The sequence below is a fragment of the Cynocephalus volans genome, chromosome 3 (genome assembly GCF_027409185.1).
Source record: "Cynocephalus volans isolate mCynVol1 chromosome 3, mCynVol1.pri, whole genome shotgun sequence".
Taxonomy (NCBI): Eukaryota; Metazoa; Chordata; class Mammalia; order Dermoptera; family Cynocephalidae; genus Cynocephalus; species Cynocephalus volans.
The window spans coordinates 109,045,784-109,114,637 of NC_084462.1; the positions used below are offsets into that span (position 1 = coordinate 109,045,784).

General features: G+C 51.9%; 2 protein-coding genes and 1 non-coding gene across 3 annotated transcripts; 1 reads left to right on the forward strand and 2 right to left on the reverse strand.

Moving 5' to 3' along the window:
• Positions 1–259: 259 nt before the first annotated feature.
• Positions 260–25,192, reverse strand: MYH6 (myosin heavy chain 6). The gene is made up of 37 exons (XM_063089002.1): positions 24,977–25,192; positions 23,497–23,640; positions 23,104–23,260; positions 22,981–23,008; positions 22,591–22,702; positions 22,184–22,276; positions 21,432–21,495; positions 21,092–21,190; positions 20,513–20,616; positions 20,283–20,421; positions 18,576–18,844; positions 18,102–18,272; positions 16,518–16,827; positions 15,778–15,845; positions 15,411–15,498; positions 15,204–15,321; positions 14,933–15,056; positions 14,516–14,652; positions 13,012–13,267; positions 12,434–12,676; positions 12,112–12,288; positions 11,569–11,714; positions 11,240–11,330; positions 8,743–9,132; positions 8,297–8,423; positions 8,089–8,207; positions 7,537–7,733; positions 6,807–6,990; positions 6,455–6,620; positions 6,229–6,353; positions 4,736–5,044; positions 4,281–4,484; positions 3,222–3,347; positions 2,841–3,116; positions 1,573–1,668; positions 708–842; positions 260–341 (listed from the first exon to the last, which is right to left on the reverse strand). Exons 1-37 carry the CDS (start codon positions 25,175–25,177, stop codon positions 318–320), a joined length of 5,817 nt encoding a protein of 1,938 aa, XP_062945072.1. The 5' UTR covers positions 25,178–25,192; the 3' UTR covers positions 260–317.
• Positions 25,193–30,470: 5,278 nt separating this feature from the next.
• Positions 30,471–53,360, reverse strand: LOC134371998 (myosin-7). The gene is made up of 39 exons (XM_063088997.1): positions 53,259–53,360; positions 51,143–51,351; positions 50,732–50,875; positions 50,298–50,454; positions 50,138–50,165; positions 49,398–49,506; positions 49,223–49,315; positions 49,056–49,119; positions 48,564–48,662; positions 48,225–48,328; positions 47,470–47,608; positions 47,249–47,367; positions 46,980–47,129; positions 46,518–46,688; positions 45,599–45,908; positions 45,248–45,315; positions 44,837–44,924; positions 44,122–44,239; positions 43,854–43,977; positions 43,440–43,576; positions 42,964–43,219; positions 42,092–42,334; positions 41,770–41,946; positions 40,805–40,950; positions 39,573–39,663; positions 38,455–38,844; positions 38,165–38,291; positions 37,852–37,970; positions 36,820–37,016; positions 36,107–36,290; positions 35,755–35,920; positions 35,470–35,594; positions 34,322–34,630; positions 33,867–34,070; positions 32,808–32,933; positions 32,427–32,702; positions 31,458–31,553; positions 31,210–31,344; positions 30,471–30,604 (listed from the first exon to the last, which is right to left on the reverse strand). Exons 2-39 carry the CDS (start codon positions 51,341–51,343, stop codon positions 30,587–30,589), a joined length of 5,808 nt encoding a protein of 1,935 aa, XP_062945067.1. The 5' UTR covers positions 51,344–51,351; positions 53,259–53,360; the 3' UTR covers positions 30,471–30,586.
• Positions 53,361–68,054: 14,694 nt separating this feature from the next.
• On the forward strand, positions 68,055–68,129 carry TRNAM-CAU (transfer RNA methionine (anticodon CAU)). The gene has a single exon. It is a non-coding gene; the product is annotated as a tRNA-Met (tRNA).
• Positions 68,130–68,854: the final 725 nt, after the last annotated feature.

The window sequence follows — 68,854 nt, forward strand, 5'->3', positions numbered from 1 at the left end:
CATTCTGGTGCCTCTGTTTTCTCTACTTTTGAGATTTCTCCCTCTCCTCCCTTGTGTGGTTGACTGAGAAGAACTGGGACTCACAACTGTGCCACCTCAGGCAGGATACCTTACTTCTCTGGGCCTCGGTTTCCTCTATATATATGGGATGCATTGGCTCCTGCAGCTCTGACACTGGGTCTGGGGCCTCTCTCTCCTTGGGCCAACAACCCTCCTGCTCCAGGATGGACGGCCAGTGGGAAGGACAGAGGAGCTCAGGCAGAATCTGGCACTCATATTTATTATAGGGTAGCAAGAGTGAGGTTCTGGAGGCAGCATCACTCCTCATCGTGCATTTTTTGCTGAAAAAGGAATAAGAGGTGTGAGGGGTAGCTGACGGGATGGAGGAAGGGTGTGGGGAGGAATCCCTAGGGCTTTCAGAGGCCTAAGGGAGACACCCTTAGAAGGAGAGTTTAGGGCCTCAGGGATCTTGGGGTCCCACGTTAGGAGTGCTTGTGGCTTAGGGGGTGGGACTGGGCTTTCTGCAGAGGTTCCAGTCTATGGGGGCTACTCTGAGCAGGAGGATGGATTCCCAGGAATTCTCAGGGGTGCTGTGGGACCCTCAAGGCTGCCCAAACTTAGGGTAAGGAGTGCCCACTCTGAGGGGCACCTATGTCAGGGGACATGCTGATGTGGGGGTGACCAGGAAAGCCCAGGGAGGAACCTACCTTGGTGCCGATGTCGCGGCTCTTGGCCCGCAGCTTGTTGACTTGGGACTCGGCGATGTCCGCCCGCTCCTCCGCCTCATCCAGCTCGTGCTGCACCTTGCGGAACTTGGACAGGTTGGTGTTGGCCTGCTCCTCCTGCAGGGGGATAAGGCAGATGGGAGGATTGGGCTTCTGGTACAAGGATTATTAGCAGCTCATGGGCAGGTGCTGGGGTTGGGGACTCCCAGCCTCAGTCTAGGGACCAGCTCTCTGTCCCTAAGCAACTCAACCCTCACTTGTGTTCCTGCAACAGCCTTCCCAAGGGTATCCTGCACCTGGCTTGGCACTCAAACTTGCCTAGCACTCAGAATCCTTCATGGTCAATCACTGCCCCAGATGAATCCGTGCTGCCTAGTCTGGCCCTCTCAGAACCCAGTGTCATTGTGCACCTGTCCAACCACAACTCAGAAAGATGATCCCCGAGCCCGGGGTTTCCTGCACAGGTATGCTCATCAACACCTCACATCCACACTTTTCTACCCACCCAGGTGTCTTCCTCATGGCCCTATGACTAGCCAGGTCCCCTTCCAGGACAATTACACTGCCACCTTCCTGCCTTCAGTGCTGTCTTCCCCTATGTCCTGTACTAGCATCTATATTGCCTTCTTTCGGGCTTCTGGTATATGGATTATAAACAGCTTGTGGGCAGGTGCTGGATCAAATACAGCATTGCTTTTGTTAACTCAGAGTGCCTGACACAGATTTGTGCACTGGGCATGTTAATAAGAGTTCGAGAGTTAAAGTGTCAGGCCCTGCTGAGGTGGACATTCATTGGTTCTCACACACAGAGGATGTGTTGATGAAAGAGAGAAAACCATGAACTCACTGCTTCCTCAGCCTGGCGCTTGTAAGCCTTGACCTTCAGCTGCAGCTTGTCCACCAGGTCCTGCAGCCGCAGCAGGTTCTTCTTGTCCTCCTCTGTCTGGGGATGGTGGGTGGGAGAAGTCAGTTTTGGGGGAGGAGCAAGTGTAATCACCTTTCCCTCCCCCATCATTCCACTCTTCTCCCCATGCCTGAGCTGCCTCTCCCTCCAATGGCCCAGGACAAAGAGGTGGTGGGGAATATCCCATCTCTGACTCTACTTGCAGGTCAAAGAGGAATGGCAAGGTTCTCAGTCAGGGATCCGCAAAGCAATGAGGGCTGTGGTCCTGAAGCTGGAAGTGAGGGGAAGGGCTCAGAACCAAGTGGACTTCCCTAATGTGATAATGTGGGGGCACCAGGGTTCTTCTAGCTCCAATCTGGTGGATAAAGCTCCAATCTGTAGCACAGTAGGTGCCCTTGGCCAGTGGTTCTGGAGTGACCAGAGGAGGAATAATGAGGAATGCAGAAGGAAGGGGGTACTATCATAGTCCAGAATATTCTAATCTATTATGAACCAATATTCTATATTGTATTGGGCCAGAATTTGGGCACCAGGACCACTGGCTCCCATGTCACTTGACTGTTCCTATCTCCATATCATTGTATGTGTGTGGATGCCATCTCCAGTTTGTCCATAATAAATCAGTGGTTCTACATCTGTAATCTCTTTCCTTTGCCTCCGGTATCTGTCAGGTGGACTAACACCCTCATCTCCTTAGTCTTTACTTCCTAGGCATACTGTGAAAATAACAGGTCAAAGGCAAAGGCTCTGAGCTATTCAGATGGAGATCTTAGAAAATTCAGGAATCTTCTTTCTCTAAGGCCTTCTCTTTGCTGTCCCAGAAGTTCCACAGAAGATATTCCAGTCTTTTCCAATTACCCGACTCTTATCTCTAAAGTGCCATACAGCGTCCCTCCCTGTCAGGCCAGTAGAAGGTAGAAAGATTCTTTGGACTGTTCTGAAGACTTCACTTTGAGTTATTAAAAAACCTGGGGAAATGCAGGTCAAAAGAGCTTGTAGGAAGTAGAAATAGATTCTCCTTTTGCTAGAAAAATCCATGACTCAAGCCAAACTGACTCCAGAGAATTGTGAAAGAAAATTAACCTACAGATACCATCTCCAGAAGCAGGTGGCAGGAGGGCTGGGTGGCATTCATGGAAGGTGGCTCAGCAGGGCCCTATGTGGGCTAGGAAGTGGAGCCAGTGGGGCCGCCTGTGAACCTGGTACCGCACCTGGTAGGTGAGCTCCTTGATGCGCCGCTCGCTCTTCCGCATGCCCTTGACCGACTCCGCGTTGCGCTTCTGCTCCGCCTCCAGCTCGTTCTCCAGCTCCCGCACCCGGGCCTCCAGCTTCTGCAGCTGCTTCTTGCCGCCCTTGAGGGCGATCTGCTCGGCCTCGTCCAGCCGGTGCTGCAGGTCCTTAATGGTCTGCTCCATGTTCTTCTTCATGCGCTCCAGGTGAGCGCTGGTGTCCTGCTCCTTCTTCAGCTCCTCCGCCATCATGGCGGCCTGTGCGCGGGAGACGGGCCCCTGGTCCGCTCAAGGCCTCCGCGCTGCCGCCCAGCCCGGGAGGGGGGACGAGGCCTGAAGGGGTGGGCGGGGTGGGAGACTCACGTCCGTGATGGCCTTCTTGGCCTTCTCCTCGGCGTTCCTGCACTCCTGTACCGCCTCCTCCACTTCAGTCTGGAGCTGGGACAAGTCTGACTCCATCTTCTTCTTCTGGTTGATGAGGCTGGTGTTCTGGACATGGGTAGAGAAACGATCAAATATGTATGTTGTTACCTGATTCTACACCTTTATTCCAGAGAGAATTAAAAGTGGTCTTTTATCTATCTGTCTGTCTGTCTGTCTATCTATCTATCTGTCTGTCTGTCTATCTATCTATCTGTCTATCTATTTTAAAATAAGAAGCCCTGCTTTTAGGATAGTCCTTGTTTTCCACCTGCTTTCCCTTTTCCTATGAAAAAGGATATGTTCCGGACATTATATCTAAAATTACTCAGCTTTGAAGAAAGACTTTAAACAGCAAAAGGTCTGCAGTTCTACTTCTGAGCTCTCTAGTGAAATGTTTATGTAGGAGCATGAAAATATTCCAGAAAAATGGAAACAACTTTTTACCAAGACAATATTCTGCAAATGATTCTAGTACAGAAAGAATGTGGTGGTGTAAGGAAGAGGGACCGAGGTCAGTGGATGACGTTATTCCCACACATAGTAGATTATGGAACAAAACTCCAAAGGGCACTTCAATAGATGGGCACAAAAGCTCCCTGCAGAGTATAACTAAAAAACAGTGTGGGTGGGATTGGAGAAAAATGGTGTTCCATCCACAGTTCTGCACGTAGATGCAGTAATGCTTCTTTAAACTCCCAAACTCCCATCTGGAGGCTGTCTTCTAGATCAAGGATATCAAACGACAGCATACATTTCATTGCTTCTAGGTTTGTGACTTGGCAGGCATCACCAATCAATCACAACACTCAGCTTTTAAGTCTAGAACCCCTTCTTAAGATAGTGGTTCACTGGCAGCCAGTACTAACAGATGAGAGTTGGCCCACGAAGAAATAATTTCTGATCCTGGTTGGACATGCTCACTCAGAACATCTGGTTGCTATAGATGTCCTGGACTCTGACACTCAGCAAGTTTCTACATGGCAGCCCTGACCCCCTCACCTGGGAGTGCAGCAGCTGCACACGCTCGCTGGTCTCGATCAGCTCCTGCTCGGCCAGCTTCCGAGACCGCTCCGTCTGCTCCACCACGGCACGCAGCTCCTCCAGCTCAGCCTGCAGCAGGTTGTTGCGCCGCTCCACGATGGCGATGTTCTCCTTCAGGTCATCATTGGCACGGACCGCGTCATCCAGCTGGATCTGGGTGTCCTGAGGATCAGGAGAATGGGCATGAGAGAGGGAGCTGGCCTCGGTGCCCTTCAGAGGGCTGTTACGTGGCACTGGGTTTGGGTGGAGAGCCCATTGTGGTGGCTGAGGAGGGGCCTGTTGGAGGTCTCTGCAATGACCCTGGGGCAGGAGGATGTGGTGCCTGCAATGGGACACCAGCACTTAACTAGGCCACGTGGAGCCCCGTCCCCTTTCTGGGTGAGGGACCTCCTGCTTCCGAGAGTCTCCGTTACCTTCAGCAAGCTCTGGAGGCTCTTGACTTGCTTCTGGGCCTCAGCAGCCACGCGGTTGGCGTGGCTGAGCTGGATCTCCATCTCGTTGAGGTCACCCTCCATCTTCTTCTTCACCCTCAGGGCCTCGTTGCGGCTGCGCGTCTCTGCGTCCAGGGAGGTCTGCAGTGAGTCCACCACCCGCAGATGGTTGCGCTTGGCCTGCTCCATCTCCTCGTCCTTCTCTGCCAGCTTCCGCTCGATCTCTGCCTTGATCTGGTTGAACTCCAGCTGGGCCCGCAGGATTTTGCCTTCCTCGTGCTCCAGGGAGGCCTGGGAGGGGTAGGAGAGGGTGGGAGGCAGACCGTCAGGGTACAGGGCAGGGTGTCAGCCAGGACCATGACCTGGAGAAGAGCTGGGAAGGGACCGGGAGGTGGGACCAGCACCCTAGGCCCACCAGGGTGCCATTGTGGAGGAAGTGCTGGGCTCCCTGGGCTTCCTCTGTCACAGAAAGTGTTTGGACCTCACAATAATAGCCAGACCCTGCAGCACTAACATTGCATGAATTCCTGACATCCAAAATAACATGGAAAAATGGGCTGGCTGGTTAGCTCACTTGGTTAGAGCGCAGTGCTGTACTTCTAAGGGTCAGGGTTTGGATCCCTGTACCAGCCAGCCACCAAAAATAAAAGCCAAAGACACCTTCTCATAATAAAGCTCTAACCGCAGAAGGAAAAAAAATTGATAAATAGGATTACATCAAAATTAAGAACTTCCAATTATCAAAAAAGACACAAGGAGTAAAGAGGTAAGCACAAAGTAGAAGATACTTTCTATTTATCTATATCCAACAAAAGACTCTTACCAAGAAAATATAAGGAACTTTTGTAAATAAATAAATAAAATAATATAGAAAAGAAATTGATTTTTATAACCACAAATTCAAAACTTCAATTTTGTTTCCCAGGTCCTTCATCCTATAGTGAGAAAAGTTAGAAGCCCAGAAATTCACGGCTATTCCCAGTTTCTTAAAATGAACAGTAACAATAGCTAAAATATATTAAGTGCTTGTATTACTTTGTTTAATCTTTATAATAATCATGCATAAAATCTTATGAGGTATGTACAATTAATTCCACTTTACAGATGAGAAAACTGAGGACCTTGCACAATGACACAGTGGAGGTCCTCAAGCCGAGTTTCACACTCAGGCCTGTTTGACTCTGAAGTCCATGCTCCCACCTTCTGAGTGGTGATTATAATGGCCAGATTCCAACTTGCAAAAACCTGGTGGGAAACAAAACCTCCTGGCCTATAACCAGACTAACATTTTCCTTTGTGCAGACCTTGTCTTTGGAGGTAGTCATGGGTAGTGAGTGTGTAGTAGATAGATGACCTTGGACTAAGAGTAAGGAGCTAATAGATTTTGTCTTGCAGTCAGGGTCACTTCCAGGCAAGGGAGAGATGGGAGATAGTGGGGCAGATGGGGAGGGGTACAGAGAGAGCCAGGCCCTCACCTCGGCCTCCTCCAGGGCTGACTGTAACTCCAGCTTCTCCGCCTCCAGCTGTTTGCGGACCTTCTCCAGCTCATGCACGTGCTTTCCACTTTCTCCCAGCTGTTCAGTCAGGTCGGAGATTTCCTCTGGGGGTCAGAGGGCCAGAAAGCTCAAAGCTTGTGTTCCCCCGACTCAACATGGCCCTCCCTGCCACCAGCCCCTCCCCACCTCCTGGCCCCCAGCATACCCTGAAGGTTCTTGTTCTCCCTCTTGAAGGTCTCCAGGTGCTCCAGGGACTCCTCGTAGGCGTTCTTGAGCTTGAAGAGCTCGGTGCTGAGGGAGCGCGCCTCCTTCTGCGAGGACTCCAGCTCCGACTGCGACTCCTCGTACTTCTGCTTCCACTCAGCCAGGATCTGTCCGGGCACATGCGTGGCTCACTGTGCAGCGCCCAGGCCCCCTGCCTCAGTCCCAGGTCCAGGGACTGCCCCGGACCTCTTGCCTGGGCTCAGCCCTCCTCCCCCGCCTCCAGGGAGGCACCTCGTACTGACGCCATCCATCCCCAGCCTGCATGCTGGCTGCAGCCCCACCCACAGGCCCACCTTGTCAAAGTTCCTCTGCTTCTTGTCCAGGGCAGCGGCGGCGGCGTTGGAACGCTCCACGTCCACCATCAGGTCCTCGATTTCGTTCTGCAGCCGGTGCTTGGTCTTCTCCAGCGATGAGCACTTGGCGTTGACAGCCTCCACGGCCTCCTCGGCATCCTGCAGCCGCTGGGCCAGCTTCTTCCTGCCCGGGGGAGGATGGGGGTGTGTGTATACTTGGCAACAGTGGAGCCTTGGGCCTACTTCCTCCCCAGGACTGCTGACAAGGAGGACCCACTCTCTCCCCATAGCTCCTTGGGGCACTGGAACCCTAGCCTGCAGGGAGCCAAGCCTACAGGTGCCTAGAACAGAGCCCACCAGCACAGACTGTCCAGGCATCCTTCCTACATGCAGTGGCATCTTGGTGGCAGCACCCCCACCCCTCCACTCCAGGCTGATCGATGGTAGTTCCTCTGACCAACAAGCTTTTTGCTCGTCTTATACGTGCGCATCAGGTATAACCCGGGCCAAAAGCTCGCCCGTCACAGGAAGTGGGTTGGGGCCATCCAGGGTGTGCAGAGTGCTGGATTCAGGCTTTCTTGCAAGCATCTCTATTGCCTGCTAGGTTTCTCCCACCCTCCTGTTTCTCCCACCTCAACCCTCCTTCCCACAACAACCCTGCCTGTCCCCACCCCAGGCCTCTTGCTCCTTCCTCCCTGAAAATCAGGGTGAGGGACCATCCGGAGCTCACTTGGCCTCCTCCAGCTCTTCCGTCCGCTGGATGGCATCTGTCTCATACTTGGTCCTCCACTGGGCCACCTCTGAGTTGGCCTTGGACAGGACACGCTGCAGCTCAGCCTTGGCTTCCATCTCCTCCTCGTATTGCTCCCGCAGCAAGTCACAGTCATGCCGGGCTGACTGCAGTGCATGGGCCAGGGCATTCTTCGCCTGGAGAGAGGCGGGCACCAGAAGGTGGGAGGCAATCCCTGCCCCCCATTCTCTAGATTCTTCTCATACCTATTTACGTGCTTCAACCAAGCCCCAGCCTCATTCAGCATGAGGGCTGATGTGGAATCTCAATGTCTTTGAGTAGCTTCCCAGTTTGCTCACCCCACCCCCTCACAATAGGAAAGAGACATTAAATGACTCTCAGGTGCTGCTTAGCTGAAGGGTAGAATAACATAGACGGAGGTTCTTTCCACTGCAGAGGCCTCTTTCCAGCCTCCAGGTTCCATGTCTGGGTTGAGGTTCATTGCCCCAGGGTTACCACTGAGCTTTCCCTTTGTCCCCTGCTGGGCCTCACCTTGCCCTCCTCTTCCAGCTGTCTTTTGAGATCCTCCATTTGCTGCGTATAGGAGAGCTTCCCTCGAGTCAGCTGGGAGATCAGAGCCTCCTTTTCCTCCAGTTGCCGGGCCAGCTCTCCTGGAGGTGGAATCAGGGGTTTGTGGGCCAGGAAGGGGGAAACCAATGCCCTACCCTGGGCAGGCACAGGGCTGGTTAAGGGCACACACCGTTCTCGGTCTGCAGCTTGGCTCGTTGGGTGGTGAAGTCATTGAGGGAGCGTTGGGCCTCTTCCAGCTTCACACGGTACTCATTGGCCTGGTCCTCCAGTGTCCGAGACAGTTTCTCCAAGTTTGCCTTCAGGCAGTAGGGGACACAGGAAGGGTGAGTGTGGGAGGGGCTGGATTGACCAGAGGAAGGAAAGGAGGGCAAAGGAGGGCAGGAGGGTGGCATGGGCAGTATGGGAGGGGCGCAGTCTGAAGAGGGGACATAGTTAAAGAAGGGAGGAAGGTTAGGAGACAGAAATGTGGGTGAAGGCCAGAGAGGGGGCAGGGTGACAGCAAGAGAGCAAAGGTGGTAAAGGGAGTGAGGACAACAACAGAGATGGTGGGTAGAGAAGGTGGAGGGACAGGCAACTGTGAGAGAGAAGAGGTGAGGAGAGGCTGAGCAGGCCCACCTTGGCCTTGATGATCTGCTCCATGTTGGAGGTGACATCGTCCAGCTCCAGCTTGAACTCGCTCTTCTCCTTCTCCAGCTTCTGCTTCACCCGCTGCAGGTTGTCGATCTGCTCGCCCAGCTCGGCCACGCTGTCAGCGTGCTTCTTGCGCAGGGCTGCGGCCGTGGCCTCGTGCTGCAGCGTGGCCTCCTCCAGGTCCCGCCGCATCTTCTGGAACTCGGCCTCGCGCTTCTTGTTCATCTCGATCTGCACGGACGTGGCCCCACCGGCCTCCTCCAGCCGCTCACTGATCTCCTCCAGCTCCCGGGACAGGTCTGAGCGCAGCTTCTCCACCTTGGCCCTGGCGGTCCGCTCGGCCTCCAGCTCCTCCTCCAGCTCCTCGATGCGTGCCTGGGCCAGTGCACAGAGGGCTCAGACCCACCGCCTGGACCCCTCCATCAAAGCCTGTCCCAGGGCCCGAAAAGACTCCCAAGCAGTCAGGTCCCCATTGGGCAGTGGCTCTCAACTAGGGGCAATTTTGTGCCCCAGGGGACAGTTGGCAATGTCTAGAGACATTTTTGGTCATCATGACTTGGTGGAGGGTTGTTACTGGCATCTAGTGGGTAGAGGCCTGGAATGCTGCTAAACATCCTATAATTAATTGATGCATAGGCCATCAATAGGAATTTGGTTGAAGCCAGACCTTCAAGGCATGGACTGAGGGCATATCAGATACAGTCTGAGTATCTGTAGCCCTGAATCCTGAGAATCTGTGTTCAGAGGGAGATCCAGAGAGATCATGAATCTCAAAGAATCTATAGATTCACTAGACTCTGCTCTACTAACCATAAGACAGGAAAGTGAGTGCTTGTATTTTACAAATATTTGCAACAATGTGCCTTGAAAAAAATCAAATATTTGTAATTTTCCAAGTTAATGATAAAGTTCAATCAACCACATTTCTCACTCTCCAGGGCTTGCTTTATTCACGCCCTGGTCCGGGGTCCAGCTTGATTGCTCCCGTTCAGGCCAGGCGAGTGCTAGCGGAGTGCCCTCCTGGTCATCTTGCCCCTACCTCATTTTTCTGGGCTTAGGCTTGCTCTTGACTAGACTGGGAGAATTTTCCATCTGCCATTTTGATCTGTTGTCTGGATAGCCAGGAGCAAAGGGGAGAATCAGCAGGATTCCCTTCTTCTGGGGTTCTAGACAGCTTTAGTGGACTGTGCATTGTTTGGGTCCCGGGAGTGGGACAGAGAAGTATGGATGCTCCCAGGATGGAGAAGGTATGACTTGTGTGCAAGAGCTCAGGCAGGATGAAGGAGGAGCCACAGCCCTTTGCCAAGACCTGTTGAGGATTGTAGCACTGTTGTTCTGGGTCCAAGAGGCAAAAGAAGTTGCCCAGATCCAGGATAGAACCTGAGGTTGGCCCAGTATTCTGGCTAAAACCAAGAAGGGGCACCCAGGAAGACAGGAGGGCAAATTATCACTGAAGGCAGGCCAGCCCCTGAGCAGTCCCAGAAGAGTAAAATTGTGTTCATATGTTACTCGCAGCCTGGACCTTGGTCCCCAAGTGCTGAGGGGAGACTAGCTCTCTCTACTAACCATAGTCTGCCCAGAGAATGAGAGGACAAGTCCTGCCCCTGGTAGCTGAGTGCCTGTTGCCCTTGAGGTGACTATGTCCTTGTAGTTTCTGCGGCTATGAAGTGGGGATAACAGCACCTGCTTTACGGGCTTTCAGGGCTCTTCTGACAAACTGGAGACTAAAAGTACATTGAAGTTTGAGGTACGTTAAAGGTAAGGGAGACTATGGCTGTCCATTCAATCTCCTCCTGCAGAGGGATGAGAAGGCCATGGGAAGACAAAAGAATACCTTCTTGCTAGTGGCTGGCTGACTTCTCCAACCTGGGTTTTATTAAAATGACATTTATGTAAAGTTTCCTAGTTAACAAAGTGGTTTCATATACATTATCTCCTCTGGTCCTCTAAGGCAGGTATTACCAGTCTCATCTTACAGGTGAGAAGAGAATCGGAGGATCAGGAAGGGTAAGTGACTTTCTCAAGGTTGTAGGAGTTGACTGCATATCTTGGATGCCCTACAGGGACTCAGCTGGGTTAGTTCTGGGAAGAGTATGAACAGGGCAGCCCGTAGGAAGGTGCTCCAGGAAGGTTCTTCTCACCCCCTATGCAGAGGGCTGAAATTCCAAAGGAAGGGTAAGAGGACAACCGAGCCCGTCATTTGTCCCAGAGCAGAAAGTCCACAAGGCAGAGCATATCTCAGAAAGAGAAGCTCTTTTAGTAAGCATGATTTCCTCCCCAAAATAGTTTTGCTGAAATAATACATTTTTGCTTTACTGGGGGAAGGCTGGTGTTCCTGAGTGCCTGTAAGTCAGGGTTGGTTGGGTCTCTGCAGCTGTTTCAAGTTCCAGATATTGTCTGGAACCCTAAGCAATTTCCATCTCAGCCTCAGCCACCTCAGGGCCCTTGTGCTTCCCCTTGGCCATGCTGGGAAGAATGTCACCTGATTTTCCTTCAGTTTCTTCTGCAGCTGAAGGGCCAGCGCCTGTTCATCCTCAATCCTACTGTTCTGCTGATTAATGTCAAACTCCTTCCTGGAGGACAAGAGGAGATGACAGGTGGTCCTTCTTCCTCTGGGCCCATTCTCTTCTCCTCTCTCAGCATGACAGAGCCAGCTCCCTCCCTCCTTGCCCAGAGAGTGAAGGGAAGGGTTGTGATTGCCCCACTCCCAGTGTACCCAGGGCAACCCCAGCCAGTGGAGGTACAGCACCATCTTCTACCCGCCAGACCAGACACTTCCATGAGCCCCTCCTGGCCACCACAGGCTCCTACTTCTTGAGCTTTTCTTCAAGCTGCAGCTTGTCGTTCTCCAGGTCCATGATGCTCTCCTGGGCTAGCTTCAGGTCGCCCTCCAGCTTCCGCTTCGCTCGCTCCAGGTCCATGCGCACCTTCTTTTCCTGCTCCAGGGATCCCTCCAGCTGATGGGGAGAAAAAAAAAAGGAACAGTGTGGAAAACCTGAGATTCACAGTGCTTCTGCTTCTCCCTGCCTTTTAAAATTTTTTTGGTGGTTGGCTGGAACAGGGATTCGAACCCTTAACCATTATTAGGCTGTGCTCTAACCAACTGAGCAAATTGGCCAACCCTCTTCTGCTCTCTTCTAAACTTGAAGTCCAGTGGGATTGGAAGTCAAACCAGCAGAGAATTCCTGCAAGCACAAAGTATTCAGAGACCCAGGCTAGTGAGGAACCAGAAAGCAAAAAAGGTCCAGGAGCCATAAAAGTTAGTTCAAGAGATTAGGAATGCCTAGGCCATTGGTGTTGCCTGCAAAATCCTGACCTGACAGGAGCATGGTTCTTACATCATCCACTACTTACATCATCCACCTGCTGCTCTAGCTTGACTTTAGACTTGGTCAGGGTGTTGACCTTGTCCTCCTCAGCCTGAAGGTCATCCAGGGCCTGCTGGTGGGCCTCTTGCAGAGCTTTCTTCTCTTTGGTCAGCTTGGCAATGATCTCGTCCAGTCCAGCCATCTCCTCTGTCAGGTTCTTTACCTGCCAGCCAAAAACCCCACTCCCTTTAGGATCAAAGGTCACCAGCCTGGAGACATCTACAGGGACCTGATGTCAAGGACCAGGACCACGTTGGTCTGAGGATCCCGAGGAGTCTTGGGCTGGAGCCAGAGGGAGCTGCCCTCACCTTGTTCTCTGTTGCATGCTTTTCCTTCTCCACTTTGGCCAGTGTCAGCTCCAGGTCGTCAATGTCCTTCTTGAGCTCAGAGCATTCATCTTCCAGCTTGCGCTTCTTGGCGGTGAGCTCAGCATTCATCTCCTCCTCATCCTCCAGCCTCTCGTTCATCTCCTTCACCTTGGCCTCCAGCTGGATCTTGTTCTTGATCAACTGGTCACATCGCTCCTCTGCATCATTGAGGTTGTCTTGTTCCTGGGAGAAGAGGACAGGGAGGAAGCTGGTGATTAAAGAGAGGAGAGATCCAGACTCTTTTTTTTTTTTTTTAAAAAGATGACCGGTAAGGGGATCTTAACCCTTGACTTGGTGTTGTCAGCACCACGCTCACCCAGCGAACAACCGGCCATCCCTATATGGAATCTGAACCCACGGCCTTGGTGTTATCAGCACCACACTCTCCCGAGTGAGCCACGGGCCGGCCCAGAGATCCAGAGTCTTAAAGAGAGCCGGACTCCCATCTCTGGTGATGAGATGGGCTATAATCTAGGGGAGGGGAAGGGACAGCTGAAGAGATAATAATGTGACCTCACCGCCTGCACTTGGAGCTGCAAGTCATTCTTCTCCTGCAGCAGGGACACCATCTTCTCCTCCAGCTCCTTGCGGCGAGTCTCAGATTTCTCCAGTGCCTCTTTGATGCGCCCGAACTCCTCCTTCATGTTGGCCATCTCCTTCTCGGTCTCTGCGCTCTTCAGCAGCGGCTTGATCTTGAAGTAGAGCTTCATCCAAGGCCAATTCTTGACCCCCATGAAGGCCCGAATATTCCACTGGATTACCAGCAAGGCATCCCTGACAAGGAAATATGAAGGCAGGGAGGGGCACTATGAAAGAGCACTTCCCATTCATGGGCCCAGCTGCTCTTGGCTTCCCCCCATCTAAGCACGTTTGTAGGCACCCGAGGGCAGGAGCCCTCTCTTGTAGCCTCATCCCTGTATGCACACCCACCCCCGACATTGCTACACTGAACATGGAGTTGCTACGTAAATATTTATCCATTAACCAATTCGACAAAAGTGCAGTTTATATTTTCTAAGTGGTGTTAGTAGTAATGGAAGCTACCACTTTAGGGTGTCTACTACGTTCAGTATTTCTATTCTCATAATAACCCCAAATATATTAAAGTTATGTAGTTTTTTAAGATTTAAAAATATCTATAATATATACATAAGTTATGAAGCATTAAAACAAAATGACTGTCCATGAATCTACCACTCAAACAAGAGCTAGAGCATTGTCAGCCATAGGATATACCTTCGTGCTTCCCTGGTCCCCCTGCCAGAAGCAGCCACTACTCTGAATCTTGTTTTTCATTTTCTTACTTTTTCAGAAAAATACTTTAATCTTATATGTATTATGTTCAGACAACATATTGCCGGTTTTTATTATTTGGGGGCTTTATAAAAATTGCATCATACTGTATGTATCCTTCTGTCACTTGAATCAGGGTCTGCCTCCTTCACCAAACAATTTGTTTTTAAGGTTCAAACATATTGTATAATGTAGTTGTAATTCACTCTTTTTCATTCTTTATTCCACTGAATGACTGTAATAACATTTATCCATTCTGCTGTGGATGGAAATCCAGATTGTTTCCAGATCTTTGCTGGTATGACCAACACTGCCATGAAGATTCTTTTTCATCTCATGATGTATGTGCTTAGGAGTTTCTCTGTGGGAATGTACTTGGGAGTGGTATTGAAAAGTATGCAATTGTTCAACTTTAAGAATAATGATAAATTGTTTTCCAAAGAGGTTGCACTAATTTAAACACCTGTAAGCAGTGGGTCAGACTTCTTAATTTTTGTCAACCTAGTGTTTTAAAATAGTATCTCATTGGAGTCTTAATTTGCATACCTTTATGGGGAATTTTTTCTTTTTAAGAATTCCAAATGAGACCCAGAGTGGTAGAGTAGCTTGCTCAGGCCAGCTAGTAAGTGGTACAGCCCGGTTCTGAACCCAGGTCTTCTGATCCAACACTAGTTGGCTCTGTCTGTCTCTTACATCTCTGGGAGCCTCTCCCTTCCCCTCCTGCCTCACCTGCGTTCCACCATCTTCTTGAACTCAATGCGCATTAGCTGGCCCCGGGATTGGGCCTGGATGCGTGTGATGATGTGGCTTAGCCTCTCATCCCTCATCTCCTCCAGCAGCCCCAGTAGCCCTGCCTTGAAGAACACCTGCAAGCAAGGGGTAGAGCCAAGGGGACCGCAGCCTCAGAGAGGGGTCTCCAGGTAGAAGAAGAGGGTTAGAGACCCTGGATGAGCTCCCAGAGGACCCATCACCCATGAATCCTAGACCTGAGAGTGAAAAGGTAAAAAACAAGACAGGAATGAGGCCTGAGTTCCAGCCTTTGGGTTGATAAGGAAGCCAAGATCAGGGTCTGCCTCCTGAACTCCCAGCTGCTCCACTCAGCATGGCCAGCTGCCCTGCAACTACCCAATAGGGCTCTAGACTCACTTTGGTGTGGCCGAACTTGTACTGGTTGTGGTCAATGTCCAGGGAGCTCAGCAGCTTCTCTGACCCCTTCCTGCTGTCAATAAATTGCCCCTCGGGGATGGCTGCTGGATTCAGGATGCGATACCTGGGGAGGGATGTGCCAGAGTCACCTGCATTCTGCACTGATCTGCTCTGCCCATAGAATCCCAGGGCCACCTGCAGAATCCCGTCCCCACCAAGGCAGCCCAGGCTCCCCCTGTTCCCTGAGCTTGGGGGCGCGCCCCGTACCCACCTCTGCCGGAAGTCCCCGTAGAGGATGCGGTTGGGGAAGCCCTTCCTGCAGATGCGGATGCCCTCCAGCACGCCGTTGCAGCGCAGCTGGTGCATGACCAGGGGGTTGTCCATCACCCCTGCAGCAGGAGGGGAGGGGAAGGGGTCAGTCTCAGGTTAAGTGGATGCCAAGTGTCCTTCCCAGACTAAAGCCTTCTCCATGGCTCACCTGGAGCCTTCCTCTCATTGGGGATGATGCAGCGTACAAAGTGAGGATGGGTGGTCCTCAGGTTGGTCATTAGCTTGTTCAAATTCTCCTGGAGGTAGATGAAGGTAAGGAGTTAGGAGCCACAAGGATCATCCCTGAGTTCTGGGCCCAGACACCCTGGCACCAGAACCATCATAGGGACAGGGGGTGACACATAATTTATGATGTGAGTTCAGGCTTGTGTGGAATTTACAAACCAAAACCAACCAGGTATCTCTAGCTTCTTTCCTCCCTAAACTCAGAGCATCAGGATAGGGTGGTGCAGCCAAAAGGCTCTGGGCTGGGCCTACCCACTGCAGGTCTTCTGGCATCTCTGTGCCCTTCTTACCCGATGCAGGGCTGACACCGTCTGGAAAGATGAGCCTTTCTTCTTGCCGCCTTTGCTTTTACCACTATCTGGTAATAACAAGAGAAGGAATGATGAGCAAGATCTTGAAAATAGAGAAGCCCTCAGACTGGGGCAGGGCTGTGCTGCTTAGTCGCCCTGTGACTCTGGGCAAGTTAATCTGCAAGTCTCCATTTTCCATGAGGACGAGGGTAACTACTTCTAAAAGTTGTAAAGAGGATTAGATAGGATCAGGCCACACAGCAGGCAGTGAAAGGATATCAATGCCCTTATCCTTGCCTCTTATAACCAAACCCTCATTCTTATGTCTTCCACTTTCTACTTTTCTTCTTGTACTCCATCCTCTTCATTCCTGTACACACCCTTTGTCTTCCTTCTCTGAACTGGAGGCTACTATTTGTTCAGTTTTTTGAGAGCTCCTGCATGCTGGGCTCTGTGCTGGGCACAATGGTGATGCACACACTGCCCTTGCTGACCTCCAGTTGCTCACAGTCTTGAGAAAACACAAGATGTGCCCACCAATATCCATGACCCAGAGTGGAAAGTGGTAGGGACTACAGAAGAGGTACAGATGGACTGCTGTGGGATGTCCTGACTCACACCACACTGTGACCCATGGGTTCCCCCTGCCTGCCGCTGGAGTCTTATGTTTTGAAGCAGCAGGACCTTGACCCTTGCACCTCCAGAAGCCCCCTGGCCCAGTGCAGGGGCTGTCCCCTTACCAGAATCAGCAGAAGTATAGGAGGAGAAGAGTGTGGCCAGGAGCTTGAGGGAGGACTTCTGGTATAAGCCCACCACTGTCTCGTTGAGTGGGTCTTTGTTCTTTTCCAGCCAGCCCAGGATGTTGTAGTCCACGGTGCCGGCGTAGTGGATCAGGGAGAAGTGAGCTTCTGGCTTCCCCTTGATATTGCGCGGCTTCTGGAAGTTGCTGGACTTGCCCAGGTGGTTGTCATACAGCTTGGCCTTGAAGGTCATGTCGGTGGCCTTGGGGAACATGCACTCCTCCTCCAGGATGGACATGATGCCCATGGGCTGAAGGTGGAGGGGAGGTAGAGAGAGCATCACTGAGCACATTCCAGGCTTCCAGAGTCCTACACCTGACAAAGAAAAGACTTCACAGCCATGGTACCACTGGTGGGCCAAAGGGAGCCTGTGCTGGTATCTCTTACTCCAAGATGGGAAGCCAATATTCCTGGAATTAGCCTGAACCCAATTACATTCAGGTCCGGCCTGTATAACCTATTTCTACCTCAGTGGACCCAGCAAAGAGCTATGGACTCCTAGTCACCCTGCAGGCCAGCAATACCTCGTAACACAGCCCCTTCTTCCTGATGGCTCACTGCACTGGGAGCACCAGGGCAGGGACCCAGCAGACCCCTGTCTACATGACACTGGTAGCAATTCTTCAAGGGATGGTTAGAGGGATCCAGGTTCTGCATGGCACTCTGCACTTCTCAAGATGTGGTGGTTCTTGACATTTCCTGGGGCAGGAATCCTTTTGAGAATTTGATGAAGGCAAAGACTGTCTCTCCAGAAAAGTGCATGTACACACACACACACACACACACATACACACACACACACACACACACGCATGCACATGTATGTACACATGCTTTCTTCTATACAGTTTTAGGGGATTCTGAGGCCACTGGAAGATGAGAACTTTGGACAAGAATCTCTGGATATGACAGTCATAACTTGAATGGTAAATAAATAAATAAATAAATCTCTGGATAATGACCCAAAGATTGTGGGGAAGCTCCCATTTTCTGAAGGCAGTGGCTGGGCTGAGTGAGGGTCAGATACTCAGGGCTCTGGCCTGTGTTGGCAAAGAGCAAAGGCACACTGAGGGCAAGTCGGCACTGGCACGAGGGAGCCTCTGCCCAGCTCCCTGTCTCTTCTAAGGGACACCTGTAGATAAGAAGGGCTGGGGATGGACTTATTGCTCAGAGAGTAGGAAGGGAATGGGAAGCCAAACATCTTTAGTTTCGGCCTTGGATCTTTCCACGAATGATGTTTCTCATGGGATGTCAGTGGGATCAGGAGTCCTCTCCTTCACTTTATCTCACTCTTAAGACACTGGGAGGTGACCACCATACAGGGGGACAAGGTACAAGGTCCTGGGGAAAAGAGGAAGGGGCTCGTGCTGTGTGTGCCCATGACTTAACAGTGGGTAGAAGCTGGGTCTGGAGACATGCTTGGGATTCCGGGGACTCTAGTTTCTTGGGTGTAGAGGGATGGGGCTGCTGCTTTGTCTGGGATGGCAGAGGAGCGGGACATGGGTGGTGGGGCTGAGGTGGCACCTTCTCGATGAGGTCGATGCAGGCCTGCAGGTCCATGCCGAAGTCGATGAACTCCCACTCGATGCCCTCCTTCTTGTACTCCTCCTGCTCCAGCACAAACATGTGGTGGTTGAAGAACTGCTGCAGCTTCTCATTGGTGAAATTGATGCAGAGCTGCTCAAAGCTGTTGAACTGCAGAGGGAGGCACAGGTGGGAGCAGGTCAGGCAGGCAGGCGGGTGTCTCAATGGCTGTTGGGGTCAGCCCAGGGCTGTGTCTGTGCACTGAGCCCGAGCCCAGCAGGGGTGTGGCTGTTTTGTCCCCATGTCAGGCAGTGGAGGAGAGCTTCCCCTGAAGACAGGGAGGACCGCCTCTGTCACCGCATAGTTCCTGCTGTCTTCCTGCGCCTGGCCCACAGCTGGCACGCGGCAAATGACTGTTGAATGTGTGGACGTGTGAGTGATTGTTCTCCCCACTTCCGGGCTCCCCAGACTCACATCGAAGATCTCAAAGCCAGCGATGTCGAGGACTCCTATGAAGTACTGGCGCGGCTGCTTGGTCTCCAGGGTGCTGTTGATGCGTGCCACCATCCAGTTGAACATCTTCTCATACACTGCCTTGGCCAGTGCCCCGATGGAGTAGTACACCTGCTGGACATTCTGTCCCTTGGTGACGTACTCGTTGCCCACCTTCACCCGAGGGTGGCACAGCCCCTTGAGCAGGTCAGCTGAGTTCAGCCCCATGAGGTAGGCAGACTTGTCGGCATCTGGTTGAAAAGGGAAGGAGTGAGTGGGCACTTTCAATAACATTCCTTCTCTGCCCCAGGGCCAGAGCCTTTAGGAAGCATCAGATTCAACCTCCTCTCATTAAAAAGGAGGAAGTTGAGGCCTGGAAGGGCACAAGTCTTGCCCACGGTCACACAGCCAGTGTGTGCCCAAGTCAGGCTGGAGCCCAGGCTCCTTCACCCAGCGCACAGCCTTCTCCCACACAGCATCTGCTCTCAGCTCTGTTTTGTAGGTCTGCTGGGTGTCTCCGGGCCAGGCCTTCACCAGCACTGCTGTGAGCATGTGTCCCTGCCCTCTCCAGGGCAGGGATGTGGCTGGTGTCCTCTGCTCTCTGTCTTCTTTGTTCCCCATCCCAGTGTCTAGTTCAGGACTGGGCACGCTCTACTCTCAACCCACATGTTGACCAATTTGACTGCCTGGGAATCAAGGCTCCCAAAAGCGTGTTGGACAGCACCTCACCCTTACCTTCAGCCACCCAAATATTCTACCCAACATGTGGATTTCTCTATCTAGAGGGGATTTATTTGGTGTAATTTCAAGAATATTATGATTACTGTTGACATGCCTCATGAAACCCAGGCTTGGCATTTTGCTCTAGACAGACTTGGAGAAGGGTTCCTTGGAGATGGGCTAAGAGGAATGTTCTAGGCATCTGTCTAGCACTGTTCACATTCCACATCTCCTTCTCAAAGGATCCTTGCAGCAGCCCTGGGAGGAGCTGGGAAGAATGTCACTCCATTTCACTGAGGAGAAAACTGAGGCCCAGCAAGGGAGAGACACACCAATGTCCTGGGTTATGTCCTGACCCCTGGCTTGCTGCCTCCCAAACAGAACATGGCCTGAGCCCATGAGGGACTCCCCCCAGGGCTGGGCAGGCAAACCCCCTGCATTAATGATGGTGCTGTGCAGAGCCCAAGGCCATGCTTCCTGGGTTTTGGGGAGTCTTAGGCATAGGAGGAAAAATCCCAAACTCACTTCTGGTTACTGCAGCTGAGGTTGAGAAGCAGGTAGGGTTGTGGGAGTACTCCCTATCTGCTCACCTCTCCCATATCTCTTTCCCTCCCAATGTCTCAACCCACCCCTCTACACCACAAGCGTCAGGTCTTATCTGGTGACCATGGGTGGCCAGAAGCCTGGTTGGGTTCTATTCTAAGGGAAGGCCTGGAGGCAGAGCAGGATGGGTATGGGGGTGCCCCTGGAACAAGGTGCCACCCTCTGATCCTCATATTTCTCCTGGTTTCCTTCCACTTTTCTCTACTGTGGTTCAAACAGTAATTCCTTAAGAATTACTGAAAGGCAGCACTTTTGGCTGTAGCATGGGAGTCCCAGCTCCCAGTGGCTGTCTCTGGCCTAGCCAGCACCTTGGGCCTCCTGATTGGCCTCTCCCTCTCCCACAGGCTGCCTGCCTGCTCACTGCACCTTCGGTGCCGTCAGGCTCTGCCTGCTCCTCCCGCTGCTTCTGCTTGAACTTCATGTTTCCATAGTGCATGATGGCGCCCGTCAGCTTGTAGATGCTGGCTTTCTCCTCCTGAACGAAGCCCAGCACATCAAAGGCATTCTGGAACACAGCAAGAGGTAGAGAGGGTGGCTGGAGCTGCGGCCCCAGGGCTCTGGGAGCCATCACACTGCCGCACCACCTCATCACTCACGTCGGTGGCCATGAGCTCCTCGGAGTCGTCGATGGATGCCACGGACACCTCTCCCTGAGACACGAAGGCGTAGTCGTAGGGGTTGTTGGTGACCAGCAGCATGTCTGCACCAGGCAAGGGCCAGGGCAGGGGCAGGGGGACAGAAGAGGGGCAGAGAGAGTTGGGAGGGGATGGGAATGGGAGGGAGCCAGAAGAATGGAGGAGGGGAGGGCAAGGAGCAGTTGGAGAAGAGGAGAGTCAGCAAGGATAAGGGAGAACCCAAAGGAAATGAAACAACAGAAGGGGGAACCAGGGAGGGAAGATCCAAGGACCCCGATGTAAAGGAAAAGTGGAGGACAGTGGGGGAATGACACGTGGAGAAGGGAAGGCCAATAAGGAGGCGAAGAAGCATGCCAAAGGAAGAGGGGAGAGAAGGGAACGAGGATCAGGTGAGTGACAGACATGGGGAGGTGCAGGCTGGTCCCAGGCAGGAGAGGTGAGTGATGAGGGGGGGCTGAGTGGGGAGAGGGAGAGCCCTGCCTGCACAGGGGTGGGCTTTGGGGAGGGCACTGGGCGCTGTTGGGGGCAGGCCAGGCTCACCCAGCAGTTCTGGCTTCTTGTTGGACAGGATCTGGTAGAAGATGTGGTAGTTCCTCTCAGCCTTCAGCTGGAAAATCACCCGGGACTTCTCCAGCAGATCTGCATTGGTGAGAGGGGAAGAGGGCAGGTGAAGAAGGAAAGAGAGTAGAGCCAGCAAAAGGGTGGAGGCCAATGATAAAAGGCTCCCACGGCATGGCACGGAGGAGAGAGCCAGAGGAGAAGGCGTGATGGAAAGAAAAAAGGATAGTGAAGCCAAGAGGCAAAGGCAGGCAAAGACAGAAGATGGAGAGAATGAGGAGACAGGGCCCAGAGGGCGGGCAGGCTCCCTGTTGGTACTCACAGGTCTCTATGTCTGCAGAAGCCAACTTTCCAGTGGCTCCAAAGTGGATCCTGATGAATTTCCCCTGGGGGCGGATGGGACAGAGTGAGGGAACCGGCCAGGAGGGACAGAATGAAATCTTGGACCTCAACTCCACCCAGAATGCCCTGGATGGTTCTGGAAATGTAAATGACCTATTTGATGTCTCAGTTAGTATCAGTAAAATGGAAAAGGATGCCCATCCCCACATACCACCCGGGTATCTCAGAGTGGAAACAGCGGCACAGGGATTAACATGCAGAATGCCTCCTATTTGTACCTCTTGTATCATCTTGTGCAATGCTCCCAACCACCTGCGAGGTAGTTACCACCACTCTTGTTTCACAGATAAAGCAACTAGGGCTCAGAGAGGTGTGGGGACTTGCTGAGCAAGTGGAAGTTGGGCCTTTGGCTCCAAAGCCTGTGCTCTTCCCATTCCCAATGTGGAGGTGCTTTGGATGTACTCATAAGAAAAATCTAAAATATGACCAAAACCAGCCCTGTTACTTGGCTATGAAATGGCTGTGATGACAATGGGTCTCTTTCTTGGGGTACCTGGGACTCAGGGAGCCAGGCTGAGTTGGGAGGGTTTGGAGTGTGTGTGTTTGTGCTTGTTGATATCCCAAAGCCAGATACAGTACAATCAACTGAGTGTGGTGGCTGTTGTCAAAACGGCACCCCCTTGTCTTGTCAAGGCTGGATGAGGACAGCTGGCAGTGGTCAAAGGCACTCACAAAGCGGGAGGAGTTGTCGTTCCGGACGGTCTTGGCATTGCCAAAGGCCTCCAGCGCGGGGTTGGCCTGGATGATCTGGTCCTCCAGGGTGCCCTGCGAAGGGAGTGGAATGTGGGGGGCTCATCCTCTGTCTACCTCCAGGCAGAGATGGGAGGCCAGGGAGGCTGCTATGGCCCTGGGGAATGGGGGTGGGCCTGGATGAAGTGCTGGTGGGTCTGCGGCTCCAAAGGCCCATACTCAGACTTCAGATTGTGTGTCTCCTGCCAGGAAGGTCTTGCACACTGGCTGACCCTCAAGATCCCTGCTCAGTGGGGCTGTCCCCACCTCTCCCCCTGCAGTGTAGGGGTAAGCTGGGTCAGCCTGCCACCCAGGCCCCCTCCCTGCTGAGCATGTGACCCACAAGGCACCTTGTTCGCACTGGCATTGTCCTTCTTGCCACGGTCACCTATGGCTGCGATGCTGGCAAAGTACTGGATGACACGCTTGGTGTTCACAGTCTTCCCTGCCCCGGATTCTCCACTGGGGGCATTGGGGACCAATCAGAATTCAGGATTCCTGCTGGTCCCCACATAGAGCCCAGCACTCCATACTCCTCCCTCCCAGTCTTAGCCCTCAGAACCCAGCAACCTACAGGACCTGCCCATCTTCATTCATCACTCTGACACCCCTCTGATGTGATCCTAGCACCCTACATTCCCTGCAATCAAAGCCTTAAGCCTCCCCTCCCCACCTGTGCCCAGGAACCAGCCTGGTCCCCCCACCCCAAGGCTCTGCGTGGGTGCATAGCACTTGCTCACGTGATGAGGATGGACTGATTCTCCCGATCTGGAAAAGAAAAAAGGAGAGGCAATTGGGTCAGGGCTGAGGGTCTGGATGGGTGCTGGGGTTGAGGGGTGCAGGTCAGAGGCTGCCAGACTCACCTGTCAGCATGTACTGATAGGCATTGTCGGAGATGGAGAAGATGTGGGGTGGTGCCTCGCTCCTCTTTTTGCCCCGGTAGGCGGCCACCACCTCGGCGTTGTACACTGGCAGCCACTTGTAGGGGTTGACGGTGACGCAGAAGAGGCCCGAGTAGGTCTGGAGCAGGAGACAGGGCCAAGCATGAGGTTGGTGGGGAGAACCCAGGACGAGCAGTGGTGGCAAGTAGGGGTGTCCCTGGTCACCCAGCTGGCTCTTCTCTTCCTGCAGCTGACCCAGGTGGGGGCAGGGGAGAGGGAATCTGTATCCCTTGGGAGAGTCTCCATCCCCTCCCCCGGTCTGCTTTGGCCTCTGTCCAGGATGGGGAGTCTCTGTCGGGTACAGGAGCCACTCACGTAGATCATCCAGGCCGCGTAGCGCTCCTTGAGGTTGTACAGCACCGCGGGCTCATGCAGGAAGGTCAGCATGGCCATGTCCTCGATCTTGTCGAACTTGGGCGGGTTCTGCTGCAACACCTGGTCCTCCTTCACGGTCACAGTCTGGAGAAGGAGCATGGGCAGTAGGAGAGGATGACCACACCTACCTGTGCTGGCCATCCTTGCCCACTTACCTCCTCCCAGGACACAGGGCCTGGCTCCCCCAGCTCTCCTCTGACCCATCCCCTGCCCCTACCCGTAGCTCCCCCAGGATACCTTCCCCAGATAATTTACTTACCCACTGTCTCTTTAATCCTAGAGACAGTCCCAGGGTCCCTTTCTCTTGCCAGGTCCCTGACCCTGTGCCCATGATCCTCACCTTTCAGTCCCTGTGTTTCAAGTGTCTAGGGGCAAACTTGGGGACTAGCCACTCTCTGATCTGTGCATACGCACCTTACCCTGACCCCCAGGCTGTCACCTGGGGGCAGTACTCAGGGTTGTCAATTGCTCAGGGCAAACCTTTACCCCTACTGGAAAAGCAGCTCACCAGTCTTCCATACACCCTCCATCGGTCACTGTAAGTGTGGTTCAATTGGCATCTGTCAGTTTGCCATGCTTTGATGTCAGTTAATCCTGCTGGTAGGCATTACAGTATTTTTTATAGCAGAGCAAGCTGTGGCTCTAAATGATGAAATGATTTGCCTTCACAGTGCCTAGCTACTGGCAGAGCTGGGATCAGGGTCAAAGTCCCCAGTGGGTTGTAGCGAGTATTTCACACCTCCAACGATGCAACATTCAGTCAGTGAGTCTGAGGCACACAGCTGTGAGCTGCTGCTGGAGACCAGTGGTGATTCTCATGGTTTTCATGGCTGGCATAAGCGACCCAGGGACCAGAGGCTTCTGTGTGCCAGTCATCAGCCCCAGCATTGAGGGTTAGGGTTGGGTCAAACAAAGTTCATCTGGATCTAAGAGTTTGCTTTTGGTTTGGGTGAAGGGAACTTGTTTTTGTTTTTGGTGTTTTTTTCGGTGGCTGGCTGGTAAGGGGATCCGAACCCTTGGCTTTGGTATTTTAATACTGTGCCCTAGCCAACTGAGCTAACTGGCCAGCCCCTGGTGAAGGGAATTTGAAAAGTGCACCCATGGAGGAAACAGGCACAGAGAGGAAGGATTCAAGTGCAAGAAGGGGGGCTTCGTTTAATGCTGTCTGCGCGGACTTTATCTATAAGACCCTTCTGGGGAGAGGAACAGCTGAGGGCATGCATCCCGGGGTGGCACCCTGTTGCACCTGCTCAAGTCCATCTGAGAAGCAGCAGATCCTGGGTCCCAGAGGGAGCACATCCTGGCAGCCATGCCAGACCTGGATCTTCTCCAGGCCCCTCAGCTCCCACTGCAAGTGGCTCCACCCTGCCCATGCCCCTCGGGCCTTCCTCCCCCTGCCCTGGCGCTGTGCCCCACACACCTTGCCATTCTCGGTCTCAGCAGTGACCTTGCCCCCCTCCCGGGACACGATCTTGGCCCTGACGAACTCTTCCTTGTCGTCGGGCACGAAGCACTCAGTGCGGAGGTCGAACGGCCGGGTCTGAGCCTCCAGACGCTCCTTCTCTGACTTACGGAGGTATGGGGCCGCCGCCCCGAAGTCGGCCATCTGGGAGTCAGTCATCTTGTTGCTCCGCTGGGACTGAGACAGGAGGGGTCTGTTACTCCTGAGGCAGGCCCAAGCTCCAGCGGTTGGCTTTGTCCTCCACACCCCCTGCCCCACCATGTCCTATTGCTCTTCCCCAGCCCCTGCTCAGGACTCTGCTTCCCCTGCCCTCTGAGGAGATGCTGAAGGAGGATCTCTAAGGGGTTTGCGTGGAGTGGGGCTGGCTGGAGTTTGCTAAGGGGAGGTGCAGAGCAGCCTGGCTCCCAGGAGAAGCCTGCTCTGCTGTTTGCAGAAAAAAGTGGGGTGGCTCTCACCTGGTTATCTCTTCACAGAGAATCCCGAAGAATCTGGACCACGAGTGCAGCGAGGATCCACAGAGGAGCAGTCGGGCAGAGAGAACAGACAGGAAAATGAAGAAAAAGGGCGGCAGACTGACTGGGAGAAGCAGATGCGAGTAGGACAGACCAACACAGGGAGTTCGGGAGAGATAAGAGGCAGCGAGGCAGAAAAGAAAGGATGTAGAGTTAGTAAAAGTGCGAGGGGCAGGATGTGGAAACAGAGTGAGAAACGGAGTGAGGCAGGGAAGTTAGAACTTAGAACACACAGCCGAGAAGGAAGGGCAAGGGAGAGATAGACAAAGAAGCATATCCTGACAAGGAGTGACAAAGATCAAGAGGCAAAATAACACTGGGACAAAGGGAAGGGAGCTATCCAAAGAAGGGGGAAAGAGGCAGCCAGTGTGAAGAGATACAGAATGATGTGGGGAAAGCAATGGAAAGTCGGAGAAGAAAAAGTTTCCTGGGTTTTCCTGTGGAACCCCTCTGTCAGTGGGAACTGTCCTGGGGCTGGAGAAAGGCAGTTGTGGCACAACCCTTGCGCTTCCTCTGACCTGCACCCCACTCCTGGTGAAGGCAGATCCCTCAAGGTGGGGGCTCTGCAGACTGGCTCCAGAGCATGCCACCCCAAACCCCCTCTTACCTGGTCAGAGGACTCTCTGCCTGTCCTCAAAGCTCCGGCTCCTTTATATGCCACTTCCCCCACCCCCCTGCCTAAATTTGGAGTCCTTCCGGAGGGACCCTCCCTCCACCTCCCTCCCCTCCCGGCTCCTCCTCCCTTGATCCGTTGGCTCTGGAGGTGACAGGAGGACAGCAGGGCCCCCATATTTGCCCATGAAAGGTTCGTCACCCCAGCCCCTCTGGCTCCAGGGCCTTTTTTTAGTCCTTGGACACATTCCTCCCTTCCAAAGGGCTGGTGGGCAGAGAGTGGGAAGACAGGACCTTCCCACACCACCTCCCCCACCCCGCCATGGCCCTTAACTCGGTTATTTTTAACCTGAAGGGTGAGTTGAGCACACTGGCAAGGGTCACCTTGTACTGCAGTCCAAATGTTTGTCCCCTTCCCCCCAACCACAGGCTTCCCTACCTCTTTCCCCACCCTCTCCTTTCCACTCTAACCTGTCCTCACACAGCCCCAGGCTGGGAGCATCTCTCTGCTCTCTCTGACCTGGGGTTCCACAGAGCTAAAGACTAGGAGCTGAAACCAGGATGCCCAGGGAGGGGATCTGTCCAGCTCTGTGACTCAGTTTCCCTTTGTCAGGAAAAGAGTTTCTGTCCTGCCCTCAATCTGCACAAATGCTGTGCCTGGTCTCCTTCTATCCTCCAAATCTCCAGGTAGGTGTCCTCCCAACAACTGGAGGCCACTCTGGTTTGGGGACAAATGCTTCTTATACAGTGGCTGTCACCACCTCCCTCAAACAGTGGAAGAAATTCTCCCATGACGCCTCACACAGATTTGCACATGGACCCACAGTCCAGTACCCTGACATATAGACTCGACCAGCCACATGCCCATGCCTGTTTTCAGCCACACACATGCAAATTTTTCACACATACCCACTTCAGCTTGCAGATTTCCCTACTTGCTTTTACACACTCTGATGCACATATCTGCACACCACATTTGCACACAGAGGCTTTTACCCTTCACTGCCACCCTCTGCTCCTGGTGTCAGGGGAGGGGGAGAGTCAGGAGGTGTTAATCCCGGGGCGTGAGGGAGGAGGGGTGGGGGTGGGGGGCTGCTCCCTCCCACCTCTGCCAGAGGGTGTAGGTGCCACCGAGGATGGCTGGTGTGCCTGGTAGGCCTGGGGATTTACACCAGCTGGGCCATAGGCTCTACATTCCATGGGGGGATTGGAAAAGTAGGGCTCTGCAATCTGCCCCCCTCCCCAGGTAGAACTCTGGTGTCCCATTCCAATCCTCCTGGGCCTTTTACTCACATGCTCTTCTTTGGGGCTGTCCTCAAGTGCTCCAGTCCCTCAAGGTATCCCCCTCATCCTCCAATGCTGCCACCTCTCAGAGGCTGTAGTTGTCGGGTCTTCAGCAGGCCATGCCTGTTATGACTAAGTGGACATTGTGTTCAGGAAACAAAGCCAGACTCCCCTGCTCTGGCTTTCCCCCACACCCTCACACCCAGGAACACTCTCCCAGCTCCCCCCTCCTACCCCATCTACTGTCACCTCTCAATATAGCTCTAGGTTGTGGAGGTGGCTAGGACGGACAGGGGTCAGCTTCTCTGGGTAGGAGCACTTTGCATTAAAGATGTGGCTTCCCCCAAGGTCCCCAACTCTTAGGGATACTTCACTGCCCCATTATTGGCCTCAGGGACACATATCTCTCTCCAGGGCACTTGAATCCTATATTCAGCATCACTGGAGGTATCTAAGTAGATCCCGCATCCCCATCTCCTGCAGGTACATATGCCAAAGCATTACCCCCAGGGGGTATTGCTTGCCACCTGTCCCCAGCTCTAGGTCACTTCAGGCCCCAGCGTGCCAGCTGGGGGGTTAGCCCATGGCCCAGTGTGTCGCTGCCAGGGGCCCATCACCCTGGGGACATGATAAGGGGTTGAGAACACAAGGTCAAGCTGAGTCAGGTCCGGGTGACAAAAACCAGGCTCTGTCCTCAGAGAACCCTGTACTTTGAGCAGGCCAGACTCGGTATAGGTGGCGGGGGGTGTGTGAGGCGCGGGCCGGCAGTTCCCGCTGTCTCTATGGAAGGAGGAGAAAGAGGTTAACTTGGCTCCAGGCTCTGCCCCCTGTCCACTCCGGTTTGCCCTCCTCTTGCTTTCCCAGGCCCCCTCCTCTCCCCTGGCACTCACGTGCTGTTCTCCATCCTCCTCAGCTACCTCCCAGACCATCTCCACATTCTGCTGTAAGTCCTGCAGTGTGAAGGCACGGGCTGGAGACTCAGGCCACAGGTGAGCAGGATGACGGGGCAGGCTGGCCTCCTTAGCACAGATCGCCTCTCTTCCGCCTCGCTCCCTGTCTCTGTCTCTGGGTCTGCCCTTCCTCTCCCTCTGCCTGGTTCCCCATCTCAAGGATGGACCTGGCCTCTGATTCTCCCGGGCCTGTGTCTTGGGCCTGACTTGAGGTTCTGCCTTCTCCAAGCCCTCCTTCTTGCTCTTTGCCTGCCTTGTCTCTGCCTCCACATCTTGCTCCATGCTCTTTGTCCACCTCTCTCCAAAATCCCTGTTTCTCAGCCTTCTTGACTCTCCTTACATCTAAAAGTGACCCAAGATTCTTTCCTTAGCCCAGTATCACCTCCTGCAGCTTGTCAGGCTTCTCTGTCTGTGGCTCCCTCTCATTTTCTCCTCTCCCTGTCCCTCTCAGCTTCCTTCCTGCTCCTGGGATCAGCTCTCCAGTCCTCTCTCGACTCTGGGTCTGCACCCAGTCCCCTGGCTATTCTCGCAATGTCTATACCTCCTGCTCTCTCTTATGCTCTGGTTGCTTAGATTCCCTGGGTTTCCTGCACTTCGCCCTTTTCAAGTGTGTCCTCTCTTTTCTCTATTAATCTCACTACTCTCCAAATCTGTCCCTAGGAAGAGGAAAAGTCCTAGGTGGGGGGGGGACAGAGGAGGGTGGGTGGAGAAAGGTGGGAGGGTCTGTGGATCTTTCCAAGGCCCCCTCATTTCCTGTGTCTTTCTCCTTGCCTTTGTTTGTTTCCTCTGGTCACCCTGTCCCCTGGTTTCTCCATATTTCTCTCCATGGCCACCCCCCTCAGGTCTTTCCTTTTTCCTTCCCTACTCCCTTTCTATGCTCTCCTCTCACTTGCTATTCTCTAATACGGGTATCTCCTGCTTCCTGGCAGGGGGCCTTGCTCTGGCTGCTGCATTTAGAGCTCTGAGCTCAGAGTGGGGTGTGGAGCAGGAGCTGGGCTGTGAGTGGGTCTGTGTGGTGGTTGGGCTTGGGGGTCAGATTCAGTCCGGGGCTGAACCAGGGCTTCACAGGCTCCTGGTGTGTGTGTGTGGGATGCTGACTATCCCATTACCTCCCAAGTCCCTGCCTTCTATGGCCCACAAACCCTGGCCTGCCTAAGCAGCCAGCTATGACAGCAACTCCAAGGGGGCGGGCTTGTTTCTTTGGAAGGGTACTTGTTCCTTCCTCCACCTTCCAGCCTTCCAGGGACCTGCCCCTTCTCCCCCCTGCTGAGTCCTGCTCACACATTTCTCCCCTCGAAATGGCTTGCCATGAATGGGCCAATGAACCCCATATTCCAGCAAGCCCAGAGTAGAAAGGTCTTGGGAATGGAAGTTACAGTGGGAAGAGATAACGGAGAAGGGAGAACCCTGGATTGAGGGGGCCAGGCCTCAGGAGGAGATGAAGATGACAGAAAGGTGGGCTAAGGGTGCATTTCTCTTGCTCTGGTGGTGGTAGAGGTGGGAGGTCAGTGCTGGCCTCTGGGAGTGGTTGGAAGAGGCAGTGGCTGTGTCTGGAAGGGTATGTGGGTTATAGCTATGAGTCCTCTCAGAGATTTGCCTGGGTCTGGGACTTAGGAGGCCATTACCTCACTTGCCCAAGTAGGTCACACTTCTGAGGGTCCAGAAGGGGGACTAGCCAGCACCCTACATACCAACCCTTCCCCCCCACCCCATGGCCCAGCAGCCCCTGGTGTTATCAGCTGTGGTGGAGACATGTTGGCTGGAACTGGGGTGTAAGTCCATAATAGATGGATTCAGGGTGCTCTAGGTGCATTTTGGGAGTTACCCGACATCTCCTTTAACCCTGGGGGGTTTTGAGCCAGGAAGAGGGCTGGGAGGAGAGGTGTCACCTCTCTGCTGCATTTGGCTGAAGGGGGCAAAGTGGAGTCCATGGGCCACTGCTGCTCTGAGGAGGGCTCAGAGCTTCACAGGCTCCCCAGGGAGGCCTCCCAGGCCCAGTCTTTGAAGCTGCCCTTCCCTTTCTGGATTTCTACCTCCCCCACCCCTGGGTCCCCATGGCTGGCAGGCAGTGAAGAAGAGTCTGGAGGCAGGATCTCAGCTTCAAGGAAAATTGCTTTATTCTGCTTCCTCCCAAGGGGCTGCTACATAGGCTCCGGGACAGGGGGCATTGTAGGCACCCTCAGGGTTGGGCAGATCAAGATGTGGCAGAGCTACTCTTCATTCAAGGCCTTTTGGAAGGAAACAAAGTCCAGTTAGCTCTGGAGAGGTGGGCGTTGGGCAGGGATGGGGCACAAAAATCAAAGATGGGACCAGGACATGGATAGGTCTGTTATGTGCCCCATGGTGGTGGCAGATGTGTTTCCAGGGATCAGTGTGGAGGGGCAAGTCCTGGAGGGTAGAGCTCTTGGGTTGGCTAGAGGAGAGCTGCCTGGGTGAGGACAAGGGGGTGCTCTGAGATGTCTGCTTTAGGTTTGACTTACAAAGTTGTAGGTCAAAATTAGGTAGGAGGAAAATGGAAACTAGCAGTTGGGGTGAAGTTGGGACATACTAGGCATTTATAAGTTGGGTCTTCTAGGGTTGCTGACCACCCTAGGGCTGGGATTCACAGGATCATTGAAAGTTAGAGCTGGAAGAATCTTGGAAATCACAAAGGACTGAATTACCTTGGCCTCTGGGGCTTTGTGGTTCAATTTTGGGGGACAAATGAAAAGGAGGCATCCCTGGTGTGAGAGTACTCCCTGGTGTGAGGGTGCTCCCTGGTGTGAGGGTGCTCTGTCTGAGGCCAACACAGTGGGTGTGTCTGCTGCGGGGCGGGGACCAGGGAAGAACCCACCTTGGTGCCGATGTCGCGGCTCTTGGCCCGCAGCTTGTTGACCTGGGACTCAGCGATGTCCGCCCGCTCCTCCGCCTCATCCAGCTCGTGCTGCACCTTGCGGAACTTAGACAGGTTGGTGTTGGCCTGCTCCTCCTGCAAGGGGTAGGAGGATCAGGTGAGGGGGGCCTGAGTTCTCAGCCTCTCAGCCTGGAGGACCAGACCCCTGTGTTCCTCCTCCAGGCCTAGTGACCAGCAGGGTCACTCACCGCCTCCTCGGCCTGGCGCTTGTAGGCCTTGACCTTCAGCTGCAACTTGTCCACCAGGTCCTGCAGCCGCAGCAGGTTCTTCCTGTCCTCCTCCGTCTGGGGGTCAGGGGGTGGGCAGAAGTGAAGATAGTACAGTCACAGGAGGCAGCACCCCTACACCCAGCTCCTCTTGTCTTCTTCACCCTGAATCTAATATCCTGGCCTAATTTTACTTTCTGATCCACACCAAACACTTGAATCCTCCTTATAATGTCTTACCAAAAAAGTGTGACTATTTTAAATGATGGGTACCAGGAAAGAGTCCAAGAAGCTGTTGAGATTCCTGAAATTATGCACAAAATTGTGTGTGCATACTGTTCCAGGAAGCAGGCCCTTGAGGGTCCTGAGACCCCATGGAGGATCAACTCCCCTGCTCTGGAACCCAGCATGTGCTGGGAGTGACTTTGGGACTGCAAGCATGATGGAATTTTCTGGGCTGTAAGGGAGATGACACGGACTTGATCTAGGTTAACGACAAACTATGCTTAGAGGGATGGTGACATCCTGGATTGGAACAGAAAAAATTCCAGTTGAGAGTTTGAATCTAGAAAACACCATGGAAAGCTAGAGTCTACATCCCCTGGGTAACTGAAAAGTTTTGAGATTTGTTTGTATGGCTTTGGTGTACTTTTGGTGTCTTTCAGGGGTGAGCCTGGCTATGTATTTATTTTCTGGTGACGTGTGCTGGGTGAGCCCTGTCTGGAGCTCTGGGTATGTCTCCAGGGGACGGGCTGAGAGTGAATATTTAAGTGGATCTCACAGGTCAGGAGGCTCAGAGACTGACCTCCGAACAAGGGGACACTGGGTGGTGCAGGGCAGCCGGGCTGCACTCCCACCCTCACTGTGGAAGAGGCTAAGGACAAACACTTCATTCCCCTTGGGTAGTTGTCATTGTGGCTTCAGGACATGGTGCAAGGGCCCAGCCCGCACCTGGTAGGTGAGCTCCTTGATGCGCCGCTCGCTCTTCCGCATGCCCTTGACCGACTCCGCGTTGCGCTTCTGCTCCGCCTCCAGCTCGTTCTCCAGCTCCCGCACCCGGGCCTCCAGCTTCTGCAGCTGCTTCTTGCCGCCCTTGAGGGCGATCTGCTCGGCCTCGTCCAGCCGGTGCTGCAGGTCCTTAATGGTCTGCTCCATGTTCTTCTTCATGCGCTCCAGGTGAGCGCTGGTGTCCTGCTCCTTCTTCAGCTCCTCCGCCATCATGGCGGCCTGTGCGCGGGAGACGGGCCCCTGGTCCGCTCAAGGCCTCCGCGCTGCCGCCCAGCCCGGGAGGGGGGACGAGGCCTGAAGGGGTGGGCGGGGTGGGAGACTCACGTCCGTGATGGCCTTCTTGGCCTTCTCCTCGGCGTTCCTGCACTCCTGTACCGCCTCCTCCACTTCAGTCTGGAGCTGGGACAAGTCTGACTCCATCTTCTTCTTCTGGTTGATGAGGCTGGTGTTCTGGACATGGGTAGAGAAACGATCAAATATGTATGTTGTTACCTGATTCTACACCTTTATTCCAGAGAGAATTAAAAGTGGTCTTTTATCTATCTGTCTGTCTGTCTGTCTATCTATCTATCTGTCTATCTATCTATCTATCTGTCTATCTATCTATTTTAAAATAAGAAGCCCTGCTTTTAGGATAGTCCTTGTTTTCCACCTGCTTTCCCTTTTCCTATGAAAAAGGATATGTTCCGGACATTATATCTAAAATTACTCAGCTTTGAAGAAAGACTTTAAACAGCAAAAGGTCTGCAGTTCTACTTCTGAGCTCTCTAGTGAAATGTTTATGTAGGAGCATGAAAATATTCCAGAAAAATGGAAACAACTTTTTACCAAGACAATATTCTGCAAATGATTCTAGTACAGAAAGAATGTGGTGGTGTAAGGAAGAGGGACCGAGGTCAGTGGATGACGTTATTCCCACACATAGTAGATTATGGAACAAAACTCCAAAGGGCACTTCAATAGATGGGCACAAAAGCTCCCTGCAGAGTATAACTAAAAAACAGTGTGAGTGGGATTGGAGAAAAATGGTGTTCCATCCAGAGTTCTGCACGTAGATGCAGTAATGCTTCTTTAAACTCCCAAACTCCCATCTGGAGGCTGTCTTCTAGATCAAGGATATCAAACGACAGCATACATTTCATTGCTTCTAGGTTTGTGACTTGGCAGGCATCACCAATCAATCACAACACTCAGCTTTTAAGTCTAGAACCCCTTCTTAAGATAGTGGTTCACTGGCAGCCAGTACTAACAGATGAGAGTTGGCCCACGAAGAAATAATTTCTGATCCTGGTTGGACATGCTCACTCAGAACATCTGGTTGCTATAGATGTCCTGGACTCTGACACTCAGCAAGTTTCTACATGGCAGCCCTGACCCCCTCACCTGGGAGTGCAGCAGCTGCACACGCTCGCTGGTCTCGATCAGCTCCTGCTCGGCCAGCTTCCGAGACCGCTCCGTCTGCTCCACCACGGCACGCAGCTCCTCCAGCTCAGCCTGCAGCAGGTTGTTGCGCCGCTCCACGATGGCGATGTTCTCCTTCAGGTCATCATTGGCACGGACCGCGTCATCCAGCTGGATCTGGGTGTCCTGAGGATCAGGAGAATGGGCATGAGAGAGGGAGCTGGCCTCGGTGCCCTTCACAGGGCTGTTACGTGGCACTGGGTTTGGGTGGAGAGCCCATTGTGGTGGCCGAGGAGGGGCCTGTTGGAGGTCTCTGCAATGACCCTGGGGCAGGAGGATGTGGTGCCTGCAATGGGACACCAGCACTTAACTAGGCCACGTGGAGCCCCGTCCCCTTTCTGGGTGAGGGACCTCCTGCTTCCAAGAGTCTCCGTTACCTTCAGCAAGCTCTGGAGGCTCTTGACTTGCTTCTGGGCCTCAGCAGCCACGCGGTTGGCATGGCTGAGCTGGATCTCCATCTCGTTGAGGTCACCCTCCATCTTCTTCTTCACCCTCAGGGCCTCGTTGCGGCTGCGCGTCTCTGCGTCCAGGGAGGTCTGCAGTGAGTCCACCACCCGCAGGTGGTTGCGCTTGGCCTGCTCCATCTCCTCATCCTTCTCTGCCAGCTTCCTCTCGATCTCTGCCTTGATCTGGTTGAACTCCAGCTGGGCCCGCAGGATTTTGCCTTCCTCGTGCTCCAGGGAGGCCTGGGAGGGGTAGGAGAGGGTAGGAGGCAGACCGTCAGGGTACAGGGCAGGGTGTCAGCCAGGACCATGACCTGGAGAAGAGCTGGGAAGGGATGGGGAGGTGGGACCAGCACCCTAGGCCCACCAGGGTGCCATTGTGGAGGAAGTGCTGGGCTCCCTGGGCTTCCTCTGTCACAGAAAGTGTTTGGACTTCACAATAATAGCTAGACCCTGCAGCACTAACATTGCACGAATTCCTTACTCATCTAAAATAACAGGAAAAGGGAGGGATTTTTATAACAAATGCAAAATTTTAGCTTTGTTTCCCAGGTCCTTCTCCCTTTAGTGAGATAAAGCAGGGGTCTGTCCATGAATCTTGGATACCAAGTGAGTTCAAGAGTGGTGTAAGTGGTTCAGTCAAAAAAGCAGGAATAGGAAGAAGAAAAGAGAATTTTGAAGGAAAAATTAAAGCAAGCATAAGAAAAGATAATTCAGGACATCACAGGGGAGAGCCAGCTGTGAAGACAAAGAAGAAAATGAAGAGAAGGATGTTGCCAAGGAAACAGAGGCAATCAGGCACAGAGTGTAAAAAAAACACAAAGAGGCAGGCAGAGGTGGGAAAGGGGAAGGGAGTGGAAATGGGAATAGTTGTCTAAGATGCAATAGGTAAAATGTTTGTATGAAGGGAGTTGCGTGACCTGTCATTAATTCACTCCACAAATATTTGTTGAGTGCCTACGATATGCTACATGCTGTTCTAGGATGAGACAGTGAACAAAGCAAAGGGGAACTGAGAACAGGGACCATAACCTTAAGCTCAGCTTCCCTCCACCACCTCCCCAGCCAGCCCTGGCACACACCTCGGCCTCCTCCAGGGCCGACTGCAGCTCCATTTTCTCAGCCTCCAGTTGTTTGCGGATCTTCTCAAGCTCATGGATGCTCTTTCCACTGGAACCCAACTGCTCAGTCAGGTCAGAGATCTCCTCTGTGTGTGGGACATGGTGACTGAGTTGGGGGCTGCTTTGGTCCAAGTGAGATTGGGGGGGACATGCTTCTTAACCCAGAACCCTCTTGGAGCCCCTGGGTGGCACCACATGGGGACATTGCTGCTACAGCCCCTCCCCACCTCCTGGCCCCCAGCATACCCTGAAGGTTCTTGTTCTCCCTCTTGAAGGTCTCCAGGTGCTCCAGGGACTCCTCGTAGGCGTTCTTGAGCTTGAAGAGCTCGGTGCTGAGGGAGCGCGCCTCCTTCTGCGAGGACTCCAGCTCTGACTGCGACTCCTCGTACTTCTGCTTCCACTCGGCCAGGATCTGCCCGGGCACATGTGTGGCTCACTGTGCAGCGCCCAGGCCCCCTGCCTCAGTCCCAGGTCCAGGGACTGCCCCGGGCCTCTTGCCTGGGCTCAGCCCTCCTCTTCCACCCCCAGGGAGGCACCTCATACTGACGCTATCTGTCCCCAGCCTGCATGCTGGCCGCAGCCCCACCCATGGGCCCACCTTGTCAAAGTTCCTCTGCTTCTTGTCCAGGGCGGCGGCAGCGGCGTTGGAACGCTCCACGTCCACCATCAGGTCCTCGATTTCGTTCTGCAGCCGGTGCTTGGTCTTCTCCAGCGATGAGCACTTGGCGTTGACAGCCTCCACGGCCTCCTCGGCATCCTGCAGCCGCTGGGCCAGCTTCTTCCTGCCCAGGGGAGGGCAGAAGAGGGTGGGAGGACAGGGTGTGGATTTGGACAAGGGGAAATAACATGAGCCTTCCAGAAGACAATCCTTTTAAACTCAGAAGCATTGTTGGAGAAGCCTGAGGACAGGCCCCAGGAGCAGAGAACAGGACAGGCAGAGGACTTCTGGAGGACCTTGGTGGCAGGGTGCGAAGACCCACGGCATCCAGTAGGTGACCCTGGGCCAGTCTTCTGGCCACAGATGTGGAGGAGGCCTAGGCTTCTGCAGCCCCCACCCCCTACCACAGTGCCCTGCCCCTGGTGGGAGTGCTCTGCCCTCAGACAAACCTTTTGTTCGTCTTATATTCGGATGAGAAACATAACGCGAGCAAAAAGCTTCCCTGAGAGGAGAAGGAGTGGTGCTGGAGCAGGGGACTCCTGTATTGTCAAACACTAGTTGAGCATCCTCAGTGTGGGCTCTACTGAGGATAGGTCTGGGCCAAGTCTTGCCTGCAAAGGGACTGCAACCAGGGCAGGCTGTCCAGGACTCACTTGGCCTCCTCAAGCTCCTCCGTCCGCTGGATGGCGTCCGTCTCATACTTGGTCCTCCACTGGGCCACCTCTGAGTTGGCCTTGGACAGGACACGCTGCAGCTCAGCTTTGGCCTCTGTTTCCTCCTCATACTGCTCCCGCAGCAGGTCACAGTCATGCCGGGCTGACTGCAGTGCATGGGCCAGGGCATTCTTCGCCTGGGGAGAGGTGGGCACCAGGAGGTGGGCTCAGCTTTCTCCAAAAGGCATCCCAGCCCTTGCCCATCTCCTCACCCCAATCTCAACACCCTCCCTTGGCCTCACCTATGTCCAAGTCCCCATTGTACCTGGAACGGTTTACTGAGTACTAATAACAGACAATGCCAACACAGCGCTGCACTATTTACCAAACGCTTCATGCTATTAGCATGAGCTCCTTGTTGCAGCAGGCATAATCACCATCACTGCCCTTTTGCAGCACGGGAAACATGCCCAGAGAGGTCAGCGGATTTCCCCATGATCACCAAGCTATAAGAGGCAGGTTAGTGTTCAGTCCTGGTGTTTTGGGGGGGGTTTTTTTTTGGCAGCTGGCCTATACTGGGATCCAAATCCTTGACCTTGGTGTTATCAGCCCTGGTGTTTTTAAAACTTATGTTTTTTCCCCTTTGTCATGAGCCCAGCAACGTGCTAGGAATAGGCTCTAGTTTAGAGTTTTTCTTTAGTTTTCAGATAGCCCTGCCAATCCCAGGACCCAATTGTGCAGTCTGTGTATCCCATACTTGCCCCCACCAAGGGCCCCCTAGCTTATTGCCTTTCCTCCTCCTCTCTGCCTGCCTCCCACCCAGGAGATGACAACATATAGGCAGAGGGCCTCAGCCTGGGGAACAGATTTATGAGGCATGTGGTAGGGTTTGGGCTATTATTTCTTTTTGGAATTCTTGGAAAATGGATAGACAGCAAGCCTCATTCTCAGCAAAGGAAGTGATGTAGATGCTAGGCCAGTTGGTATGCTTCTTGGTGTGCTGGGGCCGGGTGGACTGAGTCCTGGCCTCACCTTCACCTCCTCCTCAAGCTGCCTCTTGAGGTCCTCCAGCTGCTGGGTGTAGGTGAGCTTGCCACGGGTCAGCTGGGAGATCAGTGCTTCCTTCTCATCCAGCTGCCGGGACAGCTCCCCTGGGGAGGCACCAAGACACACTCAACTCTTGAAGGCCAGTCACTGCTCTCTATCCCCACCCCTCCCCTAACCCTCAGTCCCCATTCTCTGGAGAGACTGTGAGTGTGCTTGTGCGTGTGCTCCCAAGGCTGGGGTAGCTCTAGAGGTCGGGGGAGGCTGTGGTGGGGCCCATGGAGCCCAGCCCTAGGCTCACCATTCTCGGTCTGCAGTTTGGCCCGCTGGGTGGTGAGGTCATTGACAGAACGCTGGGTCTCCTCAGCCTTGCTCCTGTGCTCATTCATCTGGTCTTCCAGAGTCCTGCACATCTTCTCCAGGTTAGCCTGGGAGAGGAAAGAGAGTTACACAATGGACGTGGGGGTGGGGGCAGGGGACCAAAAGGGGTGTAAGGGGTGCATTTAAAGGAGAAAGGAAGAGGGAGGGTGTGGACAGAAAGTGGAGATAGGTGGAGGGAGTTGGAGGAGGGGAGAGGCTGAGCAGGTCCACCTTGGCCTTGATGATCTGCTCCATGTTGGAGGTGACATCGTCCAGCTCCAGCTTGAACTCGCTCTTCTCCTTCTCCAGCTTCTGCTTCACCCGCTGCAGGTTGTCGATCTGCTCGCCCAGCTCGGCCACGCTGTCAGCGTGCTTCTTGCGCAGGGCTGCGGCCGTGGCCTCGTGCTGCAGCGTGGCCTCCTCCAGGTCCCGCCGCATCTTCTGGAACTCGGCCTCGCGCTTCTTGTTCATCTCGATCTGCACGGATGTGGCCCCACCGGCCTCCTCCAGCCGCTCACTGATCTCCTCCAGCTCCCGGGACAGGTCTGAGCGCAGCTTCTCCACCTTGGCCCTGGCGGTCCGCTCGGCCTCCAGCTCCTCCTCCAGCTCCTCGATGCGTGCCTGGGCCAGTGCACAGAGGGCTCAGACCCACCGCCTGGACCCCTCCATCAAAGCCTGCCCCAGGGCCCTAAAACACTGCTGGCCTATCTGAACTGTGAGTCAGCTTAGTTCTCTCAGTGGAGAGATGGAAATAAAAAGATTTGGAGAAGATGTTTGAATAGCCAAGTTAGCCTTTATTTAGGCCAAAACATTTTACATTCTCTTTTTTGGAAGGAAAGTGGTTTCAAGTTTGCTCTCGAAGAGGGACAAAAAGGTCTATGTTCTAGGGATACTTTAAGCAGTTTAGGGGGAAAAATAAATATATAATAAAAGTTTAAAATAAGGGAACCATGTTTGTCTGACCAGACAATGTCTGGTAAGGAACAAAGTCGCACTGTCAGGACGGAAGGAAGCTTAAAAGCCACGAGGTAACAGGGGAGGGTACAGAGACACAGAGATTTGCAGTAGGCAACCCATGGTCGTCTGGCTAAAGCAGAGCTGGGATAGAGAGCCAGGATTTGTGCTCTCCAGACCTGGAACATTTTCAGGTCTCTTCCTATGTCATCCTTGGGTCCCCAGCACCTCTTGGGTGTGTCCATGGGGATACTGTGATAGCTCTGTGTCTCCCTTCACAGACACATAGTAAGCTCCTGTAATGATGGGAACAGGACACCCTGGAGGAGGGGGTAGGGGAAGCTATGAACCAGCCCAGGGACTCCAGCTCCCAGCATGGGTATCCCAGACCTTACCTGAAGCTCTTTGAGCTTCTTCTGCAGTTGGCTGCCCAGGGCCTGCTCATCCTCAATCCTTGCGTTGAGAGCATTCAGCTCAAAGTCCTTCCTGCGAGGAAGGAGGGAGGGTGAGGCAAGGGAGGCTGGCTGGTCTCCAGGAGGGCCCACTAATGATTAAAAATGGTAATAAAACAAAGAGTAGGATTTCATCAGAAAAACAGCTTCTGGGGCTCATGTAGGATCTCTGACAGTGTAACACCTACTGTAGGACTGAAATCCAACAGAGTGTAATGGGAAGAACACAGTAGGCAGAGAGACAGGACCTGGGCTCTGGAGTGCTTTTCCCTCTTTAGTCCTTATTTTCTGACCTGTAAAATGAGAGGTCTGGACTAGATTGTTTCAAAGGTCCTTTTTAGATATGATGGTCTTTAATTTTGTCACTGGTACTTTGGGCAACTTAGTTTCCTCTTTGGTAAAGTGGGGCTAAAGGTACCATCCTTAAAAGGTGGCTTGAGGATCAGATGGGATCATATATTCATTCATTCATTCATTCATTCAACAAATTCAGTGCCTGGAGAAGTGTGGAGACTCCCGTGCAAATGCAAGCTTGATGAGGATGTATGTCATGATGATTCTCAGAACCTTTCAAAGTCCTGACCCTGAAGCACTATAAGATTCTCAGTTATCAAAATACATTCTGCAAGCTCACTGTTACCAAGTCTGGAAAGTGGGTCTATACATTTTGGGAAGACTTGTCTTAAGAACTGGAACCACAAGTTAATCAAAACAAAGAAATGACCCTGACCCCCCCCCCCTCCACACTTCTTGAACATGAGGGAAGAACAGTTTCTTTATAGCCTTTTGGGCTCTCTGTGAAAAACTCAAAAAGGACTTTCCTAAGATGTGTTTATGTGGAGCCTTTCTTCATGTCAAGCAACTGATCTCCAAAGAAAGCTGTGTATAAAGGGAGCAAGCAGTTATTTTCCTCTCCTCTGAGAGCCCAACAGGAAGAAAGGGCTTGTGGGATCCAAGTTAGATATTTTGCTGGGTCAGATGGTCCAACCCTGATGTGTGTCTCTGGGGTAGGAAAGCCCTGTCCCTGGAGGCCTATGCCACAGTTGAAGCATCCACTTGTGGAGTCTGCATGAGGTCGTTGCCTCTGAGGATGGGGGGGGCGAATTGTACAGTGGTGGGCAGAACAGCTGCTGGGCTGGGGAGGAGGAAGGGCAGCAGGGTGGGGAACACGGTACTTTTTCAGCCTCTCATCCAGCTGCTGCTTGTCGTTCTCCAGGTCCATGATGCTCTCCTGGGCCAGCTTCAGGTCGCCCTCCAGCTTCCGCTTCGCTCGCTCTAGGTCCATGCGCACCTTCTTCTCCTGCTCCAGGGATCCCTCCAGCTGATGGGGAGAAGGACCAGCTATGCCCAGTGAGCCAAAATGTCCTGACCTGATGATTTTGTTAGCGCAGTTACTCCAGGGGTTGGGGAACTTGGAAAACCTCCCTCAGAGTGGGTCAGATGTTACCAGGGGACTGTGAGAATGCCTAGTATGTAGAGAATGCTCAGTAAATATTTGATAATTAAATGAATGAATGATTGTGGGATGAAATCCCAGAGCTACAATCATTCATTCAGCATCCTACAAGCACCCATGGGGTAGCAGGCTCTGTGCTAGGTATCGCAGACACAAAATTGAATAAATCCAAGTTCAAGTCTAAAGAGAGCTCCCAATCTTACAGCTGAGACAGATACTTAAACAATTATAATACAGATTGATAAATGATTCCATAGAGATATATATATCTGAGGGAACAACGATCATTCAGGACCAGATCCTGCCTAAAATATTGGAAGTTCAAAGATCTTCCTTGAGGAGCCTCAAAAATTTCCAAAGTAACGTATCATGTTTTTATGAGACAACCCTCTAAATCCTGTGATCAAAGGCAGAGATATATGGGCTTGAACCTAAATTAACTGAGAAAGTTCAACTCTATTATTGATCATATCAGTGAGATTAGATACATAATTCAGAACTTATCACCCTCCCCCTTTCCTATTCCCCAGTCTTCTTCTAGGAAGATATCAGGAGAGCAAACATCCTCCAAACCCACCCCCCATTGAAACACACACACACACACACACACACACACACACACACACCCCTCTGAGCATAGATGGACCTCTTATATCTAGGCCCTGTAATTCTCAATCTACTTACATCATCCACCTGCTGCTCCAGCTTGACTTTGGCCTTGGTCAGGGTGTTGACCTTGTCCTCCTCAGCCTGAAGGTCATCCAGGGTCTGCTGGTGGGCCTCTTGCAGAGCTTTCTTCTCTTTGGTCAGCTTGGCAATGATCTCGTCCAGTCCAGCCATCTCCTCTGTCAGGTTCTTTACCTGCCAGCCAAAAACCCCACTCCCTTTAGGATCAAAGGTCACCAGCCTGGAGACATCTACAGGGACCTGATGTCAAGGACCAGGACCACGTTGGTCTGAGGATCCCGAGGAGTCTTGGGCTGGAGCCAGAGGGAGCTGCCCTCACCTTGTTCTCTGTTGCATGCTTTTCCTTCTCCACTTTGGCCAGTGTCAGCTCCAGGTCGTCAATGTCCTTCTTGAGCTCAGAGCATTCGTCTTCCAGCTTGCGCTTCTTGGCGGTGAGCTCAGCATTCATCTCCTCCTCATCCTCCAGCCTCTCGTTCATCTCCTTCACCTTGGCCTCCAGCTGGATCTTGTTCTTGATCAACTGGTCACAGCGCTCCTCTGCGTCAGCCAGGTTGTCTTGTTCCTGAGGGAAGAGCACAGAGGGGAGGCTGTTCAGTGGGCAAAGTCCTTGTCCTTGCAGGTGGAGAAGGAAGGGGTGCATCCCTTAAATAGGAGGAGAGCCCTAGGATATCCTCAGGTGAAAAAAACCTCTGAAAGATGGGGAAAGGGAGAGTTTTAAGGCAGTGTGACTTGGGAGCACTGGGTAGAGGAGCAGAGATGAAGGAAACCAGAAGTCTTTATCTGGCCCCTTCCTCTGATCTCCGTTGAAGGGAGGAGACTGCCTTTGCAATAATGCATAATACTTCATGTATTTACAACTTAGTGAAATGGGCAGCTTTATTCCCTCTCTAGAAATGAGGAAATTGAGGCTCAAAGATGATGCATAGTTTGCCCAAGGTAACAAAATTATTAAGCTTTGGATCCAAGTTGAACTCAGATGAAAAAACCTGTGCTTTTAAAAGATAGCTTGTGCTGTCCCCCATCCCTTTCCTCCCCCTGAGGGACCTCTTTGGGGGTTTTTGGAAGTGTTGATTCTGGAATTTTCTGCCTGTGAAGGGACAAGATGGCAATCCCCTGGGTGAGGAGGAGCAGGATTGTGGGAAGTATAGGCAGAGCAGGGTGGAGGAGCCAACGATTCCCCAGGTGCCTCACCGCCTGCACTTGGAGCTGCAAATCATTCTTCTCCTGCAGCAGGGACACCATCTTCTCCTCCAGCTCCTTGCGGCGAGCCTCAGATTTCTCCAGTGCCTCTTTGATGCGTGCAAACTCCTCTTTCATAGCGGCCATCTCCTTCTCTGTCGCTGCGCTCCTCAGCAGCGGCTTGATCTTGAAGTAGAGCTTCATCCAGGGCCAATTCTTGACCCCCATGAAGGCTCGAATGTTCCACTGGATTATCAGCAGGGAGTCTCTGCAGGAGACATGATAAGAGAGCCTCCTGCCTCATTCTGAGGTCCTGAATCCTAGATAAGGGCCCCTTTCCTTCATCCATTTCACCCTCCCTGAGGCCTACCCTGTGTCCATATAAGCCTCTCCTGTAGGTCTCTCTGAAGACCCTCTTTCTCCTGACACTGCCCCTGAGCTAGCCTGGGCCTCAGAGAGTCTGGGAACCTCCTTTTGAGACCTCTCACCTACGTTCCAGCAGCTTCTTGTACTCCATTCTGGAGAGCACACCCCGGGACTGTGCCTGGATGCGTGTGATGATGCGGCTCAGCTTCTCATCCCGCATCTCCTCCAGCAGCCCCAGCAGCCCTGCTTTGAAAAACACCTGCAGAGAAGGTATGTGTTGGACATGGCCAGGAAGGGGTATGAGAGAAAGGAGCTGCTGGGTATTGTCTTAAGAAGGGTCCTAGGAAAGAATTGGAGGGAGGAGGTCAATGGCAGCTGGAGCTGGGATGAAGGGAGTGTGCTGGATGTTCCAAGAGGGTTGGTAGCATGTGGTTCAGAATTTTCCTCAAATGATTGGTAAAAGCAAAGGACTCATGAGGTAAGGAGTCAAAGGCCAAGAGATATCTTCCTTTAATTTGTCTCCTCCTTTTTCTCACCTTGGTGTGGCCGAACTTGTACTGGTTGTGGTCAATGTCCAGGGAGCTCAGCAGCTTCTCTGCCCCCTTCCTGCTATCAATGAACTGCCCCTCAGGGATGGCTGCTGGGTTCAGGATGCGATACCTGGGAGGGATGTGCCAGAGTCACCTGCATTCTGCACTGATCTGCTCTGCCCACAGGATCCCAGGGCCACTTTCAGACTCCTGTCCCCACCAAGGCAGCCCAGGCTCTCCCTGTTCCCTGAGCTTGGGGACACCCGGTACCCACCTCTGTCGGAAGTCCCCGTAGAGTATGCGGTTGGGGAAGCCCTTCCTGCAGATGCGGATGCCCTCCAGCACGCCATTGCAGCGCAGCTGGTGCATGACCAGGGGGTTGATTATCAACCCTGCAGCAGGAGGGGCGTGGGGAGGAGTGTGTGAGAGGGGCATTGAACTAACAGCCCAATGTTCTGGGTTCTTACCCTGGCTCTTCTGCTTACCAGCTTGTAACCTTAGCAAGTCAGTTAATAATAATCCTCTATTTGTTTCATTTTTTTTCTAGCCACACCTTTAAGAGTAACCAAAATGCTTTTACATTCCTTATTTTATATGGCTTATACCCATTATCGTAGGTGGTAGCCAGGACAGATATATCCCATTTTCTAGATGAGTAAACTAAGCCCAGAGGGGTTAAAGGACTTTCCCAAAGTCACTAAGCTGATCAAGAACTGAGCCAGGCCTTGAACCCAGGTCCCTGAACCTCCATCTCCTTATCAGTCAGAAACGGATAAACAATCCTTATGTATGTCATTGGGGAACTAATGTCCATCAGAGTACCTTGCACATTACCATGAGGTCCATATTCCATAGTTCTGTGTAAGGCAGAACTGGGAGCAAGGCAGTCTGGGAGGCCTCATGGGGGACTGTGATTTGGAAACCACCATGGTCCTGTCCCTGGGGCAGTGTCTGTCCAGCAGTGGGCTGGCCTGAGTTTGTGGACTCACCTGGAGTCTTTGTCTCATTGGGGATGATGCAGCGCACGAAGTGGGGGTGGGTGGAGCGCAAGTTGGTCATCAGCTTGTTCAGATTTTCCTGTGGACAAAAAAGCAAGAGGCAAAAGTAAAGAAAGTGAAAGAAAGAGAAGTAGGAAAGGGAGAGGAGAGGAAGGAAGGGAAAAAGACATGAAGGAATGCTGGGGTAAGACACGCATGAGGAGAGGAGGATGGAAGGCAGGAGGGAAGAGAGAAGACAGGTGAGATGGAAAGTGAGTGAGAGAAGAGGCCAGGAGGTGAAGGGAAGAGAGGACAGAGTGGGAGGAGTTGGGGAGCAGCAAGCAGGGAAAGGTGGGGCTGGGTGGGGTTGGGGCCAGGGCAGACGGAGAGCCTTGCTGGGCTGCGTTGGGGCCACAAGCTCACCCTGTGCAGAGCTGACACGGTCTGAAAGGACGAGCCTTTCTTTGCCTTGCCTTTGCCCTTTTCGATAGCTGTGGGAAGGGAGTCAACAAAGGAGCATCAGTGGGCCTGTGGGGAGGCGAGGGCCTGGGCTAAAAAATCTCAGCTCCCTTTGTATCTTCACTGGCATTTGGCCTCTGGACCAGGGTCTTCAAAGTGGCTGCCTCAGCCTCTCTACCTGATCCCATCCTGCTGAGTCTGTAAACCTCAGGGCACAACCTGGCATAGAAGTGGTGGGGCGTAGCAATTGACCTGCCTCAGAACCATGGCAGAATCCCTGTTCCTTAGTCCCCTGGGGCCCCAATCTCCACTTACGTGCATCAGCCCCAGCATAGTTGGCAAACAAGCTGCTGAGCAGCTTGAGGGAGGATTTCTGGTACAAGGCCACCACTGTCTCATTGAGAGGATCCTTATTCTTCTGTAGCCAGCCCAGTATGTTGTAGTCCACAGTGCCGGCATAGTGGATCAGGGAGAAGTGGGCTTCTGGCTTCCCCTTGACATTGCGCGGCTTCTGGAAGTTGTTGGACTTGCCCAGGTGGTTGTCATACAGCTTGGCCTTGAAGGTCATGTCGGTGGCCTTGGGGAACATGCACTCCTCCTCCAGGATGGACATGATGCCCATGGGCTGAGGGTGGAGGGGAGCATCACTGAGTGTGTTCACACAGGTAGAGAGAGATTCTGGTCTGTGGTCAATATTTGCTCTTGGAGATGCCTCTTTGGGTATTAAGGTATTTAGGCTCATTTCTGAGTACAGTTATGTACCAACTGGCACCTGTTCAAGTCTTCCCAAGGTGGAGGACTTGGATAACAGAGGGACCTTTTTGAAAGTCTGAGAATGTGGCTGCTATGGGCGCTTTACTTTATAATCACTTGAACACTCAGATTCCTGACATTTTGGGGTTTAAAAGAGGTACACTCTTACAGTCCCCCACATCACCCTCATACTTCCTGCTCTTTGGATGCATAAACCAGGACCAGTAAACACAGTGGTGGGGGAGGCCATCCTGCAGGTGCCCGTCCTCCATGTGTCCACTCTCAAGCACCTGGGAACTCAGCTGTCCCAAGTTCCACACTGTCCTGAGTGCTCATGAAAACATAGGGCTCTGGAAACTAGGGCTTGGGGTTCTTCTGTTATCCAGATCTTACTCCCCAGAAGGGACAGGGGCTGCTATTTTGTTGGAGTATTCATGTAGGGTGTGGATGGAGAGTTCAGGCAGTGGGGCAGAGGTGGCACCTTCTCAATGAGGTCGATGCAGGCCTGCAGGTCCATGCCAAAGTCGATGAATGTCCACTCGATGCCCTCCTTCTTGTACTCCTCCTGCTCCAGCACGAACATGTGGTGGTTGAAGAACTGCTGCAGCTTCTCATTGGTGAAATTGATGCAGAGCTGCTCAAAGCTGTTGAACTGCAGAGGGAGGCACAGGTGGGAGCAGGTCAGGCAGGCAGGCGGGTGTCTCAATGGCCGTTGGGGTCAGCCCAGGGCTGTGTCTGTGCACTGAGCCCGAGCCCAGCAGGGGTGTGGCTGTTTTGCCCCCATGTCAGCAAGTGAGGAGAGCTTCCCCTGAGGACAGGGACGATCGTCTCTGTCACCACACAGTCCCTGCCGCCTTCCTGTGCCTGGCCCACAGCTGGCACGAGGCAAATGACTGTTGAATGTGTGGATCATTCTCCCCACTCCCGGCCTCCCCAGACTCACATCGAAGATCTCAAAGCCAGCGATGTCAAGGACTCCTATGAAGTACTGGCGCGGCTGCTTGGTTTCCAGGGTGGTGTTGATGTGCGCCACCATCCAGTTGAACATCTTCTCATACACTGCCTTGGCCAGTGCCCCAGTGGCATACGCCACCTGCGAGGTAGGGGAGAGACCCAGATGAGTGGGGTTGTTGGGAAGAGTGAATTTGAAACCTCCCAGCCTACCATTCCAGGCTCTCCACCCTGCCCATTCATCTTCTGAAGATGACCCACCTGCTGGACATTCTGTCCCTTGGTGACGTACTCGTTGCCCACTTTCACCCGAGGGTGGCACAGCCCCTTGAGCAGGTCAGCTGAGTTCAGCCCCATGAGGTAGGCGGACTTGTCGGCCTCTGGAAAGAAAGGGAAGATAGAAAAGTTGGTAAAGGGGTGGCTGCTCTGTAGATGTAGCCCTCAGTGACCTGACAGCTGTACCCAGCATCCCTGCCTCCAACCTTCGGTGCCGTCTGGCTCTGCCTGCTCCTCTCGTGGCTTCATTTTGAACTTCATGTTTCCAAAGTGCATGATGGCTCCTGTGAGCTTATACATGGAATTCTTCTCCTCTGGAGTGAAGCCCAGCACATCAAAGGCATTCTGTAGGCAGGCCCCATATCAGTGGATTCCAGAAAAAAAAAAAAAATGACAGGCAGGTAAGATCCCTCGGAAGTTAGAGAGAGAACTTGTCTTCTTAATCCCGGTGGGTTCTGAGACTCCCATGTCCAGTGGGGAAACCCCAAAACAAAGATGGAATATGCGAGAGCAGGGCAGAGTGCAGGTGGCCTCAGCCCTGCCATCAGTGGTCACAGCTGTTCTCTGGAGCAGCTGTGGGTTGCCCCTTCATGCTTCCAGACCCTACACTGACTTCCCTGCCTGGCTTTCCTACCTGTCTGCCCCAGCCCCATGGCAGCTGCAGTACCCTCCCGGCTCTCCTCCCCTGCTGGTGCCTTGTTTCTTGGCTGGTCTGCGTCTCTGTCCCATGGCTTTAAGCCCTCTCTCATTTGATTGAACAACAAATCCTGGCCAGTCCTGTCTCATCTCACCCATGCCCCAGCACACCTTGCTCACGGGACATATTCTGGCCCTAGGGAGGGCCATACCACACTGAGCAGCAGACAGCCAGCGCCTTAGCTCTGCTCCTGGGGCAGTGAACTGGCCCCATGTTTCCCTCAATGCCAATCCTCCCACCCTGTCTGGGTCTTTACAAACTTACATCAGTGGCCATGAGCTCCTCAGAGTCATCAATGGAGGCCACAGTGGTCTCTCCTTGGGAGATGAATGCATAATCGTAGGGATTGTTGGTGATCAGCAGCATGTCTGGGGGAGAAAGTGTGTTTAGATGTGACACAAGCCTCTGGCTCCCATGGGGGCTGCCTGCTACTGCATATGGCCTGAGGGAGAGTGCAGGCCAGGGCTTGGTGTGGCTCCACATTCCACAGTACTGAATCCGGCAGTGCCATAAGACCCAGGGCATGCCAGCAGAATCCAGCTCAAGCAGAGGAGACCAGGTTGCCATGGAGATGGTTGGTCTCAGTCGGTAGCTCTGACTCACCCAGCAGCTCAGGCTTTTTGTTAGACAGGATTTGGTAGAAAATGTGATAATCTCTCTCGGCTTTCAGTTGGAAAATAACTCTGGATTTTTCCAGAAGGTCTATGAACAGGCAGGGTAAAGAAGGAGAGAAAGAACAGGTTAGAATTTAGGAACAAGGAAATAGAGGAAAATGAATGATAAATGTAGCAAGCAAAAGGCAGAGTGAGAGGAAGTGAGAGAGAGAGAGAGACTGGTATGGAGATCACACAGAGAAATGGAGACAGAGCCCCAGAAGGATGGACATAGTTTCAGAGAGAAATCCCAGAGAAAGACACACAGACATGCAGAGGCAGAGATGGAGAAAGACCCAGAAGAAGTCTCAGAGACAAACATACAGATCTAGAGACAGAGACAGACAGAGGGGGAAAAAACAGAGGGAGGGAGAAGTTGAGACCAGATGGTCTAGAACAAGGATGAACTCTGGCTGAGCCTTAGCAGATCCATGGCACTCACAGGTCTCTATGTCTGCAGACGCCAACTTTCCGGTCGCCCCAAAATGGATTCGAATGAATTTGCCCTGGAGAGATGGAAGAGGGTGGTGATGAGTTGGGGGAAGACTCATATTCGAGGCCATCCCTTAACCAGCCCAAGGCCCAAGCCCAAGATCAGGGATCACTCACGAAGCGAGAGGAGTTGTCATTCCGGACAGTCTTGGCGTTGCCAAAGGCCTCCAGAGCAGGGTTGGCCTGGATGATCTGGTCTTCTAGGGTGCCCTGCAGATGTCAAGAAGGATGGCAGGTGAGAGGTCTTCCCCTCCCTTTCCACGGTGCAGGCCTTGGAGGACAATGTGCCTACCTTGCCTGGGCCCTGCTCCTTCTTGCCACGGTCCCCAATGGCGGCAATAACAGCAAAGTACTGGATGACCCTCTTGGTGTTGACCGTCTTCCCTGCCCCAGATTCTCCACTGTCAGGATAGTCAGGGGCTCATTAGGCAGTGAATAACACTGCTTGAGACTAACAAGCCTCAAGTCAGGAATGATTGCAGGAGAGCCTGGTTCTACCCAAGAGTTAGTCCCCGAGCAGGAAGCTGCCAGGTCATATGCACCCAAACATACAACTGTCCTCTGACATGCACAGGGGTGGGGGTAGCAGCCGGAAAAGATGCCACAAGAAGGCACTGGGTTTGGGTAGATTGAGCCCATGCTTGGCTGGGCGAGGTCAGTTGGAGGAGATGGACCTAAGCTGTTTTGGAAAAGAATGGGTGGGGTTGGAAGATGGGGAAGCTTTCTGAAGGAAAAGATAAAGGAAAATGAAAGGAGAAGAAGACATAAAGATAATGGGCTTACAGATAAGTGGAATGATTGCAGGAGAACAGGTGAAGGAGACAGGAGAGGAAAGATAAGAGAGGGATGGAAAACAGAAAGGAAGGAGGAGAGAAAAGAGAAGAGTCAGAGAGGAGAAGGAGATGGCACGAAGGTGGAGGGAAAGAGGACTGTTGTCTATGCATAGGGGCTGGGATCCCTGCTGGGGGGTGGTGGTAGGGGGCTAGCATCAGGGAGATTCTGGAAGAGGAAAAAGGCAGAAGCTATACTCACGTGATCAGGATGGACTGGTTTTCTCTGTCTGTGTGGAGGCAAGAAGGAGGGAAAGTTAGGAGCTGCACAGGATGCTGTCTCTGTCCCCTAACCCCCTCCCTCCCTCTCTCTGGGACTCTCCCAGCTTCCCTTCAGAAAGACCCTTCCCTTGGGGCCTCACCTGTCAGCATGGACTGATAGGCATTGTCGGAGATGGAGAAGATGTGGGGCGGCGCCTCACTCCTCTTCTTGCCCCGGTAGGCGGCCACCACCTCGGCGTTGTACACTGGCAGCCACTTATAGGGATTGACAGTGACACAGAAGAGGCCTGAGTAGGTCTGGGGGCAGAAAAGGAGGAGTGAGTTGCCAGTGAGGAAAGGGGAGGGGTGGTGATTTTCAGAGTTAGAGAAAGACCCCAGGAGAGGAAGAAGAGAAAGGAAAACCTGAATGCACTCAACCTGAGTAGTGCCAGCCCAGGGCATTAGAACTGAACCAAGGATGTGGGGGCCAGGATGGAGTGCCATGCTGCTTGAACACAAAGAACAAACACTCTGGGCTCCAGGGCCGGGATGCTCCCGGATGCTCAGGAGTGGCCTGGGTGATGCTGGCACTCACGTAGATCATCCAGGAGGCGTAGCGCTCCTTGAGGTTGTACAGCACCGCAGGCTCATGCAGGAAGGTCAGCATGGCCATGTCCTCGATCTTGTCGAACTTCGGTGGGTTCTGCTGCATCACCTGGTCCTCCCTCACAGTCACTGTCTGAAACAGCACCCACAAGGCCCTCCGGTCAATCTCAGCAGGGACAGGAGTTCCATGGTGTTCAAGAGAGAAGGAACCAGGACGGCGCAGGAAAGAAAGATTGGTGTTGGGGATGAGGAGGGCTCTTTGGAGGGTTTGGATCCATATCCAAAGGGAGAATCAGGCCATCCTCAGGTATGTGTGGGGCGGATGCTGGGTGCACCCCTCTCTGTCCACCCAGGTGTAGGGGTGTCCAGGGTGGCCTCTCACACCAGCCCTGCCACTCACCTTGCCATTCTCGGTCTCAGCAGTGACTTTGCCACCCTCTCGAGACACAATCTTGGCCTTGACGAACTCCTCTTTGTCATCGGGCACAAAGACCTCCTTCTTAAGGTCAAAAGGTCTGTTCTGGGCTTCGATCCGCTCCCTTTCTGACTTGCGCAGGAAGGGGGCGGCAGCCCCAAATGCAGCCATCTCTGCGTCCCCCATGGTTGTGCCTGTTTGAGCAGGAGAAGCTGGCTACCCTCCCATCTGCCCACTCTTCCCTTCCCCTCCCTGGGCTCTCCCCTTCAGTGGGAGCCCCCAAACCTAGCACCATGCTCAGGAGTCAAGAGGACTCAACAGTGAACCCCTCATTCTTTGAGCTTACCCCTTAACCAGAAGAGCAGCCTAGCAAACCTGCCAGGGGAAAAGGGGGGACTATCATTCAGACTGGGGCTCTCCTGGGGGAGGGAAGAGTGTCCTGGGCTTCCCCTGGGAGCAGGAATCTGATTATATCCATCTCTGACCGTCACCCATCCCTGGCCCCTCTCACTAGTCACAGGTAAGGAGCTCCTGGGAGCCAAAATATTCTTCCCAAAGCAGGTTAGGAACTAGGATTCTGTAGCCTGGCTTTGGGTCTATTGTGCTCAGTCTTCCCAGAATCCTCCATGCTCTATCTTTAGCTTTTCTTATCTTGTCTTCTCAAATGTGTCTACAGATGAGGAAAGGGGCCCAGGCCTGCAGGGGACCTGGAGAGACTACAGCCCAACCTGGCCAGCCCCACCTCTCTGCTTCTCCCTGGCTCTGTTCTTCAGCACTAACCCTTCCCCAGACCTGAAAACAAGTTGGAAGTGATGGTCACCTTCTCTAATTCCATCCTCTTTCTTGATTTCCAAATACTATTCTTTTCCCCCAAGGTCTAATTCTAACAGTTTCCTGGTATTGACCAACTGTAAGCCCTAATCATCCTCACTACTGGGAGATGGTTCCACCCTCACCTGTACCCATCTAGTGAGACCTTTTTTGAGCCCCTGAGAAACAACTGATGATCACATGGTTCAGTGCTTTCCAGTCTACAACGCACTTCTATGCATGTTCTCTCAGTCCTCACCCCATTTGACAGATGAGGAAATCAAGGTCAAGTGTCTTGCTTGTCCAAGAGCACATAACAATGAGTGGTAGAGCCTAGACTGGAACCCAAGTCTCATGACTCCAAAGCGGGTTTTTTTCCATCCTGTCTCCCTGTTTTATTGTCAGACTTTGAGGACATTCTCATCGAGATGACATTGTGGGCATCCTCTCATAGACACACCCATCACACAGCTGCTCACTCTCTGCACGCTCTCTGATGAAAATGCATGCCCACTGCTCATGCACACATCTCACCCAAGGCAGGCCTCCTTCCTATACCTTGGCACACCCCTCCCCCCGGTGTGCCATATATGCTTCAACAACAGACATGCACACTTAAGTATGTGCATGGCATAAACAGGCTCACATGGTTGCACATTCTTCAGAACACAAAGTCCTGGAAAACTTACACCTGTGAGCTCCTTCTGCAGGGGGCACATACAGTAACAGTTACAACTCCCAGATGCATGGACAAGCACCTCCACAAGTGTGGACATGGGTAGCTATCTGTACCTTCCAGACCTCACAGAAATAGATTGCAAGGATACACACTACCCATATAATCATTCTCAGCCATCTTTCCCCCGACCCCCAAATGGATCTGCTTGTCCTAAGGCATGATCATAAACATGTCTCTCACTTGATATTTCTGTATCTCAGGCAGTGAGGTTCATACCCTCCCTCACATCATACAATGCCTACTTGTAACACACACACACACACACACACACACACACACACACACACACACACACACACACACACACACACACACACCCCTCCAATGCATTCTGGTCCCATATGCTCAGATACAGAAATCGCCCAGAAACACATGAGCCCCCACACTCCCATGGCACATACACACATGTTTAGACCTGCACACATGTGCTCAGTGACTGGACCTGGTACTGTGCATGAAGCCCTGCGTGAAGCTTGCTGTTCTTAGAGGAAACCATCACACAAACCTGGAGCCCTCTTATCCCAGAGGAAGGCCTCCAGCTCCCATTCCTACCTGAGAGCAGCAAAGAAAGACCCAGAGAGCAGGAGAGAGCTATGGAACCAGACCTGGTCTCAGGGGCTGTATATATGGGGCAGCAGGGCGCCCCACCCCCACCTGCACCCAGTCCCTAGCCGGATTTAGAAAGGGCTGTTGTCACTAGAAGCATTTCCCCCAGCCCCCCCGCTTTTCCAACGGTGCTCCCCTCCCCCTTCCAGCTAGGAAACAATTGGAAGTGGTCGTCATTGTTATGGCATGGAGTGTGCAGGGTCTGAGTTCCAAAGGGCGGGGTGGCTCAAAGTGCAGCAAAAATATCTCCCAGGCCAGGCCAGGTCTCACATTCCACAGCTGGCAGGAGAGGGAACTGACCACGACCACCGTGACCTCAGGCAGGGCTCTGGCCCTCACCCCTTGGGTCCCCTGCCCCCAGTACTGGCCTGGCCCCAATTCTAAAACACTGTAGAATTGCAGGGAGCTCCGTGCTCCCCTGGCCGGGTCCTGCATCCAAACGGGAGATGAGAAGGGGCCGAATGTCAGCAGCAGAGAGGGGTAGGCAGAATTGGGGGCACGGCCCAAGAGGTTGGGGGGACTTGATTGGGGCAGCCAAGTGGCAAGAACAATGACCAGGGAGCTTAGGGATGGGGACTCTGGTTTAGGCACTGATTTCCTTGAATCAGTGGGCAATGTGTTGAAGTCACTGGCCTCAGAGCCAGATAGGCCTTTAGTAATACATTAGAGCCTTTCATTTTATGAAGAGGGGAAGTGCCTTCTTTAAGGTCATGAAGCTAATGAGGGCAGCAAGATTGAAGGTGGGGAAGCTCAGCAGGTGGGGGATAGAGCCTGAACTGTGGAGGGAGGCCTGGGGTCCCAGGAAGGCAATGACTCACTGTGTGCAGAGGGCAGGGTCCAGCTGCCTGATGGTCCTAGTTTGGAGCTCTTTGTCTGACTCATTTTCCTGGCTCTGCCTTGTAGGTACTACATGCCCTGGCCCCCAGCTAACCCTCTCAGAGCTGCAGGTTATACAGTTGCTATGAGCTAGGAGACCCCCAATCAAGACGGTTGTTGCCTGGTCCACCCGGCTTCTGGTGGGGTGACTTCTGTCCAGACCCATATGTGATTGGTGTTCTGGCAAGTAGGGTAGAGGGACAGGACAGGAAAAATCTTCCCCTTTCCTGCAGGACTTGGGGGCAGCCACAAAGGAGGGGAGGAAAGGGAGCTGGGGCTCAGCCTATGAACACAGAACATAGCCAATGCCTCGCTCTTCCAGCAACGGGTGTGCAAGCTTGACTGTCTCCGTGTCCAGGCAACCACTGTGCTCTTCCCAAGCACAGCTCTTCAGCGCATGCGGATGAATCCATCTGATTAGCTGGCAGCCTGGAAGGAGAGAGGCAGGCCTGGGGGATGGGGTGCAGAGCAGGTACATTTTGAAGGTGGGTGGGCACAGCAGGGAAGGGAAAATCCAGGAGAGACCTCTGCAGGGGCTGCTTGGTAACAAAGGCACAGTCTGAAGACATTGAAAAACTTTGGGGGGGGTGCAGTCGAGTCGGGAGAGTAGACCATGAACTACAGGGGCTGCGTCAGATGCAGCTGCAGCTCTGCAGTGCCAACTTACACTGTTGCTGAGGCGACCCCAGCGGGCCCTGCTGCCAATATGCTGGGCAGAACAAACTCTGGGGGCTCTGGCCAGGCCCTGCCAGGCACTGAGGAATCTGCTCCGCTGGTAGGGACCTCAGGGATTGGCAATAAAAGGTAAAAACTCTTTTCATCCACGTCTTCCAGCTTGCCAAGCACAAAACTGCCACCCCTCCCTGGTTTTTCAGGGCTCAGGCGCAGATGCAGGCAATTGAGATGCTTGGGACATGGGTAAGCCATTTCAAAGCCAGTGTCTTCACCATTGGCTGGCCTCAGTGGCTGCAGAGTTGGGAAGCCTTTTCTATTTGTAGCATATCAATCACATGCTGTTTCCCCCCTTTCAAGTTTGAGGGGCTCTGGTCTATTGGTGTTTTGATGTTACTGTTCTTCTCACCCCATTGCAGATTACAGCTCACCTCCCTAACTCTAGGCTCTCTGCCTCAGACAGATTGGAGGGTCCGATGTCCTTAAAGATCCCCACTCATTCTCCACCCCCTCCAGCACCTGCTCTTGGCACCATCATGATCCTCTTCCTTCTGCTTGCTGCTGTCTGAAGATTGAGCAGTTTTGCTGATTCCTTCATCCAACAAGCATTTATTGAGTGCCTACTATGTGCCAGGCATTGTTCTAGTCAATGAGGATATAACAGTGACCAAATAAAGCTTCCTCCTCTGGGCAGCTCTATTCCACTGTTTGTAGAAGTGGAATTCAGGCCTAAGCTTATAGCCAGTGCCTTAGGACACATGCACATTCCTAGTGGGCAGAGTGAGAGGCCAGGGTCCCACCATGTGGGGGTGGGTGGGGATTATGCAGAGGGTACTACAGAGTGATGGCAGACAAGACAAAGGAGAGCAGAGCAAACTGCTATAAATAAAAAGGGGCTGGAGGGAAGGCAGCTTCACTAAGGTAGACCAAATAAGGCCTGGAGTGGAAGGAAGGTGATCTGTCTCCCTGTCCTCCATCCGCCGGCACTGTGCCTGCTTTGTCTGGGCTCTGTCACCACCCTGATCAAGTGTCAGGCCCAAACAGGGGCCATTTGCTGTGAGCATGCCAGCGGGAGTTCAGAGGAAAAGTTGCTAAAATTACTACCAGGAATTTGGGGGGGGGGGGCGGTTAGAGCAAATTAGAAGATGCCTCAGCATGGAAAGAGGGAAATCAGAAAGGAGCCCCAAAACCCAAAGGGAAGGGAGCAGAAGTGGGGCAGAAAGAGGCAGGGGACTTGTCCCAGGAGGGGGAATGAGGCATCAGTTGTTTGTGCTCATGGGAGAGGGGACCCACCTGGGAGCACCCCTGGAATGCCTGACCTTGAGAGGACCCTACCCTGGCTCCACACGAGCCTGGGATTATGGAGCTGAGCTTTGTGCCTGCTTCAGGTTTCTCTTTACAAACAGCTGCTCCTTCTTGTCATTCTTTTGTCTTCCTGCCGGCTCCAAAATCTTTTGTACCTCTGCACCACCCCCACCCAACTCCGTACTCCACAGTCTCTGCTTTCTGATAGATAGTGGACAGCTGGAGAGATGGGGGTGGGAGCGGGGGAGGGCTTGGGGCTGGCCCAGTTTAGTTTGGGGTGATTCGGGAAGGTAGGTCCTGTCTTCAAGGAGTGCTTGGATGGCACAACTCACTGAAAGAGAGGCTTTGTGGGGAGAGGCCAGTCTGGGTCCCAGGCTAGGGGCCTCAGGGGTCATGGAGGGGCAGCCTGGTGAGCTGTGAAGTCAGTCACAAAGGTCTACTTTGAAACCCACCTCCTCCATTTTCTAGCTGTGGTCTAGGCGAGTCATATAACCTCTCTGAGCCAGCTTGGTCTTCTATACCATGGGGACAGTCACTTTTACTTTCCAGAGCTATTAAGACCATTAGAGATTGCACAGGTAAAGGGTCTGATACCAGATATATAGTGGACCCTGACTAAATGGCAGCTCTTATTGTCAGGAACACAGATCAGAGGAAGCCAGACTGCAGACGGTAGAACCAGTCGCCCTGCCACAGGTTTTTTGTCCCCACATCTCCCTTAGCCCCACTAAGTCCACTTGGTTCAAGTGACAGTCTGGGCCAGGGTGGATTGGTCATCCTGCAGTCCTTGTGGTCTCTTCTACACAGAATGTGGCCAGCCCTTGGAACATCATGTCAGGAGGCCAAGTTCCTCAGGCTGTCCTAGACTCAGTCCAGCCCTGAGCCCGCAGCCCAGCCCTGAGCCAGGAGGGACACTGCTGCCTCACTGCTGACCACTGAGCTTCCTTCATGATAGGCCAATGTGTGTCCCAAGGACCACAGGGAATTGGCCCAGGCCAAATGGTGACATTGGCCAGGACACTGATTGGGAGCAGAAGCCAAGCATCAGCTAATTGTTTTTTGTGTCCTGCCTGAAGATCTTAGGGACCCCAGGTGGAGCTGCCTGGTAGACTGGGCTGGCCCTAGGGACTGGGATTCAGCCTGTGGAGGGGAAGCAGAGTAATCTGGGGCCGGCCCCAGGAGTCCTTCAGCAGTCTCAACCACCCCTGGGCTGGAGCCAGACTGATGCAGAGGGACTAGAAATCTCTGGAAGGAGAATGGCCAGGGTATAGTGATATGAAATAATCAGGCAAACTGAAAAATAGCATCTTGAACACTTTGGTGTCCAGACCTAGAGCCCTGCACGTTGCTCTATGTCAAGCTCCAGTTGGGGACACACCACAGGCCTCTGCTCCTCCACCTGAGAACCTCTACTCTGTTCACAGATGTCCCTGGGGCAGTACCCCATAGCTGCCAGGCCTGGACCAGCACAGATATGGAGAACCATGTGATGTACTAGGAGTGGGAGGTAATTGCTCAGTGAGGAGCCAAGAGGCTGAGTATTGAGCAGCCCCCCTCCCAAGGGAAGAAGGGATTCTGTACTTTATTCCTTTTGTCGGAGGAAAAACTTCCTTAAGCAGGCCTCCGTGGGGTCATTGCTTGTCTCTCCGCCTCTACCCTCCATCATAAATGCAGGTGAATGCAGCAAGCACACATGCCTACACACACATACACATATGTGCATATGCATACCTCTTTGCACAGACACAGATGGCAGAGCGTCCGAGCTCCCTTCAGTGGCCAGTTTAAGAGAGAGCATTGGTGTTTGGTGAACTCACCACAATTGCCTTTGTTCTAGTCTGCAGCCCCATGTAGCCTATCTCATTCTCCTTCCACCAGATGCCTTACTGACCCTTGCTGTAGGCAGGCTCTATGGGGGCCACAAGAGGATCACATGGCCTCTGACTTACAGGCACTCCCATTGGCTAGGAAGACCAAAATAACACACTGGGAACCAAGGGAGAATGGTTCGAGGCTAAACAGTGTGGTACAGATCTGAAACAGCTCAAGGGCAGAGAAGCTCTTGCTCAGTATGGGCTGGAACAGTCAAAGATCTCAAGGTGGGGACATGGAACTAGGGCTTGAAGGGAGGGTAGGGCTTTGAGAAGCACTGGGAATTGGGATGTGTTCTAAGCGATGATAATCATGCATGACCAAAGGCATGTGGTGGGGTGGGGGGTGAGTCAGCGAGGACTCAGAAGACAAATGCCTGGTCAGACTATGCTGTGGAGGGTCTGGAGACATAGGTGGAAAGAAAAAGGTAGGGCTACATTGTAGAAGAAGGGAAAGGGCTATATATGTGCTGAGTGCCTACTTGTGCCAGGCATTGTGCATGGTGTTTTATATACTGTATTTTGCTTAATGCTCACAATTGCCTGTCATTTAAATTGTTTGCTCAAGGTCAAGCAGCAAATATGGCACTGGGATTCAAACCCAGGTCTGTCTTGCTCCAAAGTGTTTCTATTGACTGCCATGTTTCCCAGACCAGTAAAACAGACAATATCTTGGAAGCAATGAAGAATGACTAAAGCTCTAGACCATGACATGACAGTCATTATGAAGTCTTGAAAGCAGAGTTCGAGGGGTCTAGCAGGGTATTGTTGGATGCTATGAGGGAGAATATGCTGGAGGCAGGGAGACCTGAGAGGAGGCTACAGTGGTGACCCGGGTTGGGAGGAGAGCAGGGTCAGCAGACATGAGAGAAAAGGGTGAGCCTGGAAGGCACTTCTAAGGAAGGAAAAAAGTGACTTGCTGGCAGACAGGATACGGGAAATGAGGAAGGAAGAGAATGCTGCATGATGCTGGCAAGGATGGGAATAGTGGCAAAAGGGAGTAAGCTCTCAGACAGGCAGGAGGAAGGACAAAGTGTTTAGTTTGTGGGAGTTGGGGTAACAGTGGGGCAACTGATGGAAGTTGTTTTGCGTTCCTGTAGGAAGTTGGGATGATGCGATGGAGGGCAGGCTGGTGAATGAGAGCGGACTGCCTCAGGGGGTGGAGAGAGAAGCCATGAGACTAAAGAAAGGAGGAAAGGCCCAAACAGATACCCTCAGTACGGAGATGGGAGGACGAGAAGCCCACAGAGAATGGAGAAGGGGACTCAAAGAGAGCCAAGCAGAATGAGGAAAGGGTCATTTTCCTAGAAGCCAAAAGAAGTGTTTCAAGAGGAGCAGGTGGCCGGTAGCATCAGACACCAAAGAAAAGCAGAGTGTCGGGAAGAGAGAGAAAAGCACTTGGGTGATCGTGGAGCAAGCAGCGCCTGGAGAGTCACAAGGCAGGGCCAGGCTGTTGTGAGTTAGTCAGGAAAAGGATGCATGGACAGGGAGTGAAGGCGGTGTGGGTCCACTGCATTTGAGGAGTCTGGCAGTGAAATGAATGAGATTAGACAGCAACTAAAAGGGACAAGAGCCAAGTAGCATGGTTTGTTTTGCTTTTAAGGTAGGGCAGTCCCGGACATGTGAAGAGTGGGTGATGAAAGATGCCCTTGTTTTGTTCCCCATTCCTTTTTACATGTTCTAGCTCTGTCTTCCTATTCTATGTCTCTCTTTTGGAAGCCTGGGGGGTGGTTTAGAAATACCTGGAGAGTTGTGGTGCCTCCCAGCATAGGTGGGCTTGCAAATTTGAGGCTCAGCTGGCTCCCTCCTCATCTCCAGATATGCACAAGGGAGCTCAGAGCAGAGCCTGATGCAGCCACAGCTCTCATCCTCTGGCCCCTCATTGCCTGGCCTGATGAGAGTCTCGGCCTCCTGAGTTTCTCAGTCTGAGGACTAAAGTAAGGCTGAGGGCGGGGAGAAGCTCTAGCAAGGAATCTGGAAACATAAGCAGTGCCTGGTAACTCGCTGTCTTCTGCTTGCTTATGCCTCAGTATTTTTATTCTACCTAGAAAGACAATTTCTGGTTTGAAGGTACAGAAGCCTCTACTGGTCTCAACCCATAACCCAGGCCTGGGATAGCTTCCTGGTCTCTTGGGGCAAGGCTCTTGCCAGTGTTCCAAGCAGATGGTACAGTGCTGACCCTTCTCTGGTGTTGCTGTGCTGCAATGCCGAGCAGCATCCCTGCCACTCGGTGTGCAAGCCTGGGTTCAGTGCAGAACTTTCATTCTAGTTCTTTGCTGCACATGTCCCACGATTCTCTAAAAAAATTGGAAACTGAGCAAGTGGACACACATCATGCAGTTCTTACCAGGCATGAGAGAGGGTGGTGAGTGACCTCCCTGGGTCTGAGACTCACCAAGTCAAATTTGGAATGGGGAAGCCTGGGGAGCTGGCTACTGCTGTCCCACGAGGGTGCTTCTCAGGGACAGCAGGCAGCCTGATTGCCAGACTGCCTCTCAGGCCTGTGCATCAGATTAGGGATTGAGTGCTGGTCAGTCTCTGTGACATCTGAAGGGACCAGTGTGAGGGTCTTAGTTTCTCACCTGCAGCAAGGGAAAGAAGGGCCTTTATCAAAGGGCTCTGCATTTACTAGATTGAAAGAACTGAACCAAGGAGGATGGTGCTATAGTCGGTTTGTTGGGAGTAAGGAAGAGTCAGGAAAGGGGTCCATGGGAGCCTGAGAGAGGGGCAGATGAGGAGAAGTGAGATGCAGAAGTGAGGCAGAGTAGCCAGAGGGCTGGGGCAGCAGAGCTGAGGTCCAGCTGTGGGAATAAGGGCAGTGTAGTGCATAGGCCAAGACTGCAGAAGGAGTGGCAGAGTTGTGTGTCTGTGTGTCGTGGAGGGAGGTGACCTTGCCCAAGGTCAGAGCCTCTTGGCTCTGAGAAGCCATGGCAGGGTACAGGTTCCAGCCCAGAGTCCCCGTGCTGGGGCTCCTTGTCTCTGAGATTACAGCCTTGGCTGCTGAGAGCAGCTCCATGGGGGTGGTGTGAAACAAAGCAAATGGCCCTTTTGTGGTGCTGCGTTCCTAAGAATAGCTGTGGCTGTGCTTGGGGAGGTGTCTCTTATGGCCCCAATGTCCTGGGTCTCGTTCTCAGAAGTGTCCCTATGCCTGGTGTCCAGCATGCTGATTGCTGGTTGCTGGGGCAGTGGAGGTCATCAGTCCACCTCAGTCTCTGTTACCTGTGCTTGTCCAGCTCAGCTTTGGGAGAAGGTATTGCCACAGCAAGAGAGGAGGAGTGGACACAAAACTGGCCCAAATGTGTTGGGGGAGGGGAGACAAGGGCCACAGGCCCAGAAAACAAATCTGGCACCTGAAGCTGAAGACAGAGGGGCTCCTAGGAAGAGAGGAGTGGGATGAAGGGTCCAGAAGAGTCCAGAAGTGGGTCACAGGGTACATGGGAAGAACTTGTGGGAACTGGTAGAAGGAAGCCTATCAAGGCAGAGAAGTAGGAAATAGGTGCCGGAGACCAGAACGTGGAAAGGAAAGTGATGAAGGATTGGGGGGACAGGAGGAGGGTGAGGGGATGGATGGGGGTTGACAGAGAAGAGCAGATGGAAGGAGAGAAGAAAGAGACATTGAAAGACAGTGGGTACTCCTACAGCCACACAGGAGCGAAGGGAGAGGGAGGTGGCACAGCTCTTGGAAGAGCCTGGAAAAAAAGGCTCTCAAACGCCATTCCTGTGAGATAACAATGCCGTTCAAATCCCTCCCTAATCTCCCCTCCTATTATTAGCCCCAAGTCCTCTCAGAGAAGAGGCCACAGGTCCCTGGGCTCTGTCCTTTCCCCCATGCCCTTGGCTAGAATTAGACAGACGTGCCTGCGTGGTCATCTGCTAACCATGGACCTTCTGGCTTCTGGGCAATGTCACTACAGAAGAGTGTGGAGAGGTGATGTGAAGGGGATGGAAGGTCACTGGACACCCTCTGTGGACAAGGCAATAGACACCGAGAGGAGTAAAGAAGTATGCCAAAGGCCTTTGCTCGAGGAGTTTCCAGATCAATAAAAATAAACACACAACCAACATGATAAGGTCCAGGGTGACAACAGGTAATGTGCAAAATAACTGAAAAACTGAGCACATAAACATAGGAATACAAAAGCATTGTCAGTAAAGGGCAAGGCAGAGAGGGAAGGGTTTCTGGGGAAGGTAAGCCTGGAGGTGGGTCTTGAAAGTACTGGATCTTGAGAAGCCATATCCACAGCTGCTGGCCAATTCTGTGAGTGTTCTGCAGGAAAAAGGGGAATCAAGGAGACAATGGCTTCCATGTCTATACTTTTCTGGCTCAACCCCTAGGGGAGAAGGTTGTTATAAGCTTAATGAGGAGTAATAGGCTCCTGATTTTTTTAAGCAGACCTGTTATTGCTGCTATTTACTTGGTCTCTCTCTTACCTCCAGTTTCCCTAAATATTGTTCATTGTTTTGATATTTAAAATGGCCAGAAGCTATTATGTGTATTTTTATCTTGAGCTCTTTTGACTCTGACAAATCTAAATAAAATAAATACATGATGAATAATGTACCAAAGAGGGTGAACAGCTGCTGTTCTTTGTTCCTATGAGGGCTCCAACTGCTCCTGCAGGACAAGAGACATAGATGAGATTCCCTGGATCTAATTCAGGGAGAGGGTGGAGGAGGGTGGAGGTGGATTTCTTTCTTTCTGTCTCTCTTTTCTTTGTCTTTCTGTCTTTCCTGCTCTTTCTCAAATCCCTTTCTCCTCCCTCCCTCCCTCCCTTCCTCCTTCTTTCCTTTCTCCCAAATTATAAAAGTAATGCTCAGCACAGAGGAAAGACCCTGTGAAGACACAGGGAGAAGGCGGCCCTTTGCAAGCCAAGGAGAGAAGGCTTCCTCCCACAGTCCTCCAAAGGAACTAGCTCCACTGACACCTTGATCTTAGACTTCCAATCTCCAGAATTGTGGGACAATACATTTTTGTTTTTTAAGCTAAAAAAAAAAAAAAAAAGTAATGCTCATTACTTTAAAAATTCAAACAATAAATCTTCTGTGAGGCAAAGGAAGTGAAGTCCCTTCCACCATTCACAATTCCATTCCCAAAGGTAACCATGGTTAACAGTTGGAGTATAGCCATCCAGAACCTTTTATGTGTATGTATAAAATACATGTTGGGATTTTTTTTTTTTTCAGCCGGGATATACAGAAATGAAATGTTTGTAGTTTTCAGAGGCTTCTCAAGTCATGGATGATTTCAGGGATCCCCCTTTTTTTCTTTTTTTTTTTTTTTTAAAGATGACCGGTAAGGGGATCTTAACCCTTGACTTGGTGTTGTCAGCACCACGCTCAGCCAGTGAGCGAACCGGCCATCCGTATATGGGATCCGAACCCGGGGCCTTGGTGTTATCAGCACCACACTCTCCCGAGTGAGCCACGGGCCAGCCCCAGGGATCCCCCTTCATGTTAGTTGCATTTGGACAATTGCCAGAGTGTCCAGAGGCTAAAAGTAATCAGCTCTCAAAAATGAATCAAAATGAATTTAAAACGTAAATCAAAGAGGCCAAGGAAGGATTAGTTAAGAGGATGCCGACAAACACCCCATTTCTACCTCAGCCTTTCTTTGTACCTGGACGTTCCTCCTTTTGGGAGAAGAGGTCACTTGAACAGAGAGACTCTGCCTAGGGGCAAAAATGAGGCCTGTGGTGGGCCCTCAGGCCATGGGAAATTATCTTAATATTGCAGAGAGTTATTACCTGTCTCTGCTTGTGAAAAAGACTTTTTTTCCACAACAGTAACATTGACATAATGATGTCTGAAAATTTCTTCTGCAAAGCCAGTTCTGAAATGTCACATTTCATGCTCAGAAATTTATCCGGTTGTTTTTCTGTTTTGAACTCCGTAACTTATCCTGAAGGTCACATTTATACCTGTTCTTTGGTGTCTTAAGTGGACTTTAGCCAAAAGCCAATCAAAAGTTCTGACCAAGATCCTAATATAGTTGATGACTCTGATGCAGCCCTGTGCTGACAGCTGGTGTCACGTGGAGGCTTGTTCCTGATGTGAAAGCATAAGACCAGAAGCACCTGGAAGACCCTGATGTCTGCTCTCATCCTGCTCTGTACTGGTCCCAGGAGCTCTGCCTCCCCACTGCAGACCTCACAGAGCCAATTCTAGTTCCTGGGGCTGGCCAGTTAGCTCAGTTGGTTACAGTATGGTGTTATAACACCAAGGTCAAGGGTTTGGATCCCCTTATAGGCCAGCTGCCTCTCCACCAAAAAAAAAAAAAAAAAAAAAAAAAAAAAAAAAAAATTCTAGTTCCTCTGGTCTCTGTCACCTATTAGAGACCCACCCTATGTTCTGGCCAATCAAAGGGAACAAGGCGGGATGGAAAAAGGAAAGAAAAATATAAAGCAATTATTATAGATTCTGACAGAGCTTGGCCAGCTTGGTCAATTGGATAAGGGCCTGAAATACAGAACCATCCTGTCATGCAAACAGGGAACATGCATGTGAAGGAACAGGGTGGGAGGAAGTCTTGAAATCAAGAGAAAGGAGGGTAGGAAAGGGGACTACAAGGGAGTGGGGTCTACAACCTCAGAGGACACTGGTGAGCCTTAGGAAGGCCTTGCCACTCTGGGCAGTACCAAGGATCTGGGGAAGGAGAATGTGAGGGGTAGCCTGCACTTGGAGTCCCAGCCCCTGTGTCCTTCTTCTCCTCCTCCATATCTCATGATCTGCAGGGTCAGTCCTGTTTCAGTTACTGGCCCCATTTCAGGCCCCAGGAAGAGGGATTGGAGGGTTCTGTTCCACACTTGGAGTCTCAGCCTCAAGTCACCCTTGCTGCTGTGCCCTAGTTCTAGAAATTCAGCTGCTATCTTGTTCCCAGGACTTGGGCCCCACCCTGTGCCACAGTCTGGTAACTGAGCCCTAGTCTTGTTCCCTCTGCCAGAGGTCCTGTCTTGGTAACCCTGTTAGTTTTTCTGGCTCTTGTCTACTGCTCAGGGATTAGATTTTTACCTTAAGCCTCAACCTAGAAGCTGTGGGCTGTTTCCTGCTAATAGAGGGAGAGAGCATGTTTTAATAACTAAGAGCATAGATTTTGGAGTCAGACCTGGGTTTATAAATCATAACTCTTCCCTACTGTCCAGCCACCAAAAAAAAAAAAAAAAAAAATTCTGGCTCTACCCTGGACCACCTATGTGACCTGGGTGTGTTACTTAACCTCTCTGAGAAAAAAGTGAGGTGTTATATACAGTTCTATGACTCAAAGTGTGATCCATAGACTGGCAGCATCAGCATCAGTAGGACATCGTTAGAACTGCAAAATGTCAGGCCTCAGTCTAGGCCTACCATAACACTAGCATTTTCACAAGACCCCCAGGTCACTAGTGCACGTTAAAGTTTGAGAAGCACTAATATAGATGAAAGAGCATAGGCTTTAGAACGAGAAAGATCTTGCTTTGAATCCCAGCTCTAAACCTCAGTCTTATCTGTAAAATGTGGATGGTAATATCTACCCCATATACTTATCTTGAGGATTATGCATACGAAGTTATAGGCATAGCTCCTAACAAACAGTGAATGCTAAGTAAGTGGTATCTATTACTATTACTGCAACTTGGCTTCCCAAACCTGTTCCAGTGCCCTCTTGTTAGAACATCTTCCTGATTCTGACTGCTTTACGAGACTAACTCATTTTATCTGCTGCCAGGCTGGTCTGGACTTCCTTCAAGCCACCGCAATGAGAATGCTCTCCAGGATCTGCCCCATCTCAGGGGGCCCTGTCTAATTCTAGATCCCAGCTTCTTCCAGTCTGACTGTTCAGCTGGAGTTAATGGGCATGATGATAGTCACCACAACCCAGCAATTCATTCCACCAATATTGATCAAACACAGCTTCATGGCAGACATAGTCCTGACTTCAGAAGTTCTCAGATTAGTGTTGTTAAAAAGATAAATGGGGGCACAGTAAAATCTTAAAGAGTCTATTTGAGCAAACAGCGATTCATGAGTCAGGCAGCTCCAAACCAGAAGTGGTTTGTGAGCTCCACCAAAGGAACACAAAAGGGACTCTTATAGGATGAACATGGAAGTAATTGCTATAGTACCTTAATTAGTCTTCCAGCTACTCCTTTCACCAAATGGCTGGAAGACGTAATTTTCTAAAGTGCTACTTCTTACATATTTGTCATTCATTGAAATTTCCAGGGCTCTTTGTTGTCTCAAAGACAAAGCCTGGACTCCTCTGGATGGCACTTAAAGGCACTCCATAAAATGGTCCAATTGCTCCACCTTATCCCTTTACAATTTCCCACCTCCAGAACTGACTGGTCCACTAGAAGCCTGTCTGGGCTGCCCTACTCTCTCACTTTGTTGGGAGTTTTCTTGCCTGCCCATCTAGGCACAGCTCAGTGGTGCTTCTATGAAAACACTTTCCACTCTGACACAGCTATTTCTGAAAGAAACAAAAATAAACAAACAAAACTTTGTTGAAACTCTACAAGTGCAAAAAATGAAACCCAAGATCTCCTATGCAATCACATTACCTATTCTCATTTCTCCCGTTCTTTCCAAGGGGTGTGTGTGGGTGTGTTTGTGTGTGTGTGTGTGTGTGTGTGTGTGTGTGTATGAGATATACTTTTTTATATAACTTCGGTGTATAGATATACATGGACACAATTTTATATTCCATCAGTCAGCATATCATATTTCTACAATCTTAAATTTTATCATTTTTATGACTTCAGATATTGCACTAATATCAATTAAATGGGGATAATAATATTGCCAACCTTAGGGGTTTGCTGTGAGAATTAGATAAGTTGATACAGAGATTCTCAAGCTTGCTCATCCTGCAGAATCACATGGAAAGCTTGTTAAAACACAATTTCTTGGGCCTCAGCCTCAGGATTCTGATTCAGTAGGTCAGGGAAGGGTGCCTTAATTTGCATACCTGGTGCTACTGGTTTGAGGACTACACTTTGAGAACCACTGACTTAATACATGTAAAGTGCTCAGAATAGTGTCTGGCACATAGTAAGCACTACTGTGTTTATTATTTTAATTTAATAAATATAAATTTCCTTTCAGATCCCCGTACTGGCCAGCCACCAAATAAATAAATAAGTAATAAAATAAATAAATAAATGTAAATTTCTTTTTAGTTGAAAAGTTAAGTATAGACAAAATTTTTTATTTTATTTTATTTTATTAATTTATTTATTTAAAGATGACTGGTAAGGGGCTCTTAACCCTTGACTTGGTGTTGTCAGCACCATGCTCACCCAGTGAGCTAACCGGCCATCCCTATATGGGATCTGAACCTGTGGCCTTGGTATTACCAGCACCACACTCTCCTGAGTCAGCCACAGGCCGGCCCTGGACAAAATTTTTTAGTTTAAAATGAAAGCATGTTACTGATGTAGAATCTAGTGGGGACACTTCTGGTTTCTGCTTCAACATGTAACGAGCTTATAAGTTGTCTCTCTCACTCTCAAAACAAAACCTAAAAAAGTGCTGAACTGAAAATCTACAACTTTTCTTAGATCTTTCAAAGAATTTAGGTCACAGGAAAAAATGTCACCCTGAAAACTGGAGAGACAGGTGAATACAGAGAATACAGATTAGCTTACCTGAAGCCATAACTGGTAGAAACACTTAAATCGTACCTTCAATGAATTGCCAGAGGCTGAGTGTGGATTAGCTTGAGAGTTAAAAATTCCTGGGAGCCCTTTCAAAGGGGAGCTCCCACTCTTTCATGGGCTTTACCTCCCACCAGTTTCTCATGATTAAGAATAAAGAAAAAAAAACCTTATGTTTGTCCAGGAGGAGGGTAAAGTAACCATTTTGAAATAAACCCAGAGCTTTCTTTACAACAAAGGCCAAAAGCCTACCCAGCATGGGAAATGCCTTCAACAAAGCCTTACCTGCCTTGGGGGGAAGGAAAATTACCCAACTCCAGCTCACTCTAACCTTCCTGTTTCAAATAAAGGTTAAAACAAAAACAAAAAACAAATTGAGAAGGGCTGCCCAGTTAGCTCAGTTGGTTAGAGCATGGTGCTCATAACACCAAGGTCCAGGGTTAAAATCCCTGTACTGGCCAGCTGCCACCCCCTCCCACCACCAAAAAAACCCACACAAAGCATTGAGAAGCACTTATAAGATCACAGCCTAGAGTCACAGGCTCACTTAAATACTGAAACCTAATCAGGATTATAGAATGCTTCTCCTACCCCCACACCTTACCACCACATAACAGGCTCCTGTATAACAGTGGATTATAGCTGAAAGAACTTCAAGACTCAAATTCTTTTTAAGAAGGAGTTTCTAGGGAAACCCAAAGATAACAGGGAAGGCAAAAATAAGGACATTAGCAGAAATGGAAATCTTTGACACTTACGGCTGCAGCAAATAGTAAACACAGTCTAACTTTTAGGCAGATAAAAATAAAACTTCACAGAAAGTCTACCTCAGTTCCTATTATCCAATACATTATGTCTGTTTCAACATAAAATTACAAGGAATTCTAAAAGGTAAGAAAAGTCACAGTCTAAAGAGACAAAGCATCAGAACAAGACTCAGATCTGGCAGAGATTTTGAAATTATCTGTTCTTAACCGCACCTTGGATTTTGTTTTCATCAGGTATGGTAAAATGACAGATATGGAAACAACTGCCTTGAAAGAAGAGTTTATTACTTACAATTCCCATGGTGAGGGGAGAAGCCATGCCATATAGGGTCACGTGGGGAAGCACCAGGTTCAGCGAGGAGGCAGAAGGAGAGAGAGGAAAGCATGGGCACAAGCTTTTATTGTAATTTCCACAGGAA

Excerpts from the sequence above, each read along its gene's own strand:
- MYH6 (XM_063089002.1), bottom strand. The coding sequence starts at position 25,177 with ATGACTGACTCCCAGATGGCCGACTTCGGGGCGGCGGCCCCATACCTC. Across the intron at positions 18,273-18,575 it reads CTGGCTTTGAGATCTTCGAT|TTCAACAGCTTTGAGCAGCT; the intron begins GTGAGTCTGGGG and ends CTCCCTCTGCAG. Across the intron at positions 12,289-12,433 it reads AGCATGCAACAGAGAACAAG|GTAAAGAACCTGACAGAGGA; the intron begins GTGAGGGCAGCT and ends TTTGGCTGGCAG.
- LOC134371998 (XM_063088997.1), bottom strand. The coding sequence starts at position 51,343 with ATGGGGGACGCAGAGATGGCTGCATTTGGGGCTGCCGCCCCCTTCCTG. Across the intron at positions 43,577-43,853 it reads ACAAGTTCGGCCACACCAAG|GTGTTTTTCAAAGCAGGGCT; the intron begins GTGAGAAAAAGG and ends CCTTCTCTGCAG. Across the intron at positions 37,017-37,851 it reads AGCTTGAGGAGGAGGTGAAG|GCGAAGAATGCCCTGGCCCA; the intron begins GTGAGGCCAGGA and ends ACCTCTCCCCAG.